At 45.5% G+C, this 72,089-nt stretch overlaps 2 protein-coding genes across 2 annotated transcripts in view; both read left to right on the top strand.

Annotated features, from left to right (window-relative positions):
• Positions 1–3,621, top strand: part of LOC124664619 — a 5,563-nt gene extending 1,942 nt beyond the window's left edge. Inside the window, exons 2-4 of the mRNA XM_047202093.1 lie at positions 879–1,042; positions 1,221–2,706; positions 2,923–3,621. Of these exons, the coding sequence (XP_047058049.1) occupies positions 879–1,042; positions 1,221–2,309 (1,253 nt within the window). The 3' untranslated portion in view covers positions 2,310–2,706; positions 2,923–3,621. The remainder of the gene's footprint in view (positions 1–878; positions 1,043–1,220; positions 2,707–2,922) is intronic.
• Positions 3,622–46,676: 43,055 nt separating this feature from the next.
• Positions 46,677–49,690, top strand: LOC124660398 (tubulin beta-4 chain-like). Its single transcript, XM_047198207.1, has 3 exons — positions 46,677–47,085; positions 47,864–48,133; positions 48,812–49,690. The coding sequence occupies exons 1-3, from the start codon at positions 46,692–46,694 to the stop codon at positions 49,486–49,488; spliced, it is 1,341 nt and encodes a 446-aa protein (XP_047054163.1). The 5' UTR covers positions 46,677–46,691; the 3' UTR covers positions 49,489–49,690.
• Positions 49,691–72,089: the final 22,399 nt, after the last annotated feature.

Below are 72,089 nucleotides of genomic sequence, written 5' to 3'. Positions count from 1 at the left end.
GCTTGGTAGTTGGAGTGCATAAGAGTGCATAAGAGCTTTGGGATTCTCTGAATCCCATTATTGTTGTTTTCTTTCTTTTTAGATTGTTGACGTTCCTTTTATATGGATCTTCAATTCTTAATTTCCGATAAAGAAAATGCTAGGACTAGTTTCTTCTGTGTAGTTGTTTCATTTGTTTTGGGTGACTATAGTTGGGTCTCATATTGTGAAGGCTCGGCTAGAGAATATGGAGATGTGATCATTGACCCTAGATTCACTTTGTCATTTGTGCAATGTCATATCATGTGGGCATAAAGCACTAAACTATCTTAGGTAAAATACATAACAGTTAGACTTTGAGGTGAACTTGCAGTACTTATTATATCTTTACTGTTTTCTTATTACTCGTATTTTATAATTAAATTTGTATGGCTCTTAATGAAACTTGCACTGAGTGTTAGTTATCAAACGAGTTCTTTCGGGTTTCGGCTGTGTATGAGATGATGAGGATTGGCTTGAGGTTCAGTTTAAGCTAGTATTATCAGCCACACTTCGCTGTGGATTTGTTTGATGATAATTTCTTTTATTAGCACTATTAAATGTGTTCTCAGACTATTTATAATCTCCAAAGGTTCCCATGCAGACGCCTTTTCATCAAAATAACTTCCTTTGAACTAAAAGGTGTTTAATCAAAACATATGTTTACTCCAATGGTTATATTGTGTTATAGCATAATTTGGATTTGGCATTACAGTCGATTTTAGAGTTAAGAGAACTTTAAACTAAACCAAATCCTAACCAAAATCCCCACTGCCAAACATTACTTTCATAGTTATTAGTTATTACATTAAGTACTAGCAATGGTTCAGTTATTAACTAGTTGACTTTGAACTAAATAGGTAAACATGGAAACAAGATAGAACTGGACAGTGAAACTAGGCTATTCTTGTACCAGATGGTTGGTACATGGGGACAACTTTTGTTCCCCAAACCATGGAAAGAATTTCGAATGTGGTACGATGAACAAAAAGCCAAAGGAATCAAACCTATTCTCCAAGGCATGGTAAACTCTCTTCTTATTTACATTACAGTGTGCATCTTCAGCTTATGCATTACATAAATATCAACTAACCTACGTATTATGTTTAGTGGATTAATTTTGTTTGGATTATTTTGATGTCTACATCCTGTTGGATTTGTTTGCTTGTTAGTAATTGTTGTTCCACTTTCATCCTCTGCAGAAAACTACAGGATGGTACAAAAAGATGGGTGAGAGAATATGGACCCCTTGGTTCATTAAATTTGTCCACTCACGTGGATACTTCAACATCTACACAAACTTCCTAAAGGAAAGGGCCCTCAGCATCTCTCATAGGGATGCAGGTGTCAACTATGGAAGAAGTGTTGGACCAGATTCTACACTGTTAGATCAGAATAATCTCAATTTCAATATATGGCAATTGCAACCTCTCAAAGAGCTAAAATGGTACGATTTTTGCTTTGCTGAAGTTCTTCCAGGAAGGGCTGTTAGGAAATTTAGTGAACTTGGTTCTGTTCTCAAGTCTGTGCAACTAGAAAATAATGTTTTACTCATAAGTTTGTATTCAGTGGAACAGAGGATTGTGAGAAACCTCATTTGCCATCTTGAGAAGGCAGGCACGCGGAATCACATTTTCCTTGGTGACAATGCAGAGTTTCTGGATGACCTTGCTCATAGAGGGCATGCTGTCATTGATGCTACTGAGTTGTTGCGCAGCAGCAAAATGAGTAGTTATATGAATTCTGATGGTTCTGTTATGGAAATTTTGGCTAAAGCTTATGTGATACAATATTGCTTGGATCTGGGTTACAGTCTATGGGTACTAGATGCAAATGTGATTTCACTTGGCAATAAGTTGGCCGAGCCATCAGATCAATCAGTCGACTTTTTTACTGCAGAGTCAGTGGATTTGATGTTTATAAGAAGCTCACAAGGCTCTAGAAAAGCATGGAATGACCGTATTATATCAAGAGTAGCAGATAGTGTGATATCTCCAAAAAGTGATTCTGTTGCTTCCCTGAAACATGTGAACTTCGTTCACGTACTTACGGAAGTGTTGCAAAGCAATGGTGGTGTGAAGCTGGGGAAACTGAATGAGGAGATCATGGTTATGGAATTAGGGCCTAACATGTCGAATAGATCACTGTCAGATGGTCAAAGTAAAATGCTTTCCTGGCCTCACAGTATGGCTTCAGATTTAGTTCAAAGGCAGCTCCAAAATGTGAATTTGTGGTTAATTGACTCAGATTCATCTTGTAGTGCTGTTGTTTGTAGCCAAAAGCAGAAGTAGTCTTTGTTATCTGATGCATGTTCTTTTGTTAACATTTGACCCCATTAACGGATCGATGGTAATATCAAGTATTTATGAGACTTGGACCTGCCCTGGCACTTATCCAAGAAATCTTGGGAGCAACTTATTTCTTTGTAATGTTTGTGGCCTTCAATAGCTTTTGATGTTGATTACTGCTGGTCTTTGGAGCCACATATATTCAGTACCTATGAGGTCTTGAGGTGTTGATCATTCTGATTGTTTGGTGAGGTTGAATTATTCAGTTATCTATGCTGCTAGTTCCCATTCAGTGGTAATGTTCTGGAGAAGAATGTTTCCTGGTGTGCTCCTTGTTATATCAGCATCTCAACTACAATCATGAGTCATGACAGGCCTCAGACCTTGAAGACTGAACTTGGTATGAATCTACTGTAACAACTAACTCTGTATTTGATCTCAAAAAAAAAAACTAACTCTGTATTCTAGTTCTAGTTCTGTAACAACAATGTTTTCTGTATTGCAAGTCATTTAGTTGTGGGCAGCTGCAGTGAAATACTGTCAGAAGTTTGCTTGTGCTTGTTTTGTTTTTCTCAGTATGATTAGTTTGCCTAAAGTAATGCTCGTGTCTTTTTAGGTAACCAGAGTTTCTGACCACTTGCAAATGAAAGAGATGTAGCAAGTGTGTATCTGAAGGCAAACTGGCTGATGCGGTTGGTGGTGCAGACGCAATATCAGCAAGGTAAAGGATATTCAACTGTAAAGTGGCTAGACAAATTTTACTGGCAGATACGATGGACATGCATCATCGATCGGAAGAGACTTCCCAACCATACAGCTGAAAATTCCTAGTAGCGCAATGTTGTTCCACTTGAAAGAGGTAGGATTACCTGTCACTGGACTGGATCCAACTTGGAATGCAAGCTAAGCATGTAGGTGTGACAAAGCAGAGCATGGATGATGACATCCAAATTGTTCCTTGTGCATCCTTGCATATAAAAACTTTAAAAACTATATACCAATGTATCATTACAGGGTGAGATGGCCACATGAGTGTGATGTCTGTTCTGCATGCTACCTTATTCCCATGGATTTTATGAAATTGTAGTCAACAACTCAATCATGATTACTTGCCAATCCTTTGTCTCTTGGTTTGCTTATTGGGTAGCCCTGTCTGGTAGCAGCATCTCCACACACTTGGGCAGAGCGAAGTGGCAAGCACCTACTATGGCCTAAGGCCCTAGGGACACGCCTAATTAGGAGCATCTATTATGATATTATTCCTAGCATGTATTGTTAAAGACAGCCATTTTGCTATCCTATTTATGATCTTAAACTCGTGAAGTGCTTCTATCACCTTTAAGATTAGCTGCATTTGTTATTGTTGTAAAAAGAGCCTTTTTCAGACCTTTTATTATTATATTGTAAGGAGAACAGCTGTCTGCTTCGTCATGTGAAAGGACATGTCAACTAATTAGGTCTACCAAACAATAAATAGATGCGAGCAATCTCCTTATGCAAATCTTAATCACGCCACCTTAGAACTATGATGCCCTTGGACTCTCATGGCAGTCTTGTCAGGGGTACTGTCAGGGCTGGGCTGAGCACAGAAACAATGGTGACTTGCCAGTAGCCCTTGGATACCATGCGATAGATGATGTACAAGTACAACCAAACTCATTTGTCTGTGTCATCTCACTGTTTATTCTTGGCCCTCCATAGCATAATTGTTATTGAATACATGATGGTTGTGGTCAAGAATTTAACATTACTCTTTATCGAAGAAAGGAGTTTAACATTACCGAGTCATTCACGGAAATTGTGTTGAAAGTTGTGTATCTGGTACATTTATGTATGCCCTGATATCTGGCGAGGAATCTCTTGCCTGATTCGTATAAATTTCTTTCATTCCGATATAGTTGCAGTTGATGTTATATCAGTAATGCTTTATGTCCTTTGATCTTGAGCCATTTTTTTTCTGTCTTCAACGAAAATGCTCTAGTCAACTAAACCTACATCTCAACTCATGTGAGCCGATGAGCACAAGAAGGGCAAGTTGGAGGTTCAGCCAGCTGGGTTCATTATCCTGAACTAGAACGAGTACCTACAATCACAAATTCACAACAGGGCAGCCATTGCAATCGACGTAGCAGTAAGCACTGCCGAGCGTGGGCACTCTCGAGTTAGGAAATGGATCTGGACTGTCGGCAAGGCGACGGCTGTGCCGCAGATGCAACGCGATCGGCAGGTGAACTCGGTCCTTTCAACCGGGTAGGGATCAGAGCATCCCCACAGATTAATTGCTTCCGCAACTACGGCTCTGGCCAGCCCTCACATGTTTCTCTCCGGCCATAATAAGCCGGTGGCGATAGAAAGCCAGGCTCGTCCGGTTGTTCCTCGTGCACCCACAACGACGGCGGTGGCAGCAGCATAAGGTGAGAGTCGCCATGCCATGAAGCACATGGTTGTACAGTAGAGGTTGTAGAGCGCTCTCTGAAGCTCCGATGGAATGCAGGATCCGATGTTTAGGGTACTGTTCCTTCCGATGTGTCCGTGTCAGGGTGCAATCAAACTGAAGAAGCGGCGGATCTAACCTTTGACGGGTAACTAACTAACTAAGAGCATCTCCAACAGAGGCTCTAAAATTTGGCGCTGTAAAAGTCGTTTGCAGCGCGCTCGATTCGGATATAGCGCGCGGCGCCGATGCGTGCTTCGCCAGAGGCTCTATTTTACAGCGCAACCACGAAGCCGAAAAACAACCCTTTGCCAGAGGCTGTAAAATAGAGCTCCACAAACAAGTTTCTTCAACATTCATAGAACAAACAAGATCAAACAGGCTACAAATAAATCTGAAAAATTCAACTAAATTACTGTGCATTATCCATGTAGCTAGAAATTGATATAGCTAGCAAGCTAGCAATCGAATCTCCATGCGCGGCCGGCCGAAATTAGTTCGTGCGTGCATGCGCGGCCACATCAATCGGGTCCGCGCGCGGCCGAATCGAGTCTAGCTAGCCACAACAATCGAAATCGAGTCCGTGCTCGCGTGCGCGGCCGGCGGAGCTCGCAGCCGCGGCGGCCAACGGAGCTCGTAGCGCGGCGGCCGGCGGAGCTCGCAGGGGGCCGACGGAGCTCGCAGGCACGGCGGTCGACGGAGCTTGCGGTGGCGGCGGTCGACGGAGCTCGCAGGCGGCGGCCGGCGGAGCTTGCGGGGAGGCCGGCGGAGCTCGCAACATGGCGGCCGACGGAGCTCGCGGCACGGCGGCCGGTGTAGCTCGCAGGGAGGCGGCCGACGGAGCTCGCGGAGGCGGCCGACGGAGCTCGCGGGGCGGCGGCCGGCGGAGCTCGGTGGGAGGCGGCCGGCGAAGCTTGCGGCACGGCGGCCGGTGGAACTCCCGATGCGGCGGTCGGCAGAGCGAGCGGTTTCTTTTCGCGCGAGCGGTTCCAGCTTACGAGCGCGCGGTAGCCGGCGCACTAGATATGCCGCTTTGGATAGCGCAAACTACCGCGCGCACTAAAATATTTACAGCGCGACCTATTTTACAGCGTCTGCTGGAGGACGCAAAAACGCATTTGACGCTGTATATTGGCAGTTTTTTTAGCGCGCGTCCAGTTTACAGCCTCTGTTGGAGATGCTCTAAGGCTTGGTTTGCTCAGGTTCCCGCCCTGGTATGTCAATTACAAGCCAATATAACAGTGACACTGCTGCTACACATAGGAAGATCTCATCTCAGGAAAAAAGAAGTGCAGTATGCATTATTGGTCGTGGACGGTACAACGACTAACCGGAAGCTACATCTTGTTCGGGCACGGGAGATCGATGGGTAGCGACCAACCGTATCCCCTTCCGAAGAGGCAGTAGTGAGTGAGGTGTAGATGCAGATGCAGATGGCAATCGCCAGCCAACAGTACACTAGCCGCGATGCAATACATGTGAGGAGCTCGTGGCCTAATTGTCACCGCAACAGTTTTTGCCCCCAAGTTCAGTTCATGGACCATGCGTAAACGATACTCCCGCGAAAGCTGCTGAGATGGCACATGCGTGTAGTAGATCGGACTGAGCCGCTGAGGGGAGAAGATACGGCCGAGCTAATGAACACGCAAAGGCAGGCAAAGACAGCGGAGTAGCGGTGACACGTTGCGGGGCACCGTTTTGTGTCTGGGCATGACTGGGGGATCTTGGCTCGTACCGTGGGCGTGCAGACACTGCCAGGAGGGATGGCTTGTGATGGTGTCGGCGAGTGAAGTGACAAGCTGATGCATTATAGATTTATAGGGTGTGAGGTCGAGAATAACCCAGCCAGCCTCGCACCCTCTGATCTGGATCTCATGCCATTGCTTTTGTGAATGATCGAGGTGAACTTACTGGTCAGTACCACCCTGGATGGAATTTTTAGAGGTGCTCGCCTAACAAGTTATAATCCATATATGTGCGTCACATGACATTAATATATTTCGGTTATGTATCCTGAATATTGTCAGGACGGTTTCAACACACCGGAAACTCAATTAGCACGCCATATACACACACCATGTCAGGCGTTTACAACGTATGCCAAGCAAACCAGTGTAAAATGTGTGAACTGAAACTTCTCCAAAAAAAACTATCCACAAAAAAAAAAAAACTTTCCATGACCGGCCTTCCAACATGCACATGGTGGTTACGTGCTACGATCGGGGAGTGCATGTAGCCATGTACCACTAGTAGATGTTAGTGTTTGTTTTCATGTGACAGCGGATGACAATGTCGCGGGCCGGACGCCGGCTGATAAAATAAACTTGGGAACAAGCTCATCCACTTGTGCTGAATGGTCAAATCTGCTCCTTGACTACAATGAAGTAATGAACAAGCCAAATGGATGCTCCAGCTTCTGCTCTACCCAGTATAAATCGCCAACTTTGTCACTTCAGTGTGCCAAGGGGAAATGACCTGTCGGCCCTCCTTCGCGACTTGGTAAACCATTGACTTTCTTCAAGGGAAATCTCAATGCAGGATTATTACTACATAAATTTTCTATACTAATATAGAGAAAGCATGATCGAGCTACAATGTGATGCTTTTCATCCGAGCCATGCAAAAAAAAGTTAAGTTTCTAGTTGTCCGTCCAATGGTCTGTGGGCGTAGACTAGACCTTACTTCTTTTTAATAGAAAAAGGTCCCAAAGAACCCGAAAATTTCATTAATTCTCACTGTTGGGTTGGAAGATTACATAGAGGGCCTTGAAAATAATAGAAATTATAGTATAGCCCTTTAGTTTTACAAAAAATGACCTTAAGAAGAAAAGTCAGATCACTTTGGGTCCTTCTCCGCCACTCCTGTGCTGAAACTTCGAACCACGACCACCCAACATCAGTGGGGTCAACATCACATGGGATAAAGCGATCAATGGGAGCCGTGTTAAAGTAGGAGGCCTCCGTCTCGATAGCCAGACTAGAGGTTGAGAACACCATGGTGCTGATCATTGAACACTTGAATAACATGCAACACCAAAGAACAGAGCGGCCACCCTATCGTCCAGAGGAGCCAACACCATGAGAACAATGAATGTCTCCCAGCTATTAGGATTTTGCTCCGAAACACAGGTGCAACTTTGTTGATTTCCCAAGGAGCACCATATCTAGATGAACTAGGAACAAAAATCCCTTGATACGTCCAATTTGCATCACTATTTTATATCATAATTTGCTGTTATTCATTGATATATTTCATATTGGGACACAATACTTATGTTATTTCATCTATTTATCATGTTTCATGATTATTTGGAGATCGAGCACCGGAGCCGGGATTCTCGCCGGAAAAAGCACCGTCAGGATGCAATATTTCGGAAGATCAACCGTGGAAGGGAGTTTTACCAAAAATCCTATTTTTCCGGATGACGAAGGAAGTCGGAAGGGGGAGTCGGTGGACCCAAGGTGGGCCCACACCATAGGGCGGCGCGGCCCATGGCTCGGCCGCGCCACCATGTGGTGTGGGGCCCACTCGGCCTCTTTCGCCTCCTTTTCTTCGCGAAACCCTTCGTCCCGAAGACCTAAGCCACAGAGGAATCCTCACGAAGGGTTACGGCCGCCTCGCGGGGCGGAGAACACCGGAGAGAAAAGAGCTCTCCGGCGGGCAGGAATCCGCCGGGGAAATTCCCTCCCGGAGGGGGAAATCGACGCCATCGTCACCGCCATCGAGCTGGACATCATCTCCATCACCATCATCATCATCTCCACCATCATCACCGCCATCTCCACCGCTGGACATCGTCACCGCTGTAGCAATTTGGGTTTGATCTTGATTGTTTGATAGGGAAACTCTCCCGATACTGATTTCTACTTGTTGTTGATGCTATTGAGTGAAACCATTGAACCAAGGTTTATGTTCAGATTGTTATTCATCATCATATCACCTCTGATCATGTTCCATATGATGTCTCGTGAGTAGTTCGTTTAGTTCTTGAGGACATGGGTGAAGTCTAAATGTTAGTAGTGAACTATGGTTGAGTAATATTCAATGTTATGATATTTAAGTTGTGGTGTTATTCTTCTAGTGGTGTCGTGTGAACGTCGACTACACGACACTTCACCATTTATGGGCCTAGGGGAATGCATCTTGTACTCGTTTGCCAATTGCGGGGCTGCCGGAGTGACAGAAACCTAAACCCCCGTTGGTATATCGATGCAGGAGGGATCGCAGGATCTCAGAGTTTAAGGCCGTGGTTAGATTTATCTTAATTACTTTCTTGTAGTTGCGGATGCTTGCAAGGGGTATAATCACAAGTATGTATTAGTCCTAGGAAGGGCGGTACATTAGCATAGGTTCACCCACACAACACTTATCAAAACAATGAAGATTAATCAACTCGTATGTAGCGAAAGCACTAGACTAAAATCCCGTGTGTCCTCAAGAACGTTTGGTCATTATAAGTAAACAAACCGGCTTGTCCTTTGTGCTAAAAAGGATTGGGCCACTCGCTGCAATTATTTCTCTCGCATTTTACTTACTCGTACTTTATTCATCCGTTACATCAAAACCCCCCGAATACTTGTCCGTGAGCATTTACAAGTGAATCCTTCATCAAAACCGCTCGTCAACACCTTCTCGCTCCTCGTTGGGATCGACATTCTTACTTATCGAAGATACTACGATACACCCCCTATACTTGTGGGTCATCAAGACTATTTTCTCGGCGCCGTTGCCGGGAGTGAAGCGCTATTGGTAAGTGGAATTGGTAAGGAAAACCTTTACTCGTTTGTGCTGATTTTATTTCTGCCGTCGCTATAAGTCATTATGGAGAGATCTTCTCTTCAATTTCTATTTGGGAAATCTACTACTACTGCAACGGTAGTGGATGAGGCGCCAGGTGAGGAAGTAATACCATATAAAATACCTACGAAAATTATTGAACATGTTATGGATAACCGCTATGAAGGGGATGAAACTGTCCATCCTGGTGATCATTTACTGTTTTTGCATGAATTATGCGGGTTATTCAAATGTGCAGGTATTGCTATGAATGAAGTTAGAAAGAAACTATTCTCTATATCGTTGTCCGGTAAAGCGGCGCATTGGTATAAATTGTCGAAGAATGGTGATTCTCTTGATTGGGAGGACATTGTGCCTTTATTTTATTCCAAATTTTATCCTCCAAGTGAAATTCATAAAGATCGGAACCGCATATATAATTTCTGGGCTCATGATGGAGAGAGTATTGCCCAAGCTTGGGGGAGATTGAAGTCTTTAATGCTCAAATGCCCCATTCATGAGCTTCCTGGTAATGTTATTATTGATAATTTCTATGCAAGACTTTCTTTTCAAGACAAGACCTTGCTGGATACTTCTTGTTCTGGATCCTTTACACGCAATAAGGAAGAGTTTAAAAGGGACCTTCTTGATCGGATCCAAGAAAATACCGAAGGTTGGGAGAACGACAAGGATAGAGAATCGAGTATAATTTATGATTATAAATGCATTGAAGCTTTTATGGATACCGATACATTTCGTAATATGAGTGCTACATATGGTCTTGATTCTCAAGTTGCTGCAAACCTTTATAAAGCTTTTGCCTCTCATTATGAATTGCCTAAGAAGAATTTTGATAAGTATCATGAACCGTATAAAGATAAAATTGATTCATCTATTAATAAGTGTGTTGTAGTTGAAACTGCCGATCGTGTTATTCCCGAAGCTTATATTGAAAAAACTCCTTTTCCTTCTAAAATGAAAGAGTACTCGTTATAAATAGTGCGGTTCGTAAAAGTGAAAAGAAACCTATAGAACCCGAAGAACAAATAAAAGTTGAACCTCGTCGTTGCAATAGTTAAAGATCTTGTGACTCGAAAATGTGGAGGATGGTCATATTATTTTCTCGTGAAGATGCTTCTAATATTGTTTCACATCCTAATAAACCCAAACAAGCTAGTGTTCCTATGATATCTCGTTAGAATTGGTGATCATTGCTATTATGGTTTATGTGATATTGGTGCAAGTGTTAGTGCTATACCTTATGAGCTTTACACGGAGATTATGCACGAAATTGATTCTTGTGAACTTGAAGATATTGATGTGGTTATTCAGCTGGCTAATAGAGAAACTATTTCTCCAATTGGTATTGTTCGAGATGTGGAAGTTCTATGTGGTAAGATTAAATATCATGCCGACTTTTTGGTACTTGGTTCTCATCGCTAGCGATTATTGTCCTATCATTTTTGGTAGACCTTTTCTAAATACTTGTGGAGCTATTATAGATTGCAAGAAAGAGAAAATTTTGACTACATTTGCTGGTGAATCTTATGAGTTTAACTTCTCTAAATTTACCAAAACTCCTTATAAAGCTGATTTGCCTAGTAATGATTTTAAAATGGAGCAAGTGCGCATCTATTGTTCTTGTTCCTAATAATCCTTTGCAAGCAACATTTGGAGAATAGCGAGAGTGAAGTTTTTAGGAAAGAAAGAGATGAGCTTGAGGAGATTTTTCTTCGCCAACCTATTCTCAAGCATGATTTACCGGTGCAAGACTTGGGTACAACACCGCCACCAAAGGAAGATCCTGTTTTTGATTTAAAGCCTTTGCCTGATAATCTTAAATATGCTCATATTGATGATAAGAAAATATATCCTGTTATTATTAGTTCTAAGCTTACAGAGTTTGAAGAAGAAAGATTATTGCAAATATTGAAGAAACACCGAGGTGCTATTGGCTATACTCTTGATGACTTGAAGGGGATTTCTCCCTCTATTTTCCAACACGCCATTAATATGGAAGATGATGCGAAGCTCGTTGTTGAACCTCGACGTCGTCTAATTCCCAAGATGAAGGATGTGGTAAGAAATGAGGTATTACGACTTCTTGAAGCTGGTATTATATATCCTATTGCTGATAGTAGATGGGTTAGTCATGTGCATTGCGTTCCTAAGAAAGGAGGAATGACTCGTTGTGCCTAATGATAATGATGAGCTCATACCTCAAAGAGTAGTTGTAGGGTATAGAATGTGCATTGATTATCGAAAAGTTAATAAAGTTACTAAGAAAGATCATTACCCTTTACCATTTATTGATCAAATGCTAGAAAGGTTATCTAAAAATACTCATTTTTGCTTTCTTGATGGTTATTCCGGGTTTTCACAAATTGCCGTTAAAGCTAAAGATCAAGAGAAAACCACTTTTACTTGTCCCTATGGAACTTATGCTTATAGGCGTATGCCTTTTGGTTTATGTAATGCTCCTGCTACTTTTCAAAGATGCATGTCTGCTATTTTTCATGGCTTTTGTGAGAGTATTGTGGAAGTATTCATGGATGATTTTTCTGTCTATGGGAATTCTTTTGATAGTTGCTTGCGAAACCTTGATAAAGTTTTGCAGAGATGTGAAGAAACTAATCTTGTTCTTAATTGGGAGAAATGCCACTTTATGGTTAATGAAGGAATTGTATTGGGACATAAAATTTCTGAGAGAGGTATTGAAGTTGATAGAGCTAAAGTTGAAGCTATTGAGAAGATGCCCTATCCAAGGGATGTTAAAGGTATTCGTAGTGTTCTTGGTCATGTTGGGTTTTACAGGAGATTTATTAAAGATTTCTCCAAGATTTCAAAGCCTCTTACTAATCTTCTTCAAAAAGATGTACCTTTTGTTTTTGATGATGATTGTAAGGAAGCTTTTGAAACTCTAAAGAAAGCCTTAACAACTCGCTCCTATAGTTGAACCTCCCGATTGGAATTTACCATTTGAAATTATGTGTGATGCTAGTGATTTTGTCGTAGGCGCTGTTCTTGGACAACGAGTAGATAAAAAATTAAATGTTATTCATTATGCTAGCAAAACTCTTGATGCTGCTCAAAGAAATTATGCTACTACCGAAAAAGAATTGTTAGCCGTAGTCTTTGCTTGTGATAAATTTAGATCTTATATTGTTGATTCAAAAGTTACAATTCATACTGATCATGCCGCAATTAGATACCTTATGACAAAGAAAGATGCTAAGCCGAGGCTTATTAGATGGGTACTTCTTTTGCATGAATTTGATTTACATATTGTAGATAGGAAAGGTGCCGATAATCCCGTTGCCGATAATTTGTCTAGATTGGAAAATATTGCTTATGATCCTCGTTCCCGTTAATGATAGTTTTCCAAATGAACAATTGGCTGTAATAAAGGTGAGCTCGCGAGACAGATCCTTGGTATGCCGATTATGCTAACTTTATTGTTTCCAAGTACTTGCCTCCAACCTTTTCAGCTCAAGCAGAGGAGGAAATTCTTTTATGACTTGAGGCATTATTTCGGGATGACCCACACTTATATAAAGAAGGAGTGGATGGTATTCTGCGAAGGTGTGTTCCCGAATATGAACAACAAGAGATATTGAGTAAATGTCATGGCAGTGCTTATGGAGGACATCACGCCGGAGATAGAACCGCGCAAAAGGTTCTACAATCAGGTTTTTATTGGCCAACTCTCTTCAAAGATGCAAGGAAGTTTATTTTATCTTGTGATGAATGTCAAAGGGTTGGTAATATTTCCGGACGCAATGAAATGCCTATGAATTATACTCTTGTTATTGAACCGTTTGATTGTTGGGGATTTGACTTCATGGGACCTTTTCCTCTTCAAAAGGTAACACTCATATACTTGTTGCTGTTGATTATGTTACTAAATGGGTGGAAGCCATACCTACAAAAAGTGCTGATGGTGAGACCTCTTTAAAAATGCTTTTAGGTGTTATTTTTCCTAGATTTGGAGTACCTAGATATATTATGACTGATGGAGGTTCTCATTTTATTCATGGAGGTTTTAGAAAACTCTTGCTAAGTATGGTATTAATCATAGAATTGCTTCCGCTTATCACCCTCAAAGTAGTGGTCAAGTAGAACTATCAAATAGAGAAATTAAATCTATCTTGCATAAGACCGTTAATAAATCTAGAAAGAATTCGGCTACTAAATTGAAAGAAGCACTATGGGCTTATAGAACTGCTTATAAAAACCCCATGGGAATGTCACCTTATAAAATGGTTTACGGAAAAGCTTGTCATTTACCTTTAGAACTAGAACACAAAGCTTATCTGAGTCGTTAGAGAATTAAATAAAGATCCTAAACTTGCCGGTGATAAGAGGTTGCTACAATTAAGTTCTCTAGATGAATGGAGAAGTGAAGCTTATGAAAATGCTAAACACTTTAAAGAGAAAGTTAAGAAATGGCATGATAGAAGGATCATCAAAAGAGAGTTTAATATTGGGGATAAAGTCCTATTGTATCGGTCTCGTCTCAGATTCTTTGCAGGGAAATTACTCTCGAAATGGGAAGGACCATATGTTGTTGAGGAGGTGTATCGTTCAGGAGCAATTAAAATTAGCTCTCTCCAAGGCAATGCTACGCAAGTGGTGAATGGACAAAGACTCAAGCATTATATCTCGGGTGATTCTTATAATGTTGATGTTGATATTATTCAAGTGGAAACACCGAAGGCTTTCATCAAAGGACAAATTGACAGTCCGCCAGAACTCGACTTTGAATAGGTAACAAGATCGGTAATGAAAAGTTCGCGATTTACTTTCCGAACAATATTTTTGCTGTTTTTGGAAAATAAGAAAAATTACGAGATCGAAACGGAGTGGAAAGGACGCACGAGGGCGTGCCACCACAGCCGGCGCGGGCCCCAGCCTGGCCGCGCCGACCTATGGTGGCACCGCCTCGTCGCCCCTTTCCGACTCTGGTTCGACCTGGTACTTTCCGTTTGTTCTGAAATTTTTTATTATATAATCCCCCGGATCCCTGGAGGTCCGTATATCGTTTTCTCGACGTGTTTTGTTTCGAGCTGTTTCTGCCAGATCTCGTTTTCAGCTTAGAAGCACCATGGTCTCCAAGAACAAGGGCAAGGAGCTTCCGGATGAAGATAATCAAGACCGTGAGTGGAAAGAAGAGGACAAGAGCGTCAAGGAAGAAGTAAAGGAGGATGAAGAGGAAATCGAAGAAGTTCCGCAAGAGCGCCCGCGCACCACAATTGCAAGCATCGGAGTGGTGTCAGACTCGTTCAACGCCAAGAAGAGCGCACGGATTAGGACCGGAGGAGGAGTTCCCCGTCATTACCTAGCTCCAAGGACATCTTCTTCAGGCATTCACCATCCCTTCCGCAATCTAATCTACAATAATCAAATTGAAAGGACCCCCAAGGCAGCATTGCCTAGCAATTGGGATATAGATCGTTCTAACACTGCAGGAAGGACGAAGTCTGAAGCTGAAGGTTGGGGAAATAACTCCAAGAATTGGGACTCGCCATCGGACATACTTCTTAATCGCGTCGAGCACAATTCGGAGATGATCCGCAACCTTATGTACAAGATCGACGAGCTTCAGGAGCTTGTGGAGAAGCTTGTGAGGAATTCATCACCACCATCGCCAAAGGAGTAATCCATCATCGGTATTGGCATCCCCTTGGTTTGTTCCAAGCTTGGGGGAGTGCCGCGGTATCACATTATCATTACCTTTTACTTTTTACTATCAAGTAGTGTCATATCATGAGTAGGGAAGTTATCGTATAAGATGGGTTGCAGTGTGGAAGTATCTCTCCTTTAGTTTGTCTATGTATCCCTTGGTGTGAGTTATCGTTATGGAATATTAATGAGAAGTCTTATCATTTACATATTGCACACCTTATTTTAGTTTGCAATTTCTACTATATGATTGATCTTGATTTTAGTATTGGTACCACTTTGGGAGCATTAAGTAAATCTATTTGGTTTTGGCAAACTTAGCAATGGTCAATAGCAACAACACTTTGAGTTTAAGAAGAATAGAGGAAATAAATGTAGAAGATGCTATTATCTTTCTTATCAGTTCTTAGCTTAGTATTCTGAAGTTAAAACTGTTTTGTGCTTACAAGTAAGATGCATGATTGTTTCTATCACATGTATATTTGTTTGTTTCCCTCAACTCCTATGCTTGCTATTTAACCTTGCTAGCCAAAGACCCGTACCGAGAGGGAATACTTCTCGTGCATCCAAACCTCGAACCCAAACCTATGCCAATTGTGTCCACCATATCTACCTACCGCATGGTATTTTCTCGCCATTCCAAGTAAATACTTCATGTGCTACCTTTAAACAATTCAAAACTTATTACTTCTTATTTGTGTCAATGTTTTATAGCTCATGAGGAAGTATGTGGTGTTTTATCTTTCAGCCTTGTTAGGCAGCCTCCACTAAAGGACTAGTGGCTTCATCCACTTATCCTATAATTTTGCAATAAGAGCCGGCAACGGGGTTCCCAGACCCCAAATTAATCAACTTTCATTAATAATTCTCTTCACATGTTTTGCCCCGATTCATCAGGTAAGCAACTTAATTTTGCAATAGACACTCCTCCATGGTATGAGATTGTTGGAAGGCACCCGAGGATTCGTGTTAGCCATGGCTTGTGTAAGCAAAGGTTGGGGGGAGTGTCATCCTTAAATAAACTAAAGTACATGTGTAAACAAAAGAGAAGAGGGATGATCTACCTTGCCGGTAGAGGTAACGTCCTTCATGGGAGCCGCTCTTTGGAGGTCTCGTTTGGCAAGGGGTTTAGAGTACCCGCTACCAGCCGTTGACAACAACAAACACCTCTCAAAACTTTACTTTTATTCTCTTTATATGATTTCAAAACTGAAAAAGCTCTAGCACATGATTTAATCTCTCGCTTCCTCTCGCGAAGGGCCTGTCTTTTACTTTATGTTGAGTCAAGTAAACCTATTTCCCTCCATCTCAAGCAAGCATTTGAGTTGTTGTGATCAAACTATTATATTGTGATTTGCTTCATCATGTCTTTACTCTTTCTTGTTTAGTACAAGTTTTACCCTGAATGAATATAGCTTTGAAAGTCATCAATGATTAATATGATTGAGTATGCAAGTTTACCATAAGCTTTAATATGAGAGCGCTGCTCAATAGATAAGTATAATCTGTTAAATGTTCTCTGACCAAGAACAAAGTTTGCCATCACCAATTATGATTTCTTATGCACCTTTATTTGTGATTACCTTATACTTGTTTCAAGCTGAGTTATATGAGGAAATTGTTTACTATAATGTCTTGTGTGAATGAATATGATGCTTCTTGTCCGTATTTTATTTATCGACTCTTCACTCCATGAACATGTGGTCCCGTTTACCGAGTTCGGCTTCGCTTGGGGACAAGCGAAGTCTAAGCTTGGGGGGAGTTGATACGTCCAATTTGCATCACTATTTTATATCATAATTTGCTCGTTATTCATTGATATATTTCATATTGGGACACAATACTTATGTTATTTCATCTATTTTGCATGTTTCATGATTATTTGGAGATCGAGCACCGGAGCCGTGATTCTCGCCGGAAAAAGCACCGTCAGGATGCAATATTTCGGAAGATCAACTATGGAAGGGAGTTTTACCAAAAATCCTATTTTTCCGCAGGACGAAGGAAGTCGAAGGGGGAGTCGTGTGGACCCAAGGTGGGCCCACACCATAGGGCGGCGCGGCCCATGGCTCGGCCGCGCCACCATGTGGTGTGGGGCCCCTCGGCCTCTTTCGCCTCCTTTTCTTCGCGAAACCCTTCGTCCCGAAGACCTAAGCCACAGAGGAATCCTCACGAAGGGTTACAGCCCGCCTCGCGGGGCGGAGAACACCGAGAGAGAAAGAGCTCTCCGGCGGGCAGGAATCCGCCGGGGAAATTCCCTCCCGGAGGGGGAAATCGACGCCATCGTCACCGCCATCGAGCTGGACATCATCTCCATCACCATCATCATCATCTCCACCATCATCACCGCCATCTCCACCGCTGGACATCGTCACCGCTGTAGCAATTTGGGTTTGATCTTGATTGTTTGATAGGGGAAACTCTCCCGTATCGATTTCTACTTGTTGTTGATGCTATTGAGTGAAACCATTGAACCAAGGTTTATGTTCAGATTGTTATTCATCATCATATCACCTCCGATCATGTTCCATATGATGTCTCGTGAGTAGTTCGTTTAGTTCTTGAGGACATGGGTGAAGTCTAAATGTTAGTAGTGAACTATGGTTGAGTAATATTCAATGTTATGATATTTAAGTTGTGGTGTTATTCTTCTAGTGGTGTCGTGTGAACGTCGACTACACGACACTTCACCATTTATGGGCCTAGGGGAATGCATCTTGTACTCGTTTGCCAATTGCGGGGTTGCCGGAGTGACAGAAACCTAAACCCCCGTTGGTATATCGATGCAGGAGGGATCGCAGGATCTCATAGTTTAAGGCTGTGGTTAGATTTATCTTAATTACTTTCTTGTAGTTGCGGATGCTTGCAAGGGGTATAATCACAAGTATGTATTAGTCCTAGGAAGGGCGGTACATTAGCATAGGTTCACCCACACAACACTTATCAAAACAATGAAGATTAATCAACCGTATGTAGCGAAAGCACTAGACTAAAATCCCGTGTGTCCTCAAGAACGTTTGGTCATTATAAGTAAACAAACCGGCTTGTCCTTTGTGCTAAAAAGGATTGGGCCACTCGCTGCAATTATTTCTCTCGCATTTTACTTACTCGTACTTTATTCATCCGTTACATCAAAACCCCCGAATACTTGTCCGTGAGCATTTACGATGAAATCCTTCATCAAAACTGCCTGTCAACACCTTCTGCTCCTCGTTGGGATCGACATTCTTACTTATCGAAGATACTACGATACACCCCCTATACTTGTGGGTCATCACCCCTCATCATCCCTTCTACCACCAAAACGGAAGGAAGAGGAAGATGAAGCACCATATCACCATAACATCGACGCTCCACTGAGCTTATTAGAGAAGCCCACGCTAGATCGGCTGTGGTAAAACTGCATGTGGTATATTTTAACAATTGAACCGGTACTACCGCCTATTTCGCATGAGCGGTACAACCGACCTGGTACCGCCTTGGTGCCGCTTCAAAAACAGGAGTTGGCTCGCACACCCTTTTTTAGTATCCAGATACATGCTCCGGTAGTGCCAACCCTAGGAGTAGCTAGTACAGCTGCTAGCATGTACGAAACCACCGGACTTGGAGGAATTGGTTTGGACAAATTAGAGAAAGGGCGATCTCCTCGACTTCTAGGAAGGCCTTGGGGTGCAAATTTGGTTGGTTTACGTGAATTTGATTCCACCGATACGTTTTAAAACGGAATCCCTCTTGATAGTACATTTTTCTACGAATCAAATAAACCAAAAAAGGCGGAACACTATCTTTAGAGTTTTCACTTTTGGGGGGCATCAAACCGTCTTGTTCCATCTTCGAATACACTTATATAAAACACACGATCAACCTCCTATATGATGTCAACTACAACAAGGCCATTTAGGGAGCGAAATGTTGCCAGGATGGGAAGAAACTCATCCGCTATATGCAGTCTTGGTCTTCGGCTAAAAAACAACCTGATGGCAATTGTGCTTCCCTATTTCTGACGATGATGGGGTTTGTTTCTCTTCTTGTTCCGATGAGCGTATGGGCGGTGCCTGTCGTTGGGGATGGGTGATAGTGTCGATGTGGTCAGGGAGTGGTGACCTCAGAAATTTTTGAAAGCCTAGGCAAGCATGTCTAGAACAAATTTCTATAAAAAATAAACATGTGATATAGGGTGTCGCGCCGCCAGCAAGCCTAGGCGGCCTCCCGGGCTAGAGGGACGCTGGATGGGCCCACGTGTGCAGGGAACCTGTCGTTGCCCAATCGATGGTTCCTCGAAGGAGGGATCCTCACGAGGGGAAGAAGAAGTAGGGGCCATAGGGCGGAGTGCACACGGGACGGTGGTACGCGATTTACCCAGCTTCGGAACACCTGCACGATGACAGGGCCTACTGCTGCTTGTTTGGAATTATCTGGGTGCTTTCGCGTTGTTACAATGAGTTGTGGTTGTGCCTCTAGGGCTCCCTGGATCCGGCTTATAAAGGCGCACGAATCTAGGGTTTACATGGAGAGTCCTAGCCGGAATACAAGTTGCCTAACTACGGTACAATGTCTTGCCGTGTATGTTAAGGATCCGCCTCCCTCTAAGTATGTGCTGGATCCGGATACTTCATGGGCCATCACGGATCCGGCCTCCTTCGTAGGTCGGTTGAGATCCGGCTTCCTGTTCCTGCACTGGACTTCATCCTTCAGGATCTACAGCAACTGGGCCGCCCGATGGGCCACATGCCTCATCACCAACTATGGGCCACCCGGGCTTGCCGGATCTTGGCCACGCCGTTGATATACCCATAAAGTATACCCACAACAGTAGCCCCCGAAGTTCTCCGAGATTCATCATTCCTCCGACTTCATTAGTTTGGATCCGAAGAGAATCTAGAAGAGCTTCAAAACTTCTACTTGTTTCCGGATTCATCTGCTCGGAAATCCTTTGTCTTCGGAATTGGTAACGCAACGGAGGTTCCGCTTTCCCCGCGCACAACTTCCGTATTTCCCGCGCTAAATTTTCGAAGATGCGAATCTTTAGCCGGAAATTTCGGGAGCGCATGGTTAAGTTACCTCCACGTCATTTTACCGCACTTGACCTAAGACACGTGTCATCCATCCGACGGTGCGACCGTTCCGTTTCCACCGTTGGATCCGAATCCCGAATCTCCGCGCGTGGTCTATAAATACCCCGCGGCTCGGTAATTCCTCATTCTTTCACCGTACCTCACCACTTCATCTTCCTCCTCGCGCCGCGCCGCCCGACGGATCTTAACTCCGGCGAACCTTCCTCACGGGAGCTTCGTGCGCCGCCGTCCCAAGCCTCTCCTCGAACCAAGATTGCCACGGTTGATCAAGAAATCAACTCCGCCACCGATTCGTGGTCATCGGAGGCTCGAAACCGCTAGTTCGTCGACCTCTACTTCGCCGGAGCTTCGCCGGACCGTCGCGCCATTGAAGGTACGTGCACCGGTCTTGTAGAAGAAGAAGTAGTCGTAGTGTAGATTTTCCGGTTACTCAACTTAGCTCGCATGGGTGCAGCCGGAAGCATGCCTCACGGTTCTCCCCACTGCACTGGTAGTTCTCCGAGTAGCCCGGATCCGAGTACCGTGGAACCAATTTGCCCGGATCCCATTGCGTATCTACCACCATATGTTTCCGTTATTAGGCTTGCTCAACCATTCTCCGCCTCTTCCAGTACTTTACCAGGCCGGATCCCAACAGCTCAGGAGCTCGAAGAGGAGCTACAAGGCCAAGCTAGAATGGCAGCCAAGGTACAGGAAGCGGAAAACAAGAGGGCTTCCAAGGCCCAGAGCCGTGAAGGGGTGCGGGGTCAATGGTGGCCCTGCGAGACCACAGACGCGGAGCTCAGAGAGCTCCAAAATGAAGGCATGATCTCCGAGCATTGGAGCTTCACGCGCGATTCCGACGTCCCCAAGCCCGACACGGACGAACGTGTCATGACAAAGGCGTGGGTTGAATGCGGCTTGTCGCTCCCTTGTTCGGAGTTCTTCCTCTCCGTCCTCAACACGTACGGGCTCCAGCCCCATAACATCTTCCCCAACTCCTACCTCCTGCTCTCGAACTTCGCAACCCTTTGCGAGGGGCATCTTGGGATCCGACCCGATGTCAAACTATGGCAGTTCTTTTTCCAAGTGAAGAAGGAGACGAAGGACAAGGCCATGCTAAACTGCGGAAGTATGACATTCATGCTCCGCTCCGGCCGTATGTATCCACCTCATGATTCCCACGAATCCGTCCGGTACTGGAACGCCGAATGGTTCTATGTGAAGAATGCGCCAGTTCCGAGCGTCCACGATGGACTTCCGCCCTTCAGCAACAAGCCTCCGGAAGAGTTGGCGAGCTGGAGCTTCATCCCCACGCTTGCCCAAACGCCCATACTGGAGAAGGCCGCGCGGAGGATTTCCTGGTTAGTTCACGATGGACTAACCGGAGCCCAGCTCACCCTCAGCTGGTTTACCCGGAGGATCCAGCCTTTGCGCTACAACGCACGCCTGATGTGCGCTTACACTGGGGCGGACGATCTCCTCCGGGTCACTTGCCACGATCTTCCGGCTGACTCTCTCAAGAGGAGATTCAAGACGTTGGTGAAGATAGCCCGGGGCCAACCGGTCCCGGAACTGATTAAGGATATCAGCACACATGACAAATGTCCTCCGGTAAGCACTTATTCCTTCGCATTTCTCTAACTTCTCATATTTTCTAAGTGTTTAACTTGTTTTGCTCACCCCTGTCGCAGCTCGATACTTTGGCGGAAGAGAACCTGCGCACCATACTCCGAGTTCCCGTTAGCGGTGAATCGGTGGAAGAGGATCCGGAGGACCCTGAGGAGGAAGAGGAGCGAGTGCCCCGAATGGCTGCCCCTCGACCTTCGAAGCGTTCCCGCGCCAAAGTCTCCGGCTCCGACGCCGGAGCCAGCGGCGAGGCTTCCGCCAAGAAACCCAAGGTGACCAAACCGCCTCCGCTTGACTCCAGAAAGGCGGAGCGCGAGCGCCTTAAGATGCTTTCAACAGCAGGAAGGCCCTCACGTCCCAATATTCCGGGCGCAGCGTAAGTTCCCGAGTAACGTGCGTTGTTTATCTTGGTAAGCTGTGTTATGTATACTTTTCCTTTGCTTGCTTGCAGGAATCCGAACCCCACCACTGCGCGGACCAATGTTCAGGAGCATATCACCAAGTATATGCAGAAGAAATCTCCCGCTGTTGGTCCCTCGACGCCAGCTCCGCCAAGCGCTCCACAAGCTTCCCTACAACCTTCTCCTCTTCCCGCGGACCAATCTCCAGCTCCTGTCGCATCCACTCCACCGGAAATAATTCCGGTTAGCAGCGACAGAGCGGGCGGAGATGGCTCCGGCGGCAAGGGCCCCATCAACGACGAAACTGAAGGACAAAGCCAGGGGGAAGCAGAAGTTAATTCCTCCGGCAAAGCTGAGGCCACCGTTGGTGATATGGTCGTTTTCCCCAAAAATTTTGGAGATCCGGCTGACCTTACTTCCACCCCCAAAGCCTACGCCACGAAGTTTTTTAACAAACTAATAGAGGCGGAAAAGTGGGAGCTGGAGCAAGATTTGCTCAACGCTATGCTGAACAATGCCTGGGGCAAACCGGACGTTGAAACGTCGGAGATCCAGGATTTCAAGAAAAACGTTGGCCAATTCTTCGACAAGCTTGTTTGCAAGCAAAAGGTAACTCCCCAGTAGCCCCCAAGTATTTAGGCGGAAACTATATTAGTTAGCGTCTGAATACTTTTAGAGAGAACTCAAACTGAAGGAAGATTTAAATGTCGTGGTAGCCCCCAAGCATGATGGCGGAAATAAATTCCAGCGACAATGCTTTAGAAAGACTTAAACCATTATTGCGGAACTCACTCCGTCTCTGACTGTGTTTGCAGGAACAAAAGGCCCTACATTACGAGTTGCACAAAAATATTGCGCTTCAGCGTCGTGTGACCATCAGCCAGGCGGAGAAAATCCAGCACTTCCAGATGGAGAATGTGGATTTGAAAAAACAATTGTCAGAAGCTCAAGGTTGGTTTCCGATTATCTGATGCTTGTGGATTATGTTCCGCATTTTCCGAACTTGATAGTTTACGTAACTTTGAGTAGGTGCATCCTCGTCTCTCGCTGCAGCCTCCTCCAAACTGGAAACTCTCCGCGCCTCCCAGAAGAATCTAGAAGCGAAGCTCGCAGAAACGGAACAGAAGCTTGCTGAAAAGAACTCGGAGCTTACTCGAAAAGTGGGTGAGTTCGAGTTGAAAAGAAGAACTGACAGCGACACCATCCAGAAGCAGCAGAAGGAGCTTGGTGGACTCCGCAAATATATGGAGACAGCAGAGAGCTACTGGGACCTGCTCAATTCCGACGTCATGGGTATGTCCTCGAAACTCATATGATAACATATGTTGCGTGTAACTTGTTGTACTTATCAAAACTTGCGTCTTCCAGATCCACTTGGATATGATGAGGAACGTCGGAGCCAGTTCCCGCGCGATGACCTGCTGCAGCTAGCCGGTGAAGATTGCAAGGATCTTATCTCCGCCTCCAGGAAAATCTGTCACAACCTCAACATCAAGAAGAGCCGAACCTGCGATGTGCGCAAGCTCATCAAGAGGATGGATTTGCTTCCGGAGCTGGTTGTGGACCTGCAATCTTCTTCAGCACGGGGTGCAGCTGCCATGTCCTTGGCTATGTGCTTAGCGCATAATCCGAGTTTGAATCTGGACCGGGTCACTTCTGGCGTTCCTCCGAATGCGGATGTCAATGCGCTTCTTGACGCAGTCAGTGGTTATGATACGCGCATTGCTCGGAGAATTCGCCACGATGAATTTTATGAGAAGGCGGTTCTTCCTGCTGACGAGCGTCTTGAAGCCGAGCTTCTGAAGGAGCGCGAAGCGGAAACCAGGCCCGCCCAATTCGGAAGCCAGTACACATGGACAAGCTCGAAGGACCAAGGTGGCGCAGCTTCTCCGACTGCAGCTGAAGCGAAAGAAGATGAAGATGTCTCTTCGCCCACCAAAGACGCAGAGAAGGAAGCTCCGACTGACGCAGAAGAAGGTGATGCCAACGTGGAAACTTCTCCGGCTAAGGAGAAGTAAAAACTTAGTCCTGCAGAAAAAACAGTGCATCATTTTGGCCCTGGGAGGGTTTGTAATATAACTTTAAATTCTTAAGTAGCTAGGGACGAAACAATTATGCATGGGCGGAAACAACTTATCCTGCTATCCTTTAATATTGTTTGCATGTTTCGTTTTGTTGGAAAGCAAGTGCTGATTTTTATGTTTTCCGGCTTACTCGCTTGACCTTCCGCGAGCCGGAAGACCTTTAGCCGGAAACGCTCGCCATCGGCGACTGACATAGGCATCCCAAATGGGCCTGCCAAAGGTAGTACCCAGGGTTTCACGAAGGCCCACTACCCGAAGAATAAGAAGGTTCGAGAGCCCAAGATATATTAAGGAAAGTAGAATTGTAATAGGAAGTGTTGTTTGTAAATCTAGCGGGATGAGTTAGAAACCGTCCCGGACTCTGTAACTTGTACAAAACGAAACCCTCGGCTCCACCTCTTATATAAAGGGGGAGTCGAGGGACGAGGAGATCATCGAATCATTGTCTGCAAACCCTAGCTTTCATAATCGTCGAGTACTTTTCGGCTGAAACCTTCGAGATCTACTTGCCCTCTACTTCTAACTAAACCCTAGCCTACAATCCATATGCATTGACAAGTTAATCCCTTGTCAATTGGCGCCGTCTGTGGGAACTAGAGGCGTAAGGATCTGATCTCGATGGCACGTTCAAGATCTTCGACATCATCAACCGGAAGCAACACTATGGATCGAGGTAAACAGATCGCCGTCTGGTCTTGTTGATTTTGTTCCTCACCCACCCTCCCGTTTGGATGCATATGCGTATCTGGCGGAGCCCTTGGAGATGACGTTCGGAAGGTTTCACTTTCGCGTCGAGAAGGAAGGATCGTATCGTGTCGAAATTCCGATTTCGTCGGGATCGTCGGCGGTCGATTCTGATTTTTCAAGCTATGCATCGTCAACTGAGGCAGAAGAAGAAACTTCGGCAACACGTTACGTCAGCATCAGAGCAAGAGAGAAGCTCGCCAAGGTCTTCAGCAACACATCGTTTGAGTCATCTGCGGACTCATATATAAGCGATGGCTCCAGCGATGTCGACAGTTACGACTTCATCGACAAATCTATCACAGTGGGCAAGGTCTTCATCAATCTCAACAATGATGTCACCAAACCCAACATAGATCGGAGTACAAAATATCATCAGATTTATGCTATCGACAATCAAGAGGAAACATCAGACGCTTTCGACGATTTGGGTAATCCTTTTGTCGATCCCTCAGATCTAAGGAGAGGTATGGGCACTAAATATGTCGGGCCCACACCACGTGTCAGAGTTCAACTTCCACGAGCAGCCTGGGATAGAGCGGCAAAAGCCCTAGATGGTTCGGAGCCAATGACGACAACAGCTACAGCTCAAGAACCGCAAGCTTATCAATATAGGCTCGCACGAACTGCCCGAGAAATAGAAAAACAGACAGACTGAGTTGAACGAGAGAAAGGAGGCAGCTTCGCATCCGGCGAGGAGAAGGGCAGATCTAAGTGGACAATCTAGAGTTTCGGGTGATAGCCACAGGGAGGCTCGGAACAGAGGAAGATCAAGGTTACAACACATACCCGAAGCGTAAAGAGAGCACTTGGTTCAAAACCTCGACATGTCCTTTATGTCGATAGATACAAGAGGAAATATTATCCCTAAGACACCAGAAGCTGGGTATATGGCGACACAAGCTTACATCCTCGCATCCAGGCCACCCCCAGGAGATCCAAGGGAAATATTATACAACATGGCGTTAGTAGGGGTTGGAGCTATGGGGACAGCGTTCGTAGCAACGCCTCCCGAAGGAGCGGCAAGGCAAAATAGTCCACGACCTGCAGCGGCAACAGCGGCAGTACCTGAAGGACCAAGCGGAGCAAGAGACACAGGAGCACAAGCAAGGGTCGATAGAGCGAGACAAAGCAGAAGAGATCATCGGCAATCCCCGGAGCTTAACGACGAGGATATGTGCGGCTTGCCGTGCTTCACAAGGAGAGTACGAAAAACTCGAGTCCCGTCGGGATTTAAGTTGCCCGATCACTTCAAAAAGTTCGACGGCTTGCAAGATCCAGAGGACTGGCTAATTGATTACCTCGAGACGGTGAAGCCAACTGGAGGAACTAGAGCAACAGCCATGCAAAGCATTCAGGTGCACTTAAGTGGAGCCGCACGATCTTGGATCAAAAAACTTCCGCCAGGATCCATCGACAGCTGGGAAAGTTTCGAGGACGTATTCGTCAAGAACTTCAGGTCCACGTGCAAAAAACCTGCGTCGTTAGAAGAGCTGAGGGCTTGTCGACAAAAGCCAGATGAGTCAATGAGAAAATACATCCAAAGGTGGAACATCATAAAAAACTCGGCAGAAAATATATCGGACGAGAGAGCAATAGATGCGTTTGTCGCAGGAATTAGGCGTGGAGATTTTGTCGAGGACTTGGGAAGGACCAATCCAAAAACAAGTATCCGCGTTGATGGAGATAGCAAATAGATGGGCAGACGGAGAAGACGCTGTCCACAATAAACGACACAGGTCGCCAGAGGAGGACCGTGGTCGAAATTATCAATCGAGGCGACGATTTCCTCGGCAGTATCCAAACTATGATGCGCCAGGGCAAATTTCGGCAGGATTTCGAGCAAACACAGGAGGAAACAACAGAGATGATTATCAGAGAAGCAATGAGCAGAGAAGCGATAATAGGGACGACTCCCGCAATAGACAAAATAGTGGGCCGAGGTTTCCAAGACCTTTCGTGTCCCCCGAAGAAATGCTGAACGGACCGTGCCAGATGCACTTCTTCCTCGACAGCAACGGGAAAAGACAGTCAGGGCACCCGCGAAAAGACTCGTCGAAAATTTCAGGCAATGTTCGGATACGCGGAAAATGCTCACGCTCGAGCAGCACGAGAGAAACCCTCGGGAGCCCGGGAGCGAAGTTCACCTACCGCCACCTCCCGCGATTACGGACGACAATCGGCATCGGCTCGGAATAGCGGCAGCACCTCCACCACCACCTTACGTTGATCCCAACTCAAACGGAGCGGTGTCGATGATTCGAAGGGAAGGCCGTCCAACGGAACTCAAAAAGTAATCTCGAGACAGGTGTTTATGGCGGAGAAAATGCCTCCACCAACAGCTTGAGTACCTCAATTGGTCGGGGCAAGACATCGGCTTCACCATAGCGGATCACCCGCAGCAAGTTCCTCGACCGGGGCGGTCAGCACTTATTCTCGCCGGCAGCTATTGCGGGTTTTGACGTTTCTCGAGTATTCATAGATGGTGGCAGCAGCTTAAACCTTATGTATGCAGATACATTGAGGAAGATGAACATATCCTTAGCAAACTTGAAGCCAACGGACACAAGGTTCCACGGCATCACACCGGAGAAACCAAGTTACCCATTGGGAAAGATCAACCTCGACGTTCAGTTCGGAACCCGAGAAAATTATAGAATCGAGAAACTGGAGTTTGAAGTCGTGGATTTTCCATCACAGTACCACGCTTTGTTGGGACGACCAGCATATGCTAGATTTATGGCAGTACCACACTATACATACCTGTTGTGGAGATTGCCTGGACCCAAGGGACCAATCACGGTCAAAGGGAGTTTCGCCTTAGCTGATAAGTGCGACAAGGATTTCCATCGGTTATCAGAAACTTTCGGGATGCAAGCTGAGTATTTGGCGTCAAAAAGCATGACTGATTACGACGTACTGCCAGACGTTGGAAGGCCAAATAAAGAATCAACTTTCAACACAGAGAAAAATTCTAAGGAGGTGCAGATTCACCCGACAGACCCAAAAAAGACGACATCCATTGCAAACAACATGGATATCGCATAGGAAAGCGCGCTCGTCGAGTTCCTCCGTGAGAACTGGAAAATCTTCGCATGGTGTCCAGCTGACATGCCGGGAGTACCCGGGGAACTTGCCGAGCACCACCTAAATTTGGATCCAACAGCGAGACCAATCAAACAACCTTTGCGGCGTTTTCGGAACCAAACCGCAAAGCTATGCTCGTCGAAATCAATCGACTACAAGAAGCTGGTTTCATCAAAGAGATATTCACGTAAGCCACATGGGTAGCAAATCCCGTGATGGTGCCAAAGAAAAACACTAAGGTCCTTCGCATGTGCGTCGACTTTACGTGTCTCAACAAACATTGTCCAAAGGATCACTTCCCCTCCCGAGGATCGATCAAATTATCGACTCCACGGCTGGATGCGAACGTCTTTCCTTCCCGGACGCGTATTCTGGTTACAACCGGATCAGGTTAAAAGAAGAAGATGAAGTAAAGACTGCGTTCATTACACCTTATGGCGTGTTTTGTTACGGAACAATGCCCTTTGGTCTAAAAACGCGGGAGCAACATATCGGAGGATGATGCAAAAGTGCCTGGCGACACAGATTGGGAAAAACGTGCAAGTATACATCGACGACGTTGTCATCACATCAAAAGAAGGATCAACGCTGATAGAGGACCTCAAGGAAACATTCGACAACCTCAACAAGTTCTGCCTGAAGTTGAACCCGACGAAGTGTTCCTTTGGTGTCCCAGCAGGAGAACTCTTGGTGTTTCTAGTCTCAGCAAGAGGGATTGAAGCAAATCCCGATAAAATACAAGCTATTGTAACAATGAGAAAGCCAACAAAGTTGAAAGAGATACAACAGTTAACCGGGCGAGTCGCAGCTTTGAGCGGATTCGTCGCCGGGCTAGGAGAAAAAGCGTTACCATTTTACGCTTTGATAAAACAAGGAGACAAATTCCAGTGGAACGAAGAAGCCGACGGAGCTTTCGAAGATTTGAAGCGCAAAATCTCGACACCACCAATCTTGGTGGCACCGAAGGAAAAGGAACCTCTCCTGTTATATATCGCAGCCACGCCCCAAGTGGTGAGCACGGCGCTGGTTGTCGAAAGAGAAGAAGAAGGAAAACTCCACGGAGTACGAGAGGCCGCTCTACTTCGTCGGCGAAGTTTTATCACCGTCAAAACAAAGGTACCCTCGGTACCGAAGCTAGCATACGGAGTGTTCACAACAAGCACGAAAATTGCGCCACTATTTTTCGGCACACCCGATCATAGTGGTCAATGAGGCTCCTTTGTCAAATATACTCGAACAATCCAGAAGCTACGGGTCGTGTCTCCCTTTGGGGAATAGAACTTTCCCTCGGGACATCACGTATGAAAAAAGAAAAGCAATCAAGTCGCAAGTTTTGCCGGACTTCATCGCAGAGTGGATGGAGCTGCAAAATACAGGACCCCCAGACCTGTCGAGAACCTGGACCATGAATTTTGACGGGTCCAAAAGAGTAGAAGGAGCTGGAGCAGGAGTCATACTTATATCACCTGAAGGCGACAAATTGAAGTATATCCTTCGGATGACGTTCCCTAACGCATCTAACAATGAAGCAGAATATGAAGCCCTCATACACGGGATGAGGATGGCGAAAGCATGCGGTGCAACTCGGCTAAAAATCTTTGGCGACTCACAATTGGTGGCCCAGCAAGTTATGAACCAATGTGATGCAGTCAATGATAGCATGATAGCATACAAGGAGGTGTACAATGAACTCGAGAAGCTATTCGATGGATGCGAAGTAAATCACATCGATAGGTTGAGCAACGATGAAGCCGACGTCCTCGCAAACATCGGGTCGCAGTGCCTCCCAGTCCCGCCAGGAGTATTTTGGGAAGAAATATCGGAGAGATCTACAAAGCCAAAAAAGGTGCGAGAAAAAGAAAAAACTTCGACACCCCTCGCAGAAACCACGGAGGATGAAGATGAACAAGAGCTTGTGATGATGGTACAGGTTCCTTGGATGCAAGCATATGTATCATACATCCTCGGGAAAGAAATACCCGACGATCCAGTTGAAGCAAGGCGAGTAATTCGACGGTCTAAAGCCTTCACGGTGATCAAAGGAGAACTATACAAGCGAAGTATTTCAGGTGTTCCGCAAAGGTGTGTAACACCCGAAGAAGGAAGAGTAATTTTGAAGGATGTGCACGAAGGAATATGCGGCCACCACGCGAGTAGTCGAGCCATCGCAGCCAAGGTTTTTCGGGCAGGCTTCTACCGGTTGACAAGCAATCGAGGACGCCAAAGAAATAGTAAGGACTTGCGATGCGTGTCAAAGGTTCGCCGCAAAACCTCACTCTCCAGCAGCGAGAACTAGCACCAATACCTTTGTCGTGGCCCTTTGCACAATGGGGACTCGATATGGTGGGCAAGTTACACAAATCATGGCCGGGAGGAAAGGAATACATGCTAGTAGTCGTCGACAAATTTACAAAGTGGATAGAAGCGAAGCCGATAAATTTGCCGGATGGAGCATCCGCAATAAAATTCATAAAAGGCCTCGTCTTCAGATTTGGAGTGCCTCATAGCATCGTCACGGACAATGGCAGTAACTTTACATCCAACGAATTCAAAGATTACCGCAAAGAAGTGGGTATCAAGCCGCACTTTGCGTCGCTTGCACATCCTCAAACCAACGGGCAGGTCGAGAAAGCCAATGGCATTATCTGCAATGGCATCAAGAAACGTCTGTTGGGACCACTAGAAAAAGCTCGACATACCTGGCCTGAAGAACTACCAAGTGTGTTGTGGAGCATCCGAACAACACCAAATACGGCGACACAAGAAACCCCGTTTTTTCTGGTCCATGGCGCGGAGGCAGTACTTCCAATAGAAATAGAGCACGACTCCCCTAGAGTCACAGCATATGATGAAGAAGCTTCAAGGACAGCATTGGAAGACGATGTAGACGCACTCGACGAAGCTCGAGACGAAGTATTATCAAGGGTTACCAAATATCAACAGGACTTGAAGAATTACCACAGTCGACGTTTGCGGCCAAGATCTTTTCAAGTGGGGGACTTAGTTCTTCGGCTCACGCAAAAAAGTCATGAAAAACTCGAGTCACCATGGCTTGGTCCCTATATCGTCACGGAAGTAATTGGAGGAGGAGCATACGGGATAAAGGACAAGAAGACGGGGGTAGAGGAGCAAAACCCCCGGAACGTGGCGCAACTCGGGCGGTTCTACGCCTAGAGCTAAAATATAGTCCTTGTAAAAACTTCAATGTACTCGAAACGCCCACGAGTTTTCAGACGCACTCTTTTCCTTTTTCGGGGCACCGAGTGGGGCCGGGAAAGGTTTTTAATGAGGCGGGCTCGTGGTGCTGCAATATAATAAAGATAGTGGAGATATACTTCTTATTTTTCGACACGCTCGGGGGCTTAACGCCCAAGTCTCAAAATACATACAATATAGATTCACTGAAATATTTCGCCTTGGTACATTAATACCTCGCCAAATATAAAAAATGGAAGCCAGTAATCATAAATATAGTGTACACATCAAAAATCTTAAGTGCTTTGGTCTAAGAACCTCGCAATACAAATATAGAATTTCGACATCAAAGGTACTCGAAGATTGGCAATCCATCCAAGGGACAAACAAGGATGTCTTATTACAACAGAAAAGATAGATTTCAAAAAGGAAAAAATAGTGCAACCTTCGCCCAGTTAGGCTCGGGGGCTTCAACAACATAGAGGACCTCAGCAATATACAATAAATTTCTTCGGAAATATAAAAAAAGAGGGAAAACAAAAAAGAGTGAGATACAAGGTTTCCAATATAATACAAGTCAGTTAAATCCCAAGATAGTATCTACGGACAAGCCCCTGGTTGTTTTATGTTCAGCATAAGAACCCTTGGCAAAAAATTCCGAGTCCATCCGAAGAAGTTCATCTATCATCGATTCGGCCACAGGAGCTACCATCGCATCGATTGAGTCAATATCATTTTTCCGACGCGTTTTCTTGGCCAGGCAACCAGCAACAATCTTCGTCAGGTCCAACTTTGGATAACAGATGTTTATCATAATCATGGCAAATCTCGCTCCAGCAGTAAGTTGAGCCCGCACAAAGTTATGGATGCGGGGAGCATCTCTGAATACCTCCAATAATTCGGGAAGAGTTTTTGGAACCTCGTTTCGCGGAAATAGATTCCTATAGACAAGGGTTAATGTCGCCGTGCAAAAATCGAGAAAATCACGCACTTGGCAAGCACGATCTTGGAACCTAACAATTTGTTGGGTTCGTTCAAGAGTGGCCCAGAACAAACACCCATGATTAAGGGAAAGATTGACAAGAAGATTTGTCCTCTCATTCACTCTCTGATCTTCGGCAGCAGAATCAAGAACTGAGCCTGTTAAAGCAACAGGGCAAGAAATTGGAAGAAAGGCACATCAAAATAAAAGAGTAGGCGCCTTGAGGTTGCAAAAACGTACCTAACATATCTGTGCTAGCTTCCAGCATTAGCTCAAGCATACTATTTTCTCGGGTTGTGGCTCCTTTCGCTTCTAAGACAGCAGCATCCTTAGCAGCCATAGCTTCTTGGGCTTGTTGAAAAGCAAGTTGTTCTCGTTCAGATGCTTTCCGAGATTGTTCCATCATGGCCAAAGTTTGTTTCTTCATAGATTGAAGTTGTTGTCGAAGTTCTTGCAAATCTTCCGACAAATGTCCGCTTGATGAACTCTCGAGGAGATTATGGTCGACTAGTATTTTCTTCGAGAAGGAAGATGCAGGTGAAGCAGCGGCAGAACAAGGAGGGGTCGAGTAATTATCAAATATTAACTGGAAAAGAAAGGCCCAGGATCAATGAAAAGCACGAAGGGAAATTTCATTACTTGCTAGAAAATTTACACAGACATTACAAAAGAAAGTTTTCCAGGGGGACTAAGAGGGTACTCGCCAAGGCTAAAATGGCGACAAGAGCAAAAGAAACAGAAAAAGAAACAAGGAGGCATGCAACTAGACCTCCGGCCTCGACGAGCTAGGAGTCGAAGATGGCTTGATCCCGAGATATGCCAGGATCTTCTTCGTGTTGGGCTTGGCCGCCTTAATCAGTGACTTCCATCTCGACTGTTCTATTTGATCGGTGTCGCCAACCTTCATCCAGTCAAGAGTCTGTTGGCTGTCAGCAACCAGAGCAACAGTATTTTCGACAGCCACCTTCATATTTTCATGACGCATCTTCAGTCCAAGGTCTTCCGATGAATTGAAAAGCTTGGCAAGGGCAAGGAAAGTCGAAGGTTCCTCTTTCTTCGGGAAGAAGTAGGGGAACAACGCCGACAAACCTGCGCTGGCATTGGCCACGCCTTCACGAATTTCGCGCCCATGAAACTCCAGAAGAGAAAGTGCGTCAAGGAGAGGGTCATTGACGGGATTCTCCAGATCAAAATCTTGGTTTGTTTGGGCTGCCACACGAGACAAAACATTAGTCGAAAACCAAGAAACAGGAAGTACAATAAAATAGAAGGGATTGATGATATTACTCAGCGTACGTCGACTTTGCGACTTCAAACGCTTGATGATCCCTTGTTCACGTGCAGCTTGTGCAGCTTTCTGCTCGTCTAAGGCAGATTCAGCATATTTGAGCCTTTTATGCAGTTCCTCGACACTAGCGGCCTTTGCTTTGGCATCATCAGCCTCAGCTTTAGCTTCGCTAGCGGCAAGTTCGGCTTTCTCGCGAGCCGCCTCACTGTGCTCTAGTTTGTGAGCAAGTGCGTCGGCACGCTTGTTGGCCTCTGCAAGTTTCTCTATCAAGATAAAAAAAAGGGGAAAGAAAGATCAAAAAATTGCGACAAACAAAAAGGAGCAAAATTCAGGAAGAACAGTAAATATAAAAGTTATTACCTTCGGCTCGCTTGGCATACTCGCGGTACCCAATAAATTGGGACCCGATGCGGATAAGATCCTTGATCATAGGTCTGTCAAAGAAGAAGAACGAAGGGGAAAACATCGGCATTAAAAAAAAGTAAGGGTCTACAAAAGCAAAATAGAAGAAATATAGACATCGACAAACTTACATCATCCAAGAGCTGCGACGAAGAGCTGCTCAATTGAGGAGGAGGTTCAATGATCATTTCAACCCTTGCCCTTTTTAGCGAAGGGACAAGGGGGCTCGAAGGAGGAGTAGATGTATCAACATTTTGTTGAGGAGGCGACGATTCTTCTCCTTCAACGGGCTTCTCCGAAATAACTAAAGTGTGTGACGTGCTCGTCCGAGGAGCTACGTCACGAGTTGGTACTTCTTCCTCGTCATCACTGCAAGTAAGGATCAATAGCATAAAAAGCAAGACAAGAAAAAACTTCGATTACAGAAATAAGAGGAAGCCGAGGAACTTACGAGCTGACGAGGGATGCAACATAAGGATCATAAGTCGCCTTCGGATGAGAAGGAACAACTTCCTCGGCTTTGGAAGTGCCGGAATCTTCGACATCGTTCCTCTTCCTTTTCCTTTGTGGGGAAACAGCGGGAGGAGGAGATTGGACTGACGTAGTGTCCTCGGAAGATCCCGCAGATTTTCTAGAATCCACGGGATCATTCACAAAGGATGGAGCTTCTTGATTGTCGTCAGTAACAATGCCCATTTCTTCGACTTCTCCATCCTCAGGAAGAGGAGGAAGGGAAGCCATAGTGGGATGATTCTGCAGGAAAATAGCGGCAAAAGGAAAAATAGAGGAATATCAATACAATGAGATGCAGAGAAAATTCAGAACAAAATAAAAATTCGAGAAGGCAAAATACCTCGGGGAGTGGATTGGTGGAGCTGTATGGCTCCACGCGACAAGAGGAAGGAATAGGATCCTTCTTGCTCAGCGAGGTGATTCTTCGAATAAGCTTCTCCAAGTCCTTCACAGAAAGATCACTGGAGAGCCTATTGGCGTCATTGGCACCAGAATACGTCCAAAGAGGATTTTTGCGAGCCTGAAGAGGCTGCACTCTAATCCTAAGAAAATAGGCAGTGATTTGGACACCAGATAACTCTTTGCCTCGAGTATTTTGGAGCTGATGAATACGAGACATAAGAGCTTCTGTCGCCTTCTTCTCTTCTTCGGAAGCTTCGGCGTCCCAGGAGTAGCGGCGTTGAATTTTTGCGTTTCCGTCAAAAGGAACTATGTTGTGTTCCACGGAATTGGCACTTTCTTCGTGTATATAGATCCACCTTTTGCGCCATCCTTGGACGAGTCGGGAAATTTGACGTCGAAATAATCGACATCGGTTCGGACACGAGATAACTACACCACCTATGTTGTAGGTGGCGTTGTGAGCGCCATTGCGGCGAAGGCAGTAAAATGCGCTTCCAAAGAGCCCAATTAGGAGCGACTCCAAGAAAGCATTCGCAAAGCGTGATAAAAATAGAAATGTGAAGGATGGAATTGGGGGTCAGCTGGTGCAGCTGAATCCCATAGACAAAGAGAAGACCGCGGAGGAAATCGTGGATTGGGGTAGAAAGGCCACGGATGAGATGATCAACGAAACTAACCCGGTACTCCATTGGAGGCTTGGGGTAGCTTTCTTCGCTGGGAAAACGGATGGCGTCCTCCTTCTTCATCAGGCCAAGCCTCTTCAGCACATTGACATCTTGATTGGAGATTTTGGATCTCTCCCACTCAAAATCCTCAGCGGCCATCTTGGATTCCGGAGTGCTGTGGCGGGTGAGTCGCGTACGCGGTGGCATCAATAGCACTGGAAAAGCAGTGTTCGTGCGTGCGGAAGATCAGAAAGAGTTGGGCGCAGGGGAGTTCTTGTAGAGGGGAGCAGATGTGCGGCGCAAGCGAAGGAGTGGACGGAGGTTGAAGAAAGGTTTATATAGGCTTCGGGAGAAGTAATGAACCGTCGGATGAAGAGATCGTGTGGTGAAAAGAGATCCAGTAGATATGAGGGTAAAAAGGTATTTTTACGGAGATGGAATGGAACAGGCGTTACCGAACGTGCGCCAGGAAAAGCGGAGGACGTGTGTCCCCCACTTGCACGACGTGTCAACGTGGTGGGAACAATGGACCCACAAGGCAGAGAAATCTCGACCATTAATAGAGCTGAAGAGAATTTGATAAAGGAAAATATGTCGACAAGAAAAATAAAAAGAGAATGGCGACAGGATAAGTTATTTGCATACTTCGGGAGCCTTTGGTCAGAAACAAGTTTTTGCCCAAATGCTCGGGGGCTACTCCCATCGGGAGCGCTGTTCGCGCACCCGATAGATAAAAAAAAAAGAGAAAGAATATCGGGAGATAAATGGCAATATAGTGACAAGGTGGACTAAAATGTTGAGCCTACAACCAAGCACAAGTTCTTGGCTGTAGCCTCGGGGGCTACTCCCATCGGGAACGCTGTTCGCGTGCCCGATGAAATATAAAAAGAAAAAGAAAGAAAGATAGAAAAGCAAGAGAGTATATTTCGAGTTATAATTAACTCTACATATACTCCCATCGGGAAATTAATATAAGTCATATTTGACTCGATAAAATGTGCCATTCCAACAGCCGGAAAAGCACTCGACAATATATTCTCGTAACGCCAAAGTTGCGATCAATTTCTGAATGCCGCAAATTTGCGAAGGTAAGACCCCGGATCCATTCTCGCTGGGCGTGGCATCGTCGAAGACTCGCGCTCGCTACTTTTATCCGTATCAACGGATACGAAGAAAAATCCTAACGGACGCGTTAGGTACTCGATAAATTTGACTGGGACTCGACAGAATGGTAAGACCTTAAGCGGCACTTGTCGAAGTTTACACCAGTATCCCGAGATCATGTCCGGGGACGTGATCTTGAAGTAGGTTTTTGCAGATTGCCACTAGAGCATTTAACTAGTACCTGATCCGTCGGATGAACTAGCCCCAACTACCAATATCCCCGTGCAATATAGAAATTTATATAAAGAAATATAGAAAAGTTTAAATTGTTGAATAAGAATAAGCGATGGAGATTTTCCCCGATTCTACGATTCAAGCAAAATCTCGGGGCTACTCGACATAGGCATCCCAAATGGGCCTGCCAAAGGTGGTACCCGGGGTTTCACGAAGGCCCACTACCCGAAGAATAAGAAGGTTCGAGAGCCCAAGATATATTAAGGAAAGTAGAATTGTAATAGGAAGTGTTGTTTGTAAATCTAGCGGGATGAGTTAGAAACCGTCCCGGACTCGTAACTTGTACAAAACGAAACCCTCGGCTCCACCTCTTATATAAAGGGGGAGTCGAGGGACGAGGAGATCATCGAATCATTGTCTGCAAACCCTAGCTTTCATAATCGTCGAGTACTTTTCGGCTGAAACCTTCGAGATCTACTTGCCCTCTACTTCTAACTAAACCCTAGCCTACAATCCATAGGCATTGACAAGTTAATCCCTTGTCAGCGACGAAGCCCAATGGCAATCCGTCAATAACCGCGGAAACAAGCCCCCAGCCAAGGTGCCGGAAATCGCTACTAGGAATCCACGAATTCGCAACAGAAAACATTTCCACCAGAAAACTTAAGCTTACGTCCTAAGGGACGATTTTTGAAAATCACAACTTTCATACACGCCTAGGCGGAAATATCCAGCTCTGCGGTTTTAGTCGGAAAACATACACGATCTAAAAATGAACAAGTAAAGGAGGTAAATGACTCGTAGAGTGAACCAAAAGCTTTATTTCATTGATCATGTATAATATTGTTACAAAGTATGTAATTCTACGCTAAGTGTGGAAAGGACGTAGCTGTGCAATGTTCCAAGGACGTTCTGTTTCATCGTAAATGTCATCCGGATCCTCCCGTTTATGTTTCCGGTGCCAATTGGCAGGTCTTTCCTTTAGCTCACGGAAATCGACGAGGTAGTACGATCAGTTGTGAAGCACTTTGCTAACGACGAAGGGTCCTTCCCATGGAGATTGCAACTTATGATCTTTCACCCGACGAAGGCGGAGGACCAAGTCTCCGGCCATGAACGAGCGATTCCGAACTCGACGATTATGGTAGCGTCGGAGCTTCGCTCGGTAAATGGTGGAACGTTGGTCCGCTAAATTCCGAGCTTCTTCGATCGGGTCCACGAGATAGCTGTCCGGCCTCGTCGGCGGTTTCTTCGTTGTAGGCGGAGACTCGCGGTGAATCATGGATGATGTCGGAGGGGAGCACAGCTTCGGATCCGTATACCAGGAAGAACGGAGTGAATCCTGTTGACCTGTTGGGGGTAGTTCGTAAACTCCACAGGACGGAGTCCAGCTCCTCAGCCCAGGCTCCGGCTGCGCGACGCAGCGGTTCTTCAAGGCATGGTTTGATTCCGGATAAGAGGAGTCCGTTGGCTCTCTCGACCTGACCATTGGACTGTGGATGAGCCACGAATGCCAGGTCTAGCCGGATCCCAACGTCATGACAATAATCATTCAATTCTCCTTGCGCGAAGTTCGTGCCATTGTCTGTGATTATGCTGTGCGGGATGCCGAATCTCGTCACGAGGCTGCAGACGAATTTGAGTGCCGTAGCACCATCGGCTTTTCTCACTGGCTTTGCCTCGATCCATTTACTGAATTTATCAATAGCGACCAGGAGGTACTCAAAACCGCCAGGAGATGATTTCTTCAACTTACCAACCATATCAAGCCACCAGACCGCAAACGGCCAGGTGATAGGGATGGTCTTCAGCTCTTGGGCTGGAGCGTTTGGTTGAGTAGCGTAGTACTGACAACCTCGGCAAGTTTTTACCAACTTATCAGCATCTTCTTTAGCTGTGAGCCAGTAAAATCCGAGCCGAAAGGCTTTTGCAACGAGTGATCTGGGAGCGGTGTGATGCCCGCAATTCCCAGCATGGATCTCTCTGAGTATCTCAATACCATATTGATTAGAGACGCATTTGAGAAATACCCCTGTTGCACTTTGTTTATAGAGCTGTCCATCAACTACTGTGTAAGATCTTGCTCGTCTGACGATCTGTCGTGCGATGACCTCGTCCTCTGGCAACTTCTGATCAATGAGGTAGTCCAGGAAAGGCTGCGTCCAGGCCGGAATGATAGCCATCACTTCTCTAGCCAGAGATACTGCCACATCTGGGTTTTCCGGGTTAGCGCCCTTCACCGAGGGTATCTGTAGGTGCTCCAGGAAAATACCAGGCGGAATTGGTTTTCTACCGGATCCGAGCTTGGATAGCATGTATGCCGCTGCGTTGTCGTCTCTCCTGACGTACTTGACTTCGTATCCGAGGAAGCACTTGGCGATCTCGTCAACTTCATCTCTGTAAGCCGCCATGACGGAGTTTCTGACGTTCCAGGTTCCGGCTACTTGCTGTGCCACCAGGTCGGAATCTCCGCAGCAAATAATGTGCTTGATCCCTATCTCCTTAGCGACGCAGTCCGTGTAGTAGAGCCTCGTATTCCGCCATGTTGTTTGTAGCTTCGAAGTGGATCTGCAGAACGCATCTGCAGTTCTTCTCCGGTAGGGGATTTCAGGGTGACTCCGGCTCCTTAGCCTTGATGCTGTTTGGATCCATCGAAGTGCATAACCCATGTCTCTGGTTCCGGCTCCAGATTTATATCCGGGGCTTCTGTCCAATCTGCAACAAAATCCGCCAAGATTTGGGACTTGACCGCAGTCCTGGCTTTGTAGTTGATGTCGAAGGCGGATAACTCGATGCCCCATTTTGCTGTGCATCCTGTTGCGTCAGCGTTATTGAGAATCGTTGACAGCGGAGCTTTGCTCACGACTGTTACTGGATGCTCCTGGAAGTAGTGTCTCAGCTTCCTGCTACCCGGGAATACTCCATAGGCTAGCTTCGAAAGTGAGGGTACCTTTGTTTGGATTCCGTCGCACTTCGCCGATGTAATAGACTGGTCTTTGGACTCCATCCTCGTGTCCTTCTTCCTGTCGCTCCCCCACGATGACAAGGCTGATGACTCTGTTGGTAGCCGCTAGGTAAAGGAGCATAGGCTCTGACTCTCCTGGTGCTGCCAGGATGGGTGGGGAGGTGAGTATTTCCTTCAACCCTTGAAGCGCTGCATCTGCTGCCTCGTCCCAAACAAATTTGTCTGTCTTCTTCAATAGCTTGTACAGGGGTAGCGCCTCCTCGCCAAGACGGCTAACAAACCTACTGATTGCTGCAACGCAACCAGTTAGTCGCTGCACATCTTTGAGACAAGTTGGCCTTTTGATGCACAAGATTGCCTTGATTTTCTCCGGGTTAACTTCAATGCCCCTATTAGAGACAATGAAGCCAAGGAGTTTTCCTAGCTGGAACGCCAAAGACGCACTTCAGCGGATTTAACATCATCTTGTACCGTCGGAGATTCTCAAAGGTTTCGTAAGGTCGCCGATCAAGTCGGATCCTTTCCGGGTCATGACCGCGATGTCGTCGACATAGGCGTGTACGTTCCGGCCAATTTGGTCCTTCGAGCACCGCCGCATCGTACGTTGGTAGGTGGCACCTGCATTTTTCAAGCCAAAAGGCATAGTAACATAGCAGTAAGTGCCAAATGGGGTGATGAACGAGGTCGCCTTTTGGTCGGACTTCTTCATCCGGATCTGATGATACCCGGAATATGCGTCAAGAAAACACAGAAGTTCCGCCCCTATCGTCGAATCAATGACTTGGTCAATGCGCGGCAGGGGAAACGGATCCTTCGGACAATGCTTGTTCAAGCCGGAGTAATCGATGCACATTCTTAGTATTTCAGAATTCTTCTTGGGTACAAGGACGGGATTTGCGTCCCAACCAGTGTGGATAACTTCTATTACAAAACCTGCCTCTAGTAACTTTGCTAGTTCCATTCCTATGGCGCGGCGCTTCTTATCTCCAAAGCGTCGCATAGCTTGCTTCACCGGTTTAGCCCCCGGGTTTATGTTGAGGTAGTGCTCGGCGAGTTCCCTTGGTACTCCGGACATGTCGAAGGTTGCCATGCGAAGATATCCATGTTAGCGCGGAGGAACTCGACGAGCGCGTCTTCCTATTTGGGGTCCATGTTGGCTCCGACTGAGACCTGCTTGGTAGCGTCATCTTCTGTGAAGTTGACTTTCTTGGTCTCTATCGCAGCCTTGAAGGAGTTTTTCTGTTCGGAGATCTGCTTCTTGGTGGTCTGCATCTCAGTCGGATCCACCGCGGCTCTGTAGCCTTGCAGCTCCTCTCCAGATATCACAGACTCTGCGAAGGCGGCTTCGCCTAACTCGCATTCATGAGCCTTCTTGTAGTCTCCGGATATGGTAATCATACCTTTTGGACCCGAAATCTTGAGCTTGTTGTAGATGTAGCACGCTCTTGCGTGGAACTTGTGGTAGGTGGGCCTGCCGAAGATGACGTGGTAGGAACTCTTGAAGGGCACGACCTCAAACGTGATCATCTCTTCGCGAAAGTTATTAATGTCGCCGAAGGCCACGGGAAGTCTAATGCTGCCAAGGGAATTTGCCTTTTTACCCGGAACCACACCATGAAATTCAGTGGTGCTGTGCTTAAGCTGCTCCTTGGTAAGGTTCATCCGCTCCAGAGTCTCTAGGTACATGATGTTCAAGCTGGCTCCGCCATCCATGAGGCACTTGGAGAAATCATACCCGTCAATGCGGGGACTTACAACCAAGGCGTAGCATTCTTTTGGCACAATGGTAGGGTGATCCTGCCTATCAAATGTGCATGGGACTTCCGACCACCTGACATACTGTGGCAAAGCCGGAACTGTGGCGTTCAGGATCCGGAAAGCTGACTTGGTGGCGCGGACTGTTGGTGTTCCGAGGAAGGTGTGGTATGCGCCCACACTCTTTTTCTCGAAGGGGCTGGATTTACCTGCGGACCCTGCTTTGGGATCCGGCGAGTTATCATCCTCGTCCATCGCCTCAGAACTGTCCTCCTCCTTGTCCTTGTTCTTGCCCTTGCCTCCTTTGCCGCGTGGGCGGTGCTTCCGGGCTCGCGTGTATCCTGCTTCCGGGTCGTTTTTCAGATCGTTGACCCACTTGCGGTTGCGGTTAGTGTGAGTGGACTTCCCCGTAGCCGGATCCGGGTGGGCCGGGCAGGGCATGTCTCCGTACTCCTCGTATGTTTGGGGTGCGCGGGCTCCGGCCGCGGTGACCTCGTCACTTCGGCTCGCCGGCCCCCGCCGGCTCCGCCTCCGCGACCGCGGCCTCTTCCGCCTCCTGGACCTCCGCGTTGGAAAGCCATGGCAACCATCTTGGATCCGCCACTCTTCTGGTCATCAGGTGGGTTTTTCCGCTTAGTGCCGCTGGTATTACCATTATCACGGTTTTTCTTTTGCTGATGCAGGGGAATTTCTGTGGCTGCTAGATCTCCGCCTGCGTCGTCATCGGCGGCAGTATGATCGCTGGCGATGGTGATCATGTCATCCAACGTCAGTTTGTTTGCATTGACCAAGCATGTTAGCTTGTGCCGCAGCAATCCTCCTTGCTGCAAGCCACCAATGAAGGCGTGCATTGCTGTGCGGTTGTCGACGTTCTCGCACTCGTTTCTGCATGCCAACCATCGGGTGAGGAAGTTCCTTGATGTTTCACCCTTCTTCTGAATACACGCCTGTAAGTCGCTTGTTGTGGCAGGTCTTTTGTAGGTGCCCTCGAAGTGCTTTTCGAAGGCGGTCTTCGGGTCGAACCAGACAAAAGATAGAATTCTTCTCAAGGTCGCCGAGCCGGATCCGGGCTGGACCTACAAGGTACAAGCTGAAGCATGCGGCGAGCGATATTAGGGGTTCCTCCGGCAAAGGTTACTTCATTATAGTAATCCTCGATCCAGGTATCCGGCCTTTCGGTGCCATCATAGGTCTTCAGATTTCCGGGTAGCTTGAGGTTCATCCTTGGCGTTGGTTCCTCTCGAATCATCCCGCCGAAGCACTTTGGGCCTATGTAATCAGTTCTGTATTCGTTGAGACGTTCCCGTGCGTCACGCGAGCCGTGGCGGGGGGATTTTGAACGAGAGCGAGATCTCCGGCCACCGCCTCCGCCTCCTCCTCCGCCTCCACCGCTGGGTGGTGGTGAGGGAGACCTGCGAGGGGGCCGATGTGACCTCTTGCTTCCGCCGTCCGAGTCTCCGCGTCCTTCGCGATGTTGACTCCGGCTTCGATGGTTGCCGTCACCATGGTGCTGGTTGCCTTCGTCGTTCCGGCTTCTACGAGGCTCCGGGTCGCGCTCTTCGTTCCGACTCCTCCTAGGCTCGGGTTCTCGATCGTTGTTCCGGCTCCGGCGGGGTTCCGGCGTACGCTCTCTGTGTCTCGGAGGCTGCACGTTGTCGCGGATGTTGATTCCACCTGGACCGTGAGGCCTGGTGTTTCCGACTGGACTACGGCGGCGAGGGATTGGAGGACGCGGGTACCCGTTGGGTGGAGGAGAGGGATTCCGCTACTTGTTCCTACCAGTGTACATCGCATCCTTTCCCTTTCTCGGATCTGACGGGGGTGTCTTTGATGGTACGGGGATTGGATTTGGGTGTTCTCTGGTTTTTCCTTCGCGTTTCGAGGATCCGGCTCGCGATTCGTCATCGTGATGGCGATTGTCGTAGGCGTCCTTCCGCGCAGTGGAGACACAATGTTCCGGGTTGGATTCCAACCTGCGCGAAGTGTCCGCCTTGCTCTGTCGCTTCATTGCTGAAGCAACGAGCGTACGGACGTATTCGATGTCGATCTCCTCGGTCTTTTTCTTCAAGATCTCCGCAGCCTTCTTCATGTTATCCTTTGGAGTTGCGAGTGGCTGTTTCTCAGTGGGGGTCGCGAAGGTGATCTTGCGGGGAGGTATAGCGTCCCGCCTGATTTTATCGGCCTCCCGCTGAAGCTCGATGACCTTGTCCTTCCAGTGTTGCTGGAGTTCCTTGACTTTTACCAGTTGTTCGTCAACCTCAAGCTCTCGCTGGTGGAAATTTTCCACGAAGTGCGCGGCCTCTTTCCTCTCATCCGAGCATTGCCGCTGCAGCTTCGGCGAACTTCGGGCCGTTGCCAGCATCTCCTGTCTTGTTGCTTCTAGAGCCTCCGGATTTGCGGCATCGTCAGGGGTTATGGGTTTGTTGAGAATAGCCGAGTGTGCGATTGCCTCCATGCCTGCTTGTTCAACCAGCTCTTCAGGGGATAGCACTTCCTTGAGCGGACGCTCCCGCGATAGCGGAGACCCTGCACGGGACGGCTGCGGATCGGAATAGGTGTTGTCATCCTCTGATTCGCGTTGATCCAGCGCCGCCAAGGTTGCAAGGACCTGTTTAGGCTGGGCGGATTCAACTTCGGGCTGATCACTGTATCCGTATTCCTTCACCTTGCGGTCGAACTCTTCAGTATCCATGGAGGGGGCATCTCCGGAAATTGGGCTTAGGTTACCCAGAATCGACTCTTCAACCGGAGTTCCGCTTTCTCCGACAGACCTCCTCGCTCGCTCCGGAGCAACGTTGTTTTCCGGTACCACGACTCGCGCGGGACCGGCTCCGGCTTCTTGAGGGGCGGTTCCGGCGGTATGGGCCAAGAAGTGCACGAAGTGACACCTTTGCTTTTCTAACACCCGGGAGACCCGTGCAGATCCGCATTGGTCTTCCACCTTTATTTCCTCGCTCGGGGCGGATTGGGTGGGCTTTGATTTTTCCAGATCTAAGGCGGAATCTTCCCTAGGAAGTTCCTGCGTCTCGAATCGGATCTTCGCGACCGCGTCCCGCTCGGCGGCGGTCGCGTCGGCGCTACTTACCGATGGGTTTCCGTCGGAATCGACGGTTTCCCGATGAAGATGTGTATGCCGCCAACTCGGGACGATGGAGAGCTTGACGGGGTCAGTCTTAGCCGGAATCCAGCACTCATCCGGAGGGACGATCGACAGATTTCCTGCGTAAAGGACGCGCCCCACAGCGATGGTGTTGTCAAAGCTTCCCATGGCGGAACCCTCCCGGTTCCGGCCTCCAGATGCCGCAGGCCCCACGGTGGGCGCCAACTGTTGTTGCCTAATCGACGGTTCCTCGGAGGAGGGATCCTCACGAGGGGGAGAAGAAGTAGGGGCCATAGGGCGGAGTGCACACGGGACGGTGGTACACGATTTACCCAGCTTCGGAACACCTGCACGATGACATGGCCTACCGTCGCTTGTCTGGAATTATCTGGGTGCTTTCGCGTTGTTACAATGAGTTGTGGTTGTGCCTCTAGGGCTCCCGGGATCCGGCTTATAAAGGCGCACGAATCTAGGGTTTACGTGGAGAGTCCTAGCCGGAATACAAGTTGCCTAACTACGGTACAATGTCTTGTCGTGTACGTCAAGGATCCGCCTCCCTCTAAGTATGTGCTGGATCCGGATACTTCATGGGCCATCACGGATCCGGCCTCCTTCGTAGGTCGGTTGAGATCCGTCTTCCTGTTCCTGGACTGGACTTCATCTTTCAGGATCTACAGCAACTGGACCGCCCGATGGGCCACATGCCTCATCACCAACTATGGGCCACCCGAGCTTGCCGGATCTTGGCCACGCCGTTGATATACCCATAAAGTATACCCACAACAGAACCCTAAGAACTTTGTTGCTCTATTTTTTTGTATGGGTTTCTTTCTATAATTTTTTTTAGTACAACTGTCTTTGCACAGTGTTTTTGGTAGTATCCGAGAGGATCTTCTGTATATATATTCTTACATTAATGTAAATAGACGGTTGTTATTAATTGCAGGTAAGCAAACAAACTGACAGCCGGCAGAAGTAAACAAACTCGCTGAGGGCATTTAGGTCAGACCACAACCTCCGTTCCGTCCTGTTGCGTTTATAGGGGCAAAGCTGCCATTTCGCGGCGGCCAGCAAACGGACACCCGTGAAAGTTCAAAATGCAACCCCCCTCCAACGGGCCGTTTTCGAAGCGGATGCGGGCGTCCGTCCGATGGGAGCGATCCGACGGCCCGTGGTGGCCGTGTGCTGTCGCTGGAGGAGCGACGCGTCTCGGCCCTCCGATGCGACGCCCTAGCCCCCGGGCTGGCTATAAAGGCCGCTTCCTTTCTAGGGTAATTTCTCGCGTTTCGTTTGCATTTCCGCTCTGCCCCCACTCTCATCGCGACGGCCTGCTCTCTTCTCTGACTGAGGTAATGAGGCGATAAGTTTCCCCCGATTTTGGTTGTTTATTTGTTGGTTTTCTGGTTTGATTGGTGTTGCCGCGGAGGATTTTGGGTGGGCGGTAGGAGATTTGGGAATTTGTTTCGGTTCGTTTTGTTGTTCAAGTTTACTTGGAGATAGGCGTGATAATTGGGTGAGTTTGTGGCACGATTTGATGATGGTGCGGCTAGGTTGAACATTAATCTGCGGGGATCTCCGTATTGTGGTTTAGCGTCAGGTTTCTGCTTGTTTTGGCATCCATTTAGGGGATATCGAAGGTTTATATGGTTTTATTTTCTGGATCCTAGTACGAATTTAGGTGTTTTTCAGATTCCTCTTTAGCTATGAGACGCTCTCAGTTCAATCTTTGAGTAGAAAGTAATTCAGAATTCTGCAGTGATTTTTTTCGTCCCAGATCTTGTTTTCCACTTTCAGTCCGAAGCTATCCCCACCCATCATTTTCCTGCAAAAACAGCTCACCCGCTGCTCCCTTTCCACCTACAGGCACCGACCGCGAAGATCAAGCAGCCATGAGGGAGATCCTGCACATCCAGGGCGGCCAGTGCGGGAACCAGATCGGCTCCAAGTTCTGGGAGGTGGTCTGCGACGAGCACGGCATCGACCCCACCGGCCGCTACGTCGGCACCGCCGACCTCCAGCTCGAGCGCGTCAACGTCTACTACAATGAGGCCTCCTGCGGCCGCTTCGTGCCCCGCGCCGTGCTCATGGACCTCGAGCCGGGCACCATGGACAGCGTCCGCACAGGGCCCTACGGCCAGATCTTCCGCCCCGACAACTTCGTCTTCGGCCAGTCCGGCGCAGGCAACAACTGGGCCAAGGGCCACTACACGGAGGGAGCTGAGCTCATCGACTCCGTGATGGATGTCGTCAGGAAGGAGGCGGAGAACTGCGACTGCCTCCAAGGTCGATTTCTTTCTCCCCTCTGCACTGTTCTATGTGAACTACGCTTGTGCGGCTCCTATGATATGCGCTAGATCTGCTCTGCTGCTTCTAGAATATTTGGAGGATCGAATCATGTGATGATTTAGCTTTATGTATGCTGTCTTTCTATTTGTAGAAGTACCTTTTTGTTAGCAAGTATGGTGGGTGCATCGGTTTCTGGTTAGCATGTCATCTCCATCTTATTAAACTAATCTGTATTATTCATTATGTTGTTCACCTTAGACGCTAATAAAAAGGAACTTTTCACTGTCTTTATCTGTTCTGCATCTAGTAATCTGGAAGTGCATACTTGAACACTGTTAATTTCTCTTAAAGTTCAATTACATAGTAACTTCTAGATTTAGTGGACACAATGATTTGCACCTTAAAACTGTCAAGACTCACGGAACATTTAGTCTTGGTCTGTGTAGTTACGAAATCGTGCAAATTTGAATGGTGTAATTGGCTTGGTCATATTTTTCAAATATAAAGATCTGTCACGAGTCTGGGCTTGGGAATGAGATCAGTCATAGGCATTAATCAGTTCGTTTTCTTGATCACTGTTGGACTCAGAATCCTTTTCTGTTGGCATGCAAATGATCAGCTTTACTGTTTCTAGCTTTAATGCAGATGATTACCATTTTGTTATAATTTTTTGTACAATCCAGAAGCTGCTTAGTTCAATTACCTTAGTGTGTTTGTGACAACTTATGGACACCTATAATCTGGTTCTCAATTTTATTACTGTTTCTGTGATCAGGTTTCCAAGTTTGCCATTCCCTGGGAGGAGGAACTGGGTCTGGAATGGGCACACTCTTGATCTCCAAGATCAGGGAGGAGTACCCTGACAGGATGATGCTCACATTTTCTGTCTTCCCTTCACCAAAGGTCTCAGATACAGTTGTTGAGCCATATAACGCTACACTCTCTGTCCATCAGTTGGTTGAGAATGCTGATGAGTGTATGGTTCTTGACAATGAGGCGCTTTATGACATCTGCTTCCGTACCCTGAAGCTGACCACTCCCAGCTGTAAGTTCATTCATATTCAGATGATTTTGTAACCTGCTTTCTTACTTATGTTATTTTATCATGCCGTAGAATACTCCATTGAATTTTGCCCAGATATTCAGAATCGCATCTGGTAGCTCAATTTCAGCACTGGCTTGCTTTAGTAGACCCGTCGATGTAACGTTTCTTATGCAGCTCAGCTGTATCAGTATCATTTGAGTTTGTCCTACACATCTAGGAGCACATGCTAATTTGTTTTCATCTGGTTGTCCTTGCTCTCTTTTTTCTGTCTATTGCAACTAACAGTACACATCATACAGTTAATTTTAGAAAATATTGTCCTTGTAGTTTGCTTGATGGCATCTCACTTTAGAAACACAAAATTGGCTTTTGTTGAATATTCCCCTTTCACTGACTTGCACTTGTCTCTGAATGAATCAATTGATCAGTGCAACAATGAGTACTATGCCTCACATGCTAATTTGTTTTTATCTGGTTGTCCTTGCTGTCTATTGCACCCATTTGTATACACGTTAAACAAGTATATTTCCCGTTTCACACATTATTGCCCTTCTAGTTGTCTTGATGGCATCACACTTCAGAAATACAAAATTAGCTCGTGTCACAGTTATACTGATTGCAGAATCTTTTGTTGATTTTTACATCTTAACTGACTTGGCCTATCTTTGAACCCAACAGTTGGAGACCTGAACCACTTGATCAGTGCGACAATGAGCGGTGTCACATGCTGCCTTCGTTTCCCAGGACAGCTGAACTCTGATCTCCGGAAGCTTGCAGTCAACTTGATCCCGTTCCCAAGGCTTCACTTCTTCATGGTTGGCTTTGCGCCACTCACCTCCCGTGGCTCCCAGATGTACCGTGCCCTCACCGTTCCTGAGCTCACTCAGCAAATGTGGGACTCGAAGAACATGATGTGCGCTGCTGACCCGCGCCACGGTCGTTACTTGACAGCCTCTGCTATGTTCCGTGGGAAGATGAGCACCAAGGAGGTTGACGAGCAGATGATCAATGTGCAGAACAAGAACTCGTCATACTTTGTGGAGTGGATCCCGCACAACGTCAAGTCAAGCGTCTGCGACATCCCTCCGCGTGGCCTCTCCATGTCCTCCACCTTTGTTGGCAACTCGACCTCCATCCAGGAGATGTTCCGCCGTGTGAGCGAGCAGTTCACGGCTATGTTCAGGAGGAAGGCTTTCTTGCATTGGTACACAGGTGAGGGCATGGACGAGATGGAGTTCACTGAAGCTGAGAGCAACATGAACGACCTGGTCTCTGAGTACCAGCAGTATCAGGATGCGACAGCAGACGAAGAGGGTGAGTATGAGGATGAGGAGGAGGCGATCCAGGATGAGTAAAGTGGTTGAAGCTGCCGGATTGCCTGCTGTATAATTACCCTCTGAATCTGCCGTTTTAAGCTGCCGTATGTGTTTGGTTATGCCTATGCCTATATGTTGAGTATGTAGTACCGCCGTGGTAGTACTACCGCTACCAGACGGGACATGTTTTCTGCTGTTCTGTATTGCTGTCGCATATATGGAAAGAGTATTTGCACCTTCTTGCAGATTTCTTTAAAATTTGAAATGTGCCATATTACTTGTTTGAAATGACCAAAGAGTAGTGTTGGTGCCAAAAATCGGTTTGAAGCAGGGGGTCGTTTTTTTTATAACTTTGAGATCAAAGTTTTTGTTTTTTCAATTGGTTACTTTTGTTCTTTTCTGGGTCTTAAATATAAGGTACTACCTCTGTCAATAAGTAGATGTCTAAGATTTGTCTAAATCTGGATGTATCTATAATTGTGCATGCTATTTAGTGTCTAAATACATCTAAATTTAGGAAAATCTTAGACATCTATTTATAGATGGAGGGAGTATTTCGTATTGAAAATTGTATGCACTAGTAGAATGCAATGATATTTCAATTCTTGAAAACTTTGAATACCAATTTGTGAAGTTTTAAAAATGGGCTAAATGGCCATGTTCGAAAAGGCTGCACTGTTGTTAGTTCTTGTATACAGGGGCGGTGCGTTTGGGAGAATGGAGGCCAAGAGGCCTGATGCTGATGTCTTTGGAAAAAGCAAAACACTAACTCCAGGTTTAATATCCATGCATTCCCTCCGTGCAGAAATGTACTGATGTTTTAGCTCTTTTATGGTGCACTCACTTTTGTTCTTATTTACTATTTAGTCTACTATTTTTAGTATATAGGTTCATTTTTTTTAATTTGTATCTAGTCTACTTTAAAATTGTCTAAAACATCTTACATTAGTGCAGAATTCATCACTAGTTGGTCCAGTTAGCTTTCTCTATCCCAGGCTACAGAAGCTTCCATGGGCTGTGGGCCTGTGGCGCTATTAGGCCAATGCTTTGTTTGCATACCCTAGCTCGAACGGGGAGTGGGCCAAGTCAACGATGATCCAAGCTGCACGATAAAAAAAACATTGGCTACAGCATTTTTTTTTAGACTTCACCAGCCGTTTACTCAAATAATAGTCTGCTGCTTACAAACACCATGTGGTGGATCAATGAACCAAACATATCTACCTGAATCTAGATAAATCCAACTGCGAGCTAAAACATGAGCATCAACATTTGACTTTCTTCCATCATGAACGAACTGCACCGTCTGAAACTCTGTGACGCGTGCCTAATCTCCTGGATGACTTATGACATTACTACAATCAGAAGCCACTGTCCCTCTGTAGCAAAATTTCTGTTGCTAGAGCCATTCCTTCTCGGCATGCCAAAGCTTCCAGCATCTCCGGTTCCATCACTCCTTGGATCACCACTAAAGAGGCACCAAGGAACAGTCCGTCTGATCCTTGGACTACTGCCCCTATTGCTCCAGTCGAGGAATTCTTCGATAGGGCTGCGTCAACATTTACCTTAGCGAAACCCACTGGCGGCAGAATCCACTTTGGGACTAACACCCGTTCCGCTGTTACAGCTATAGGCACAGGCGCCAGAATCTCCAAGTCCGCAAGAAATCTCTCCACGAACATGTGCGTCGAAAGAGGAGGCTGAAAGAGCCCCTCGTGAATGATCTTCCGCCTGGCATACCACAACACCCACATTGTCACCACAACCCTGGTTGTTTCCACATGCGGTAACGCATGGAATAACGTTGATAACCATGCTTTCGCATGTGTTCCTGCTGGTTCGTCACCACATCATCGATCTCCGCTGCCGCTAGGGCCCAAACACTCCTAGCCATATGACACTTAATCAACGAGTGACGCCATGAATCTTGTGCCCCGCATACCACGCACAAGCTCTCCTCCGCAATGCGACGGTGCTTGAGTACATCCCCTGTCGGCAAAGACTAGCGGGCTAATCTCCACATGAAAACTTTCACCTTGGATGTCACCTTGATTGTCCACAGTGAAGTCCAACTCTTATCTTCCTCCTAGTGGTTTGAGGACGATGTGGTATTCTCCATCCATGTAGTTCTCTTCTCTCTTGTTTGAACGAGCATCCGATAAGCTGACCGTACCGAGAAAATGCCTTTCCAGTCATAGTGCTACACCCAGAAATCGTTCTGTCGGCGAGTACTCGGCCGCATATTTAGTATGGCTTCTGTGTCCATTGGCAAAAACGATGCTCTGATCTTCTGGGTGTCCTAGACCACATTGACTTGATCTATCAGCTCACCGACCTTTTGTGGTGGGTTACGTAAGATACATGCTACAGGGCGAAGAAGGCCATCTCTCGGTAGCCAATTAGTTTGCGAGATATTTGTTTCTTCCCCACTGCCTATTCGCTTGATGAGCCCTTGCTTGAGCACATCTCGGCCATCTAGGACCGATCTCCAAATTCTAGATGGAGAAATTCCCAACTCCGCATGAACAAATTCTTCATTTGGAAAATACACCGCTTTCAATATCCGAGCACTCAAAGAATTTGGGTCTCGAAGAATCCTCCAAGGTTAAATAATTCTATATCTCAAAAGCCAAGCCCTCCGAGATGCTTTGGCTTTGTCATCTCCTCCCAAGCAACCCAGCAAGTTCGGCGCTTCCCTTCCTTGCTGCCCCACCAGAAGCTCCGAAGGAGAGCGTTTATATGATGACAAAGTCTTCTTGGAAGCCTGAAACACGACATAGAAAAGGTGGGTATCGCCTGAGCGATCGATTTAATTAGGACCTCCTTCCCCACTGCCGAGAGCAACATCTCCACCTAGCCCTGGACTCGTTTCCATACCCGATCCTTGAGATATTTAAATGCGCCGTTTACTGAGGTACCCACATCGGAGGGCATGCCTAAATATTTCTCACTCGAAGTGACATTATAGACATCAAGAATATTCATGATCTGTTGTCTCAAATCTTCGTTGCACCCTTTTGCAAAATGTATGGACGACTTGTCCATATTTGTTTGTTGACCGGATGCTCGACAGTACAGTTGCAAAACATCATTCAGCCCCTGAGCACTCTCACTTATCCGCTCTGAAAAACAGTAGGCTGTCATCGGCAAAGAGTAAATGACTAACCATTCGGGTCGATGGTGCCACCATGATTCCACTTAAGCGTGATGACTGTATTCTAGAATTTAGAAGGCACGAGAGGCCCTGTGCTGCCAACAGAAAGAGATGAAGGGAGATAGGATCACCCTGACGAATTCCCCTTGATGGTGAAAAACTTTCCAAAGGGGCTCCGTTAAATAAAACTGAGAACGAGACGGTCATAACTAGCCTCATCACCATCTCGACCCATAACCTGTCGGAGCCTAACCGAAGCATAGCTCGTAAGTAGTCCCACTCCACTCGATCATAAGCTTTTTTCATATCCAGCTTAAGCGTCCAACACCTCAGCTTCTGCTCGCTTGCGCTTCATGAAATGCAGACACTCAAAGGCTGAGGTAATGGTATCAGTGATCAAACGCCTGAAACGAAAGCTGACTGTACCTTAAGTCTGTTTGCTACCATTTTTATGCAATCTTGTAAAAGCACATTACACAAATTTATAGATCGAAACTGCCCTAACTCCTCTGGGCTCGCCACCTTGGGTATCAAAACAATAAAAGTGTTGTTTATTACGTTCAAATCCTCATCCCCTCTCAAAATTCTCAAGACCGCTGAGGTCACCTCCTTTCCGCACAAGTCCCGGTGACGCTGAAAGAAATGTGTTGGAAATCCGTATAGCCCCGGGGCCTTTGTCGGAAACATCTGAAAATGGGTCTCTTTTACCTCCTTCTCCTCAAAGGATTTAAGAAGGCCATCATTCATACTGCTCACATATTATCAGTGCCTTCCGACTTATAAAAATATTTATAAAAACTTGTCGTCATCTCCGCTAGTTCTGATTCCTCCTCGTCAATCGTACCATCTGTCTTACGCGGCCGAGAGATCTTAGGGTCTGTTCGGTTGTAGAATTAGGTGGAATGGAATGGAACCATTCCATTCCTCGGAGCCATTCTCGCGTTCGGTTCAGGGATAGGGTGGAATGGAACCGTTCCTCGAAAGGGAATATTCCGCCCAGATGCGGAACGAACCCGTCCGGGCAAATCGGCCGGACGAGGTGGAATGTCTCGATGTGCGTGCTAATTCATTTCTCTCCCCTGTGCTAACCTCTCTCTCCCGTGTCTCCCTCACTGCGGGGCAGGCGGCGACGGCGGCCAGCAGGCCGGGCCAGGCACGCGGTGGCGGAGCAACGCGGGGCCGTGGCGACCAGGACGGCCCTCTCCTCCTTCGGCGGCCAAGACGGCCCTCTCCTCCTTCGGCGGCCAGGCGGCGGCGGGGCAGGGGCGGCGGCGGCCATGCGGCGGCGGGGCAGGGGCGGGCGTCGTCCTGCTCCGGCCGTGCGAGCTCGCCGCCCTCCTCCCCAGCCACGGCCCGAGGCGCGGCGGCGCGGATGCGACCAGAGTAGCGGGGGCTGGCGGCGCGGGGGCGCGACGCGGAGGTCGCCGGGCGCGTGGGCGCGACGCCGAGGTCGCCGGGCGCGTGGGCGCGACGCCGAGGTCGCCGGGCGCGGGCGGGGGCGCGGAGGTCGCCGGGCGCGTCGCCGTTCTTGGCCTCCAGGTCGATGGGCAGCGAGGACGGCGCGTCCAGGAACTCCTCCACTGTGTCCTTCTGATTTTGGGGAATAATTAAGTTAATTAAGTATTTAAATTAAATTAGGGTCTAATTAATTAAATGTTTAGACTAATTAGATTCTCTTCCATTCCACAGCTTCTGAAATCAACCGAACAGCTAAATGGGATGGAATGGAATGGGATGGGATGGAATGGAACGGAACCATTCCATTCCATTCCACTCCATCCAACAACCGAACACACCCTTAGTTTTCTTCTTTCACTGGATGGCTCTTAGATGGAAAAACTTTGTATTTTTATCGCCCGCTTTAAGCCACTGGACCTTTGATGCCACATTATTTCTTCCCTATAGTTTAACGCCACAATGCGGTCAGCAATCTTTGTTTCCGCATGCGTTGGCCCAGTCCTCATTGCATCAGCCTGTAGCGTCTCCAATTCTCCCTGTAGCTGGTGCAGCTCGCAATTTGTTACCACACGTCTCACAACCCCATCCTTTTAAATGACCCGAAACTGAAGTGAGCTTCTGCTGGAGTTCTGCTACAGTGCCCGCATCTCCTTCATCTTTCCACATATGTGACATCATAGAAGAGAAATCATTGTGTGACTCCCACATTGTTTCATATCTAAACAACCCTTGGCCTCGCCTCCCTCTGGTCCGCTCCACAAGAGGATTCCATCGTAGTAATATCGGACCATGATCCGATGCCACCGCGATCAGATGTTGTACTGTGGCAAGAGGGAATCTCGAGCACCACTCACCAGTGGACAGTGCTCGATCCAAACGCACTCGACAAAACGAGCCTCCAACTACTCGCTTCTCGTACGTCCAATTGTGTCCTTCATAACCAAGATCACGAAGGCCGCGTACATCAACCACCTCTAGGAATGCGGCGATTTGTGCATGGCTACGCTCCTGCACCCCTTCATGTTCTGATTGGTGTAAGACCTCATTAAAATTACCGATGCACATCCATGGTGCGGATACGACGACTTGATAAATTAAGCATATATATCCCACGTTCTAAAACGCAGGTGAGTTTGTGCTTCCCCTTACACACAAGTGAGCCTCCACGGATCCTTGTCTTTCTCTGTGATGATAGCATCAATGTGGTACTGGGAATACGGTAAAATTGCGACCTTTATATCATCATTCCAGAAGATATCAATTCCGCCCTTCCTGCCCGAACTGCTTAACCTAAAGTACGTTTAAGACCTTCCACCTGCGCCCTATGTATTTGAGTCTCTTGTACACACATCACGGTAGGGGCATATTTCCTCACGAAGTCGCGAAGTTCCTTGACGGTCGCAGCGCCACCCAAACCACGACCGTTCCAGCTTGACTCATTGTTGTCGGCGGCACTCCTCCATGGATCCCGTCTGAGCTTGCATCTTACTATTCGCCAACATCATGCGCTTCAAGGACTCATCGTTGATTCCCTTCACAATCAGCACCCTACCGACGACCATCCACTTAACCTCCGGCAACTTTCTCCTATCCTTCCTCGCCAGGAAGACCCCATATTTCTCGACTTCGCTCAACTTCAGTTTGCGGAGGAGATCCTCCAGATCTGCCCCACCTTTTTCTACAACCGATGATCCCGCCGCCATCCTGCCCCCAAAACCGACCACCTGTGTCTGCGGAGCCCCCTCGTCCGCCAAGGCTAGGTAATTGTGCCACACAATCCGTTAGTCAGCCCGAACGAAACAAGAGCGCTCGATCGCACGGTGGAGTCGCCCTAACCCTAGTCTTGACTAGGTAACTTTCCTAACATTCAGTGACGGAGCTTGGTGGAAGTTGCTGGGGGGCAAAATAAAATTCATGAGTTCAAGGGGAGGCAAAATACACAAAATTCCATAATATAGGCTCTCCAAAAAAAAAAATCTTCAGTGCATGTGCAAATCATGGGGGGGGGGGGCGGTGGCCCCCCTGACATGCACTAAGCTCCGCCACTGCTAACATTGGCTACAACAGGTACAAAATTTTAAACGAGATGGCCTATTCACCGCTTAGCGGGAGCCAGCGTCGCTTCGCTCTACGCCAGGCCCATTTACTCTATCGTTGTTCTCTCATTCTCTTTCGTATGTGGCAGCGTCCAGAGTGAGTTGCACGGTTTCGATTTTCCGAACTCTCTACAAAATTTGAAATCTGAACAAATTCAAAACCGAACTAAATTCAAAATTGAAAGATTTTCAAAACGAACAATTTTCAAAACCGAACAAATTTTAAATTTAGAAAATTTTCAAATTTAAAAAATGTTAAAAAATGAAAAGGTTCCAAATTGAAAAAAATTCGGATACCTTTTTTCAACTTTATTAAAATATCAAACTAAAAATAGTTCAAACTCAAAAAAAGTACAGATTTAAAATTGTCAAAACAAAAATATGTTCAAACTTACAAATTGTTCAAATTTGAAAAAGTTTAAATCTTTAAAAAAGTTGAACTTGAAACAATCAAAAAGAAGTTCAAATTTGCAACAAAATCAAATTCGTAAAAGTTCGTAAAAAACCGATTGGCAAAACCAGAAAATGGAGGAAAAAACAAGTAGAACCAAAGAAAAGACCGAAAGAAAAGAGAAAACTGAAGAAGAAGAAATGAAGGAAAGCCTCTACCCTTGCTAATCGGCCGGCCTGGACCTACCCCACTCTGAGCAGAGCTCCAGATAGCGCCCGCTATGAGCGGCGAATAGGTTTCGCCGAATGAAACGATGGCAATTGCCACGCCTATGACAATCCCAACAGCCGCCAAAGGGGAGATTCACATCCCTGATGGCTTCGTAGGCTTGCTAGGTGGCCTGGTTCCTAGGAATATCAAGCTGAAGACCGCCTCTAGTTGTAGCTGGTTAACTAGGATCAAGGATTTCCATGGCTCATGAGCTGAAGATAGGATACTTCGTAGTCTTCAAGTTGCTGGAGCAAAATGTCCCTCAACTGGTCATGTTTGATTGATCTTGCTCTGAGGTGTTGATAAAGTTCCCACCACACCCTAATGCTCCTGCCTTACCATATATGGTGTATGTAAGTTTGTTAAGTAATGCAATCGAACTAGATGTTTGGTGAACTTCTGGTATTGGTGAACAATGTGGTAACCGCTAAATAAGTTAAACTCATGAACTACTAATCTTATTTTGTGATAATGAAATTTTGATGGTTAGTATGTATGTATAGTTATATGGTATAGTGAGCACAAGTGCTTGGTAAACTCACAATTTCAAGAAGAGGTAACAACATAACTCATATTGCACATAACCAAACACCCTCATTTTCTCGTAACCAAACACCCATTGTTTTCTCGTAACTAAACACCTATCCAGTTTCACCATACTTTCCCCAAAGCCCTAAATCAGGTAAAATAACTACCATGCCCTCTACCCCACTCATGAAATGCAGACAATCAAACATATGTATATTTATTATGACTACGATACCCCTCTGGGGGTTTACACTGTTTTAAAATTTGGGGTCTACGGAAGCACAAACCTTTATTTATTCGTGTATGCACTAGCTCCGTACTTGGTCCCATCGATGGTGAACAGAGCACAAGGATCTCTTTATGGCGACATGTGTATGCAGTGGAACGGGAAACCAAGGATAAGTGGTTCTTCGAAACCTTATCTTTTTTATTTGATGGGTTTTCTGTATCTTGTTGTGTGAAGATCAGGTGTAAAATCTCTTACTTGTATCACCTTGATGTAACTTTTGGGAACTGAAAAAAGGTCGAAGGAAGAATGAAAGGACACGTATGTCGCCTAGAGGGGGGGGGGGGTGAATAAGCGGTTTAAAACTTTTACGAGATGGGCTTAACAAATACGGAATAAAACTAGTGTTTACTTTGTCAAGCCCAAAGCATATATACTTTGATTCACCTATGTGCATCAACAACTTATGCTAAGCAATACAAGCAACTATGTGATAGCAAAATATATAACTTCAAGCACGATGGCTATCACAAAGTAAATTGCATAAGTAAAGAGCTCGGTTATAGAGATAACCGGGGCACGTGGGAGACGATGATCTATCCCGAAGTTCACACTCTTCGAGTGCTAATCTCCGTCGGAGAGGTGCGGTGAATTAGTGCTCCCGAACGGCACAAGACGCCTCACCTTGAGGTGTGACTGATCAATGCACACCAACGCCACAAAGGCCTCACCCGAAGATGTGGTAATCACACCACACACCGAGCGCCACGAAGGCGCCTCACCTTATTCTCTGGTGACCCTCGCCACAAAGGCCTAGGCCGGTTCCACTAAGGGATTTCCTTCGACGCGGAAACTGGGCCTTACACAAAGCTTGGGGCACGCATCCATAACTTAATTGGAGGCTCCCAAGAAATCATCACAAAGGCCTAAAATCCGTCTAGGGTTCTAAGAACCCAAGAGTAACAACTTTCTTGCTTTCATTTCCATGAATCACCGTGGAGAACTCAAACCGATGCACCAAATGCAATGGCAAGAACACCACTAAGATGCTCAAATCCTTCTCTCTCAAATTCCAGCAAAGCTACAACACTATTGGGGTTATAAGAGAGGAAGAACAAATAAGAGGAGGAACACCAAATTTCTCAAAGATCTAGATCTAGTGGATTCCCCTCACAAAGAGAGAGATTTGATTGGTCAAGATGTAGATCTAGATCTCCTCTCTCTTTTCCCTCAAATAGGTGCAAGAAACTTGGAGGGATTAGAGGGAGAGGAAGCTTCTCAAGGTCAACAATGGAGTATAGAGAGAGTGGAAAAAGCAACCAGCCCAAGGAGGAAGAAGGGGGTCTTATATACCCCCTCCCAATGGAATATGACCGTTTGGGACCTCCCAGGCCGGAATTTCCACCCCCGGGATTCAAAAAATTGCGAAGGACTTAAGGGAACTGCTCGCAGTAAGGGGGCGGGAAATTTGCCCGGAAATTTTGTTTTTGGGGCCGGAATTTCCGGCCCGGAGAAAACTTGCAGCAACAACAAAACAAGAAAGACCATAACTTGAGCATCCAGACTTCGATTTTGATGATCTTGGGCTCGTTTCGAAGCTAGTAACAAGCTCTACAAGATCATGCACGAAAAGATCATAGCACATCAAAGGAGAATAGAAATAAATGATGAAAGGTTTGACCTATCTAAAAAAATATACCGGTAAAACCTCCAACCTTGAAATGCAACAAATTTCCCGTGCAAAAACCATTCTAGATGAACTAGAGCTTGTCATGAGAATAAGCACAAGCTATAAAACATCACATGGATAAGATCCAAATAACAACCAAGACAGATGATGCAAGGATGCAAAGGTTTGATCTCTCCGAAGGATACGATCGAGTTACTCACTCTAGATCCCTCTTGATAGTACAACAACTAAACTATAAACCGGTCTCCAACTACATCATGAGATCGGTAAGAATGAAACCCTATCAAGAGAAAACCTTAACCTTGCACGTTCGTCTTGAGCTCCCTGATGACGATCTTGACCGCAACAAGATGGAACGCCTTTCTTGATTGTGCTTGCTTGATGAAGTCTTGTGGATTGCTCTCCCATAATCCACCATGGGAGAGCTTCTTCTTCGGCGCATCTTCACATATCCATGATCACCATATGGATGGCAAGCTTCAAGCATATGATCTATTCGAGTTGGCTCATCTTGAACTTGCACTTCATTTCTTCATTCTTCATCATGTTGATGTCTTTAATTTAAATTTGAGGGCTCACTTCATCTTCAAGACATACTTGACACTTGATATTCTTCATCAATTTCTTCTTATTGCAACCTTGAAGACAACATATGGTTCAAGCATTTCCTATGGATAACCCCTACAAATATAACCCAATGCAAACATTAGTCCATAGGGATTGTCATTAATTACCAAAACCACACATGGGGGCTCCATGTACTTTCAATCTCCTCCATAATTGATGACAATCTATTTGAGAGGGTTTATATAAGGAATTTAAGTAACAAAAAAGTTGAATACATAGAGCAAACTCCCCCATAATATATGCACGTGTGAATAAACTTGAATTTCATTGCATACATTGGCATTCAAATTCTATTGGAGTTTTCTCTAAATATTCCACTATGCAAAGCAACAAGATGCAATTCAAGAAAAGCACATGCTTAAGAACAAAGAATAGATATAACCAAATTCAAATGCCCTTAAGCCCTCCAAACTTCTCTCCCATTGGCACCAATTGCCGAAATGGGTAAAAAAATTAGAAGGCTAATACAGTGAGAGTTCCTCCATATCGTGTGCATTTCTCATAATTTGAGTGGAATCAAATGCACGTATCCAATGAGGAATATTCGGAAGGAATCACACTATAGCGGGGATCAAAGATTGTAAAAAGATAACAAATTCAAGAAGCTTCAACAAATGAAGCAAGCAACCAAATGAACCACGAAGAAAATACCAAAAGAAATATAGATATTACAATAAGATCAAGGAGATTGCTCTAAATAATATGAGGAAGCTCCCCAAGGTTTGTGCACAAAATAGACAACTTATATTGTAATATGGGTGCAAACACATGGAATCATCACTCCCATAATATTATTAAAAGCAAAAATGCCAAGTGAAATAAACTCTTATGATCAACGCAAAAATGTACTTTAAATAAAATTAGGAAGCTCCCCAAGATGCATGCATAAATTAGAATGTTGCATTTGAATACAATATTCATAACATGGAATCCTCACTCCCCCATTACCATTTAAAACACAAACATTTGCGATAGATCATAGATATAAAATTAACCTTAACACTTGCAACAAACAAATGGTTGAGCAACAAGTAGGAGGCACCATAATAAAAGGCTCAACCAAGAGGCATGACAAAGCATATTACAAGACTATTACAAGGATGAGAAAATAGCATCATCATAGTCTTCAATGAATTATATTGCTTAGCATGACCAATCAACACACAACAAATAAATAAGATATCAAATGGAGATGTATCATCTCTTATGTGTATAAGTTTCTCTAAGTGGACAAAATCACGAAGATGTTTATCCACAAAGAAACATGTACACACAAAATAAATACACAAGAAATATAACATGATATCCAAGACTATGTCATGCAATATACCAATAAGAATTTTTGCTTAATAGCATGGTCAAAGGCTCAATTTTATCTTATTATAAATTCATGAACTTCAACCACAAACACATAAAATACATCACAAATATCAACAAGGGATATAAGATAGTTGGGATGCTTTGAGAAAGGCAACAAGTATCACAAACGAGGATACCAAAAGAAATAACTCAATTTGCACTTTCATCCATATTGCACATGTGAGAGGCTTGAGGAATTGATATGCAATAAAATTGCTAGATAAGCGTAGTCGGGATGGATGAATCATGAGCATGATTTTATATACTTCCCAACATATGTGCCCATCTCAATTTTCTCACATTTACAATAAATAGGTTTCATTAAAATGTTTGCAAGACGCATAATATTTGCAAATCAATAGATTCATGCCAAGATGCAACCACACGGTTGGATGCTAGAAAAATATGCATCAGAATATACTTGTTACCGAGATAGCATTGGTGTGGATGTAGTAGATATGAGTTATTTGATCATCCTAGCTTGCCTCAAATTACCATTGAGTGTCCCCACTTCTTCCTAGGTGCGAGACAAGCATCCAATGCATCTTCATTGTACCTAACACAAAGGTAAGTACAATATGGTTTCCAAACTAACTGGGTCTGAAGTAGTTAGACATACTACAACATATAAAACAAACTCCACAAAACTATGTGCATATAGATATGAAATTTAATTTCATGCATATCTTAGCCAAATAGGGTTTGATGGATTTTACCATATATATTGGATCAAATAAAGTAACACATGCTCTAAGATATATATATATATATATATATATATATATATATATATATATATTAAATATGCATGCACAATACTTTCAAGAATCAAAGGAAGATACAATTTGGACAAACACACCAATAAAATCAACAAACAATGGTTGTCCAAATTATATCAAAGAATCAAATTAACACAATATTGACTCTAAAGACTTATCTCATTATAAGAAGCTAATTAAACCCAAAAACAAAGGAATGAGATAACCAACTGCCAAGAGAGCAAGGTTCCAACAAATAAACCAAACCCTCAACACTTTTTATGATGGCACAAAGTACCAAAAAGAAAAGGTGTGTCTCCCAAAACCAAATTCTTGATAATGATCAAGAGATGTTAAGCATTCTAACAAATATAGGAGAGCTCCCCCAAGATTAGTGCATTATCTAGGATTTTTCATATGGATACAAAATGCACAAAACTAGGATCATTGCGCTACCTATAACTACTAGAAATGCTAAAAAAGTTCAAAGAGACAAATTAGATCCATAAGATGCAAGGAAGACACATGAGATTCAAAGCACAACAAATTCATGGCAATAAATAAGGCAATTAAACACAAGAGCCAATGTAAATATGATCAATGAATATCTACCTCATAATAGATTACCAATTGTCTTAGGATAAGAGGTATTAGGAAATATTTCCCGGTGGTAGTTTGTAAGTATACATAAGATCATATTTACAACAAATAAATCATATGGTAAAAGATAAGAGTTAACCATCATGCAAAGAGAGTTTCTTGAAAGCTTCAATTAGTCATACCTACATGCAAAGCAATTAATAGCAGTCATACCAACATGCAAAGCAATTAATAGCATAACTTGAAGCACATGGTTTCCCAAAAGTGTATTGAGGGACACATTGTGAAAAACCATGCCAAGAAAAACTTTCACAAATAAGCTAGATCCACAAAGATATTGGCAATGAAGTCATTTAAACAAATTGGAACTTGTAAAAGCAAACATGCCACATAGGAGAGATAATTTACAATATCAATTCTATGCGACACAACCTCAAATGTTCACATTTTCTAGACTTGTAATATGCACAAAGCTTATTACTCCCCCATAATGTGATATGGAATTTATTTTCACAGGAGGCAAATAAGATCCAACTAGAGATAATTAATGGACGTTAGAATTTGAATTTATCATGAGGATGACATACCACATAGAGACTAGATAATCTTGCAATATCAATTCTGAGTGATATTCCTCATGTACACACATTGTTAGGATTGTGCAATTCCCAAAGACATATCACTCCCCCAAAATGGGATAGTCCATTAATCGATCATAAGAGCCATATAAGATACAACAAGATGCAAAGAGGCTCCAACACAAACACAAATATATGGTGTGCAACCCAACATACATAGACTTGATTTCTGAAGAAAAGCAAGTAGCAAGCACAACATATACAAACACATGTTAGGAACAAAACTAACACATGCAAAGGGGTGAGTACCTTTCAATATAAATGAGTTGAGCACATGTTACCGCAAGAAGGAACATTGGATATACGATAGAAGCAAGATAACCAAAAGACTTGGCTTGATATAATATAAATGATGAAGATCCCTTAATTCTTCATGATGTAGCCAAGTCTCCAATGCCCTCCAACAAGCACCTATTGATCAAGTTTTGGATTGTTGGTCCCTAACAAAGTTGGGTCCTAAGAGGTTAGTCATAATAGGCTTGGTAATCCAAATGGTTCTTTTATTGACACCACTTTGAGCACCAACATATTTGGCAAACACATTGTCACCCTCATTCTTACGAATAGAATAAACATCATCAATGGTGATTGGGTTGGATGAGGTACCAATTGTGAAAAAGAAGGAGATGTGGCCCTTCTCACGTCATATGTAGCAAGTTCTTTTCTTCTCCTTCTTCTCGCTAGATTTCTCTATAATGGGAGCATTAGCTTGATTCTTCTTAGGAAGTGGCATTTCTTCAACTTGAGGTTGAATATGAGTTTGAGATTGAGTCCGCTTCCCTTTTTGCTTCTTCTTCAAAGGGCAAGATCTAACATGGTGCCCTTCAATTTTGCACTTGAAGCAAACAATCTTGGCCGGGTCTTTGACTTGTACTTAGACCTTCTTCTTCTTCTTCTTCTTGTTGGACTTGTTTTTGTGAATCCAAGTCCACTCTTGTCATTGGGGGATTGTTGAACATCCAACATCGTGTCAAGTTTGCATTTCCCTTCACGACTCTTTACCAAGTTGTTCTTCAAAGAAGTGACTTGTGCCTTGAGCTCTTTGATTTCCTCTACATGGTTAGTAACAACACAAGTACTAGAGGAAGTAGATGCTTCATTCTTATAGCAACAAGGCAAGGAAATTAATTCATCACAAGATTTAGCAATACTACGAGTGGATGAGTTACTAGGACTAGCACATGGCAATATAGCATTTTGAGTAATAGTGCTAATTTTCTCATGAGGCTCACAAGATGCTACCTTTGACATATATAATAGCCTCACGAGCTAACTTTAGCCTATCATGGGATGCTATAAGATCCTCATGGGAGCTAGATAGCTTTCCATGACTTTCTTCCAATCTACCATAATTGCTAGTTAGCAATTCAAGTTGAGCCCTTAGCGCAACATGCTCCTTCAAGATAGATACTTCACAAGAAGTAGAGTTAGTAGCACAAGAATCATCACGAATTGAAATAGGAGAAGGCAAGTTGGCATGCTCTTTTATATAAGAAGCTTTAAGTTGCTCATGCGACTCAGTGAGTTTGGTGAGCGCAATCTCAATGACCCTAGATCCCTTTTTGAGTTGCTCAAAATCCTCAAGGATTTTAGCATTAACAAACACAAGCTTATCATTTTTTAGCTTTAGCTCATTTTCCACCTCAAGAGCTCTATCATGGTTTTCCTTTTCTCTAGACAATTCTAGAGCAAAGGTCTCCTCAAGAGCTTCCTTGGTGGTTTGTTCTTCTTCAAGTTCATACTTTAGGGATGCCACATCATTGGCATACTCATGTTCAAGAGCACCCATTTTATCAATGGTGTTCTCACGCATCCAAATAACTTTTTGTCTCTCAATAGCAATAGTCAAGATTTCAAAGAAGTGTGAGCAAACAATTTTATCTTTGCGAAGAACACTATAGACGAGCTTACCCTTATCACGTAGAGAGGCAACCCAATCCTCTTCTTCATAATCATCCTCATCCTTATCAACACGAGAGATATTAGGTTCCATGGTAGGAGATACCGTGGAACCCTGGGCCATAAGGCCTATATGAGAACCGTGAGATAAAGATGAAGAGTTACTTGAGGCTCCAATCAAGATATTGTCTTGACCAATAGAATCTTCGGTTTCCTCTACATTGTTAGTCACACAACAACTAGAGGAAATAGAAGCATTTTTATCATGGCCACAAGACAAAGCAAGCATATCATCATGAGATTTGTTCAAGCAATTTACACATGATATGCAAGAACTATCAACACAAGCATCTATGCCATTTATAGTGCTAGAAGTGTTTAAGTCCAAAGATGAAGCATTGTAATCAGACAGAGATGAAGGATCATCAATGGTAAGCTCAATGTCAACATTGCAATTTTCATCACCACTCACCATATAATTACCTTGTGTCTTGCCACACATTGGTGAAGTGGATGAAGATGAGAACTCATCACGACCGGAAGTGGAAGCAATGCAATCTTCCTTAATAATATTGGACACATCATATTTATCTTGAATCTTTGTCCATAACTCATGAGCGCTCCAAAAAGGCAAGTATGTAAAAAAGACCTACTTCTCTCAAAGCATTCATAAGAACATTTCTTAGGAGCTTTAGAATTGAGATATAAATTTTTCTCATCCTCTAAAGATAGATTTTGTGAATCCATAGGAGGAGAAAAAACCTATATCTACAATTTTATCCATATGAGGGTCAATGTCCCGAAAATGACTAAGCATGCAAATTTTCCAAACATCATAATTTGTGCCATCTAATATAAGAGTGTCATCGTGCACTAATCCTCTAGCCGACATCTTTACTCTCAAGGCGGTGAAGCCTGAAATGAGAGACCGTGCTCTGATACCAATTGAAAGGACACAGATGTCACCTAGGGGGGTGAATAGGCGGTTTAAAACTTTTACGAGATGGGCTTAACAAATGCGGAGTAAAACTAGTGTTTACTTTGTCAAGCCCAAAGCCTATATACTATGGTTCACCTATGTGCACCAACAACTTATGCTAAGCAATACAAGCAATTATGTGATAGCAAGATATATAAATTCAAGCACAATGGATATCTCAAAGTAAATTGCATAAGTAAAGAGCTCGGGATAGCTAGAGATAATCGAGTCACGCTGAAGATGATGATTTATCTTGAAGTTCACACTCTTGCGAGTGCTAATCTCCGTTGCAGAGGTGCGGTGGCTTAGTTCTTCCGAACTCCACAAGAGGCCTCACCTTAAGGTATGGTTGCTCGATGCACACCAACACCACAAAGGCCTCACCCCAAGATGCGGTAGTCACACCACACACCGAGCGCCACGAAGGCGCCTCACCTTATTCTCTGGTGACCCTCGCCACAAAGGCCTAGGTCACGGTTCCACTAAGGGATTTCCTTCGAGGCGGAAACCGGGACTTACAAAAATATTGGGACACGCATCCACAACTTAATTGGAGGCTCCTAAGAAATTTCCACAAAGGCCTAAAATCCATCAAGGGTTCCAAGAACCCAAGAGTAACAACTTTCTTGCTTTCACTTCCACGAATCACCGTGGAGAACTCAAACTGATGCACCAAATGCAATGGCAAGAACACCACTAAGATGCTCAAATCCTTTTCTCTCAAGTTTCGACAAAGCTACAAAAGCTATTGGGGGAATCAGAGAGGAAGAACAAATAAGAGGAGGAATACCAAATTTATCCAAGATCTAGATCTAGTGGATTCCCCTCACAAAGAGAGGGATTTGATTGGTTAAGATGTAGATCTAGATCCCCTCTCTCTTTTCCCTCAAATAGGTGCAAGAATCATGGAGGGATTAGAGGGATAGGAAGCTTCTCAAGGTCAACAATGGAGTAGAGGGAGAGTGAAAGAAGCAACCAGCCCAAGGAGGAAGAAGGGGGTCTTATATACCCCCTCCCAATGGAATAACTGTTTGCGACCCCCCAGGCCAGATTTTCCGCCCCCTAGCTTCGAAAAATGGCTAAGGAATTAAGGGAACTTCTCACGGTAAGGGGGCGGAAATTTTCCCGGAAATTTTGTTTTCGGGGCCGGAATTTCCGGCCTGGAGAAAACTTGCATCAACAGCGAAACGAGGAAGACCATAACTTGAGCATTCTGACTCCGATTTTGATGATCTTGGGCTCGTTTCGAAGCTAGTAACAAGCTCTACAAGATCATGCATGGAACCATCATAGTACATCAAGTGAGGATAGAAATAAATGATGAAAGGTTTGACCTACCTAAAAAATACATACCGGTAAAACATCCAACCTTGAAAATGCAACAAGTTTCCCGTGCAAAAACCATTCTAGATAAACTAGAGCTTATCATGAGAATAAGCACAAGCTACAAAAAATCAGATGGATAAGATCCAAATAACAACCAAGAAAGATGATGCAAGGATGCAAATGTTTGAGCTCTCCGAAGGATACGATCAAGTTACTCACTCGAGAGCCCTCTTGATAGTACGACAACTAAACTATAAACCGGTCTCCAACTACACTATGAGACCGGTAAGAATGAAACCCTATCAAGAGCAAACCTTAACCTTGCGCGTTACGATCTTGACCGCAACAAGATGGAACGTCTTTCTTGACTGTGCTTGCTTGATGAAGTCTTGTGGATTGCTCTCCCATAATCCACCATGGGAGAGCTTCTTCTTCGGCGCATCTTCACATATGGATGGAAAGCTTCCAGCATATCATCTATTCGAGTTGGCTCATCTTGAACTTGCACTTCATTTTTTTATTCTTCATCATGTTGATGTCTTGAAGTTAACTTTGAGGGCTCACTTCATCTTCAAGACATACTTAACACTTGATATTGTTCATCAATTTTTTCTTATTGCAACCTTGAAGCCAACGTATGGTTCAAGCATTGCCTATGGACAACCCCTACAAATATAACTTAATGCAAACATTAGTCCATAGGGATTGTCATTAATTACCAAAACCACATATGGGGGCTCCATTCACTTTCAAAGAAGCAATGAGTGGTTCACATAGGACTGTATGTGCTCTCTTTGCAGCTAAAAAGGATCAAAAACCAGGTGGGGGCATAGGATTTCCATGTGATTGTTTGATTTGTTGGATTGAACACTATATGAGTTTTTTCCTAAGAGTTTCTTTGCACTACATGTTATAGGGAATCTAACATCTGCTCCAACCTCATTGTACATTTTTTTTTCTTTTCCTCTAGTGGAACGAGACAAACTTCACAACCAAAAAAATCCGGATTATGATAGATATTACTCCCTCTGTTTCAGAGAATAAGGCGCCGTCGTGTTGCGTGTTTTTTTGAATAAAAATTACTCTAAACACAAAAATATTTTTGGTTCAAAATTAACATCATTATAAAGTGTTTTTCAATATGAACCAACGATATTAATTACGTACAATATAATTAAGATTTCATTGCTCAATTGGTCAAAGTTCGTCTTGAAATACGTCTGCGTCTTATTCATTGAAAAACGGAGGTAGTACATTACAATCCCATCGTTTGACCTTTTGCTACATTTTTACAATCGTGTGGATCAAAGATGTCATAATTGGGGAAGAAACAATGACTCATGCGTATGGCATGTGAAGAAGGAGCAGTTGGAACGATATTTGGTGAAAGCGCTCACCGTGGGATGAAACAAGCAAACTATGATGCAAGATTAGTTGGATTTTTTTTAACCTCGCTCCGGTGAATCGTGGAAATCACAAAATACATGACTTGGTTGATTTTTTTAACCTCGTTTGGGTTTCATTATTTGTGATTTCAAGAAGAGTGAATTCTACTTTTTACCTCTAGTTATGTATTTGTGATACTAATTATTCCGTTGAATGTAAATCCAGATTACCCATTTTAAAAGTTTTTGGTCCTTGTCGTCTGATGTGAGTCCATTAGGCAAGGTGGTAGGTGATGCTCGGGGTCCGAAAATATCAAAACCATGGCGAGAAATAAGAGATATGGCTTAAATAATTTTGGATATAGTTATTTATGAGGCTCTCCGATATTTACACATTTTCTTGCTCCACATTGACATATCATGCCTATCCTATCTAACAATAACAAGCAAAATGCTAAATTGGGGCTAAACCGTGTTTAAAGCCTCATAAATGGGATGATTTGGTACACGTTCCATGCCTGACTTTAAATTATTTTGGTACCCTGCCATTTCTATAAATTTACCGAATAAAATAGTATCATCAATTTTATTTTATTTTCTGCCAAATAGAATGAAATAATGGGTGCTGAGCGAGATGTGTCCTCTGGATTTTACAATTAATCGTTGTGATTGGAGTGAGATACTAAATTGTGGATACATGATTTTTCTTCTACCATGGACTCCTGGTATAATATCCCGCTAGACGTCCATGCTTCACATTTGCTTACCGGCCTGCAGCTGGTGGAACAGCCTGTATAGTCCCGTGCAAAAGTTGCCTTGGCGCCTTCACTGATGTAAGCTGACTACCTACCGGGAAAGATCGCGCTCGATCGATCAGCCCAGTCATGGCGTCCATGACCTCCCGATCTGGATAGTACTGCTCACAGCATCTCCACTCGTTAGCGCTCCCCACGCTTAAATCCGGCGAAATTTTCGTCCGGATTGGAGGAAGATTTGACCTGGGGAGCGCCGAAGTTCCAGCCGTCCCCCAGGCAGGAAACCCCCAACCTCGACCATTTGACATATTTCAAACAAATTCAACATAAAATTTAGCAAGTTCGGCGAGCAAGAGTACGAAAATTGCTGAAACAAATTCGGCGATAATCAGTACAATGTTTAACAAGTGTTGAAACTAATGAAGTACACAATTTCACAATTTTTCAAACAAATTATGACAGACTAGTTGGCGTCGGCGTTGGCGTTGCCTCGGAGCGTCCATATGTGCTCCACCAGATCATCTTCCAGCTGCTGATGCATTGTAGAGTCTCGAATCTCCTGGCGCATAGCAATGAAGGCGGCCCATGATGGAGGCACCTGGTGATTAGACTGTGCAAGAGGACCCTCTCTCTCTCATATGGTGCTTGTTGCTCAGCCAGAGGAACCGGATGTTTTCGCTCATTTTCAATAATCATATTGTGTAGGCACACACAACAGTTCATCACCTCCCACAGCTGATCTTTGGACCAAGTCATAGCGGGGAACCGGACGACAACAAATCTCTGCTGGAGGACACCAAATGCACGCTTCACGTCTTTTCGGCAAGCTTCTTGTTTCTTCACAAACTCGCAAAGTTTGGGGGTGCTAGGTTTCGAGATAGTCTTCACAAATGTTGCCCACTTTGGATAGATACTGTATGCAAGGTAGTATCTTTTGTTGTAGCGCCGACCATTGATCACATAGTTCACCGGGGGAGCATGACCCTCAACAAGCTTGGAAAAGATCGGGGAGCAGTTTAGGACGTTGATGTCATTGTTGGATCCAGGCATACCAAAGAAAGAGTGCCAAATCCAGAGATCATGGGTAGCCACTGCTTCAAGTATCACAGTGCAGCCGTTTTTGTGACCCTTGTACATTCCCTGCCACGCAAACGGACAGTTCTTCCATTTCAAATGCATGCAGTCAATGCTTTCAAGCATCCCTGGAAAACCCCTAGCTTCATTTGTTGCAAAGATCCTCTGAGTGTCTTCGACAGTGGGTGATCTCAAGTAAAAGTCCCCGAACACTGCTATGACGGCCCTGCAGAACCGGTAGAAACAATCAAGGGCGGTGGACTCCGCCATCCGAAGATAGTCATCTGCACCATCACCGGGAGCTCCATACGCCAGCATCCTCATAGCCACTGTGCACTTCTGCAGTGACGAAAATCCAACCAAACCAGTGCAATCCGCCTTGCATTTGAAGTAGGGGTCAAAGTCTCGGATGGCATACACAATTTTCAGAAATAGCTTTCTGCTCATCCTGAAACGACGCCGGAAAACAGTCTCACCGTGCAATGGATTGTCGACGAAGTAGTCGGCGTACAACATGCAGTAGCCCTCCATTCGTTGTCTCGGCTTGCACTTCCGGCGACCTGGTACCGACCCACCACGTCGACATGTTGCCAGTCCGGCGTACATGCTTGACAAGCAACCGAGGATCATCATGTGCTCCTCGTCTTGGGCGGCGGCTGCCATCTCTTCTCGCATAAGCTCGACGAACATCTGCTCCTCCTCTTCGTCCGAGTCCATGGCCGGCGAGGCAAATGGACGAACACCTGACGGGCGTGGTCGAGGCAACCCGAGCCGCGAGCGACGAGGACTAGGGCAAAGTCGGAAAACAGGCCGGCGGAGGAGCAGCCAGATAGGCCTTCGTCGAGAGACGGCGGAATATAGGCAGGTGGAGAAGGAGGGACGGCGGAATCTGGGCAACAAGCCGGCGGGGTGGTGCCGGCGGCGAGAGAGATACGAGGGGTGAGGGAGATTTTGAGCGAGGTGGCGGTGGGGTTCGTGTGTCGAGTCGCCGACAGATCGGGCCCTTCCCCGCTTTTCACTCGTCCGGAGTCCCCGATAGATCCCCGGGGGACCGGAGATGGCGTGGGCTCGCCGGATGGATGAAGGGTCAAATCCGGACGAAAACGAGAAACCGGGGGCGCGACTAGACCGAATTTCACCGTCCGGATGGAAAAAACATCGCTCGGGGCCTCGTCGGGGAGACGAGTGGAGATGCTCTCATAGCTCGAGACTGGGGGTGGGGGGTTCTGGCAATGTCCTATGTAGCTAGAACACTAGAACAGCAGTAACAGCGGCAATAACCACATCATAACAGGCTAACAGCAATGCTGCAATTCAGTGGCCTGTCAATGTCGATGAGATAGATGTTGCCACCGGATGGCTACAGGTTTAATCGCCAATAAGGAAGAAGGCACATCATCATCAACCGACCGTCAGTGTTTTAAATA

The sequence above is a fragment of the Lolium rigidum genome, chromosome 6, assembly GCF_022539505.1.
Source record: "Lolium rigidum isolate FL_2022 chromosome 6, APGP_CSIRO_Lrig_0.1, whole genome shotgun sequence".
Classification (NCBI taxonomy): Eukaryota; Viridiplantae; Streptophyta; class Magnoliopsida; order Poales; family Poaceae; genus Lolium; species Lolium rigidum.
Note: the sequence above shows the minus strand (reverse complement) of the source record. Positions and strands in the feature narration are given on the sequence as shown.

What these genes read in the sequence shown, in the direction of transcription:
- LOC124660398 (XM_047198207.1), top strand. Translation starts at nt 46,692, where the DNA reads ATGAGGGAGATCCTGCACATCCAGGGCGGCCAGTGCGGGAACCAGATC. An exon ending in GAACTGCGACTGCCTCCAAG is followed by an intron (nt 47,086 to 47,863) that starts GTCGATTTCTTT and finishes TTCTGTGATCAG; the next exon opens with GTTTCCAAGTTTGCCATTCC. An exon ending in GAAGCTGACCACTCCCAGCT is followed by an intron (nt 48,134 to 48,811) that starts GTAAGTTCATTC and finishes TGAACCCAACAG; the next exon opens with TTGGAGACCTGAACCACTTG.